Raw genomic sequence first — 72,089 nt, forward strand, 5'->3', positions numbered from 1 at the left:
ATCGCCCTTCCTGCAGGGCAGTAATTAACGGTTTCATGAGGAATGACCTTTTTAATTTTTGACTAGTAGAGTTTATTTTGTTTTCATACCAACTTATTTTGTTTTTCCCCGGTATATTTGATATATTTGATATGTGCATATTGATGTTTTTGATCGTGTTAATATTTCTAGCATTTATGTAGGGTTAGGCTGTATTTTTTTGTTTTACAGTGACTTTGTTCACTTACACGCTTCAAGTTTCCTAGCTCCTTTCGTGTGTTGATTCAGAGAGATAATTGTCCTTTCTAAACTTTTTCATGGGTATCAACTTTTCAATAACGATTTTATTGTACTGTGATATTAAATGTGTTGAGCTTGATCATCGAATTCATTAAAAATCACGTAAAAAATCTACTTATCCATTATTTCCAGTAGACTGATTTTCATGATAGGACGCCGCACGAAAATGCGGGTGCCTGATAGCAATCGTCGTGTCCGTCTGTCTGTCAATCAGCACTTTTATTTCCCTGCTAAAACCTGAGTTTCCTTCGGCTGATCGCTTCAAAATTCATAACTTACTTTCTTATTGAAAGTGCTTGTTTTGGATTGCTTTTAAGCGCCAAAGATCAACGTCATTTATTAAACAAGAGGCCCATGGGGCCTGTAACGCTCACCTGGTTGAATTAGACCAAATGTAAAAAAAATATATGGTTATAGTGTGGGAATCCGAACTGCTTTAAAAATTAATAAATTCCAGACTATCTAAGGTCTGAAAGTCCTCAAGAATTGTTTTTAGAACATGCATTCATCACTTTAATACTAGTAGCACTTTAAAGGAATTACCTCTATTTCCCCTATTGGGCCCCGTCCCTTTGGCCCCTTTGGGGTCAGAGCCACCATTTATGCAAAATCTGTTCCCCCTCCTCCAAGGATGTTTCTGACCAAATTGGGTTCAAATCCATTCATAACTTAATAACTAGTAGCGAGTTAAAGGAATTACCTCTATTTTCCATATTGGGCTCCTCGGGGGTCAGTCACAGTCACCATTTATGCAAAATCTGTTCCCCTCCCCCAAAGGATGTTTCTGACCAAATTAGGTTCAAATCCATTCATAACTTTATGACTAGTAGCGATTCAAAGGAATTACCTCTATTTCCTGTATTGGGTCCCGCCCCTTTGGCCCCTCGGGGGTCATAGTCACCATTTATGCAAAATCGGTTCCCCTTTCCCCAAGGATGTTTCTGACCAAATTGGGTTCATATCCATTCATAACTATATGACGAGTGGCGATTTAAAGGAATTACCTCTATTTCGCCAATTGGGCCCCCTTTGGCCCCTTTGGGGTCAGAGTCACCATTTAAGCAAAATCTGTTCCCCTTCCTCCAAGGATGTTTCTGACCAAATAAGGTTCAAATCCATTCATAACTTTATGACTAGTAGCGATTCAAAGGAATTACCTCTATTTCCTGTATTTGGCCCCTCGGGGGTCATAGTCACCATTGATGCAAAATCTGTTCCCTTCCCCCAAGGATGTTTCTGACCAAATTGGGTTCAAATCCATTCATAACTTGATGACTAGTAGCGATTTAAAGGAATAACCTCTATTTCCCCTATTGGGCCCCGTCCCTTTGGCCCCTTTGGGGTCAGAGCCATCATTAATGCAAAATCTGTTCCCCTTCCCCAAGGATGTTTCTGACTAAATTTGGTTCAAATCCATTTATAACTTTATGACAAATAGCGATTTAAAGGAAATACCTCTATTTCCCCTATTGGGCCCCGCCCCTTTGGCCCCTCGGGGGTAAGAGTCACCATTCATGCAAAATCTGTTCCCCTTCCCCCAAGGATGTTTCAGACCAAATTGGGTTCAAATCCATTCATAACTTTATGACTAGTAGCGATTTAAAGGAATTACCTCTATTTCCCCTATTGGGCCCCGTCCCTTTGGCCCCTTTGGGGTCAGAGCCACCATTTATGCAAAATCTGTTCCCCCTCCTCCAAGGATGTTTCTGACCAAATTGGGTTCAAATCCATTCATAACTTAATAACTAGTAGCGAGTTAAAGGAATTACCTCTATTTTCCATATTGGGCTCCTCGGGGGTCAGTCACAGTCACCATTTATGCAAAATCTGTTCCCCTCCCCAAAGGATGTTTCTGACCAAATTAGGTTCAAATCCATTCATAACTTTATGACTAGTAGCGATTCAAAGGAATTACCTCTATTTCCTGTATTGGGTCCCGCCCCTTTGGCCCCTCGGGGGTCATAGTCACCATTTATGCAAAATCGGTTCCCCTTTCCCCAAGGATGTTTCTGACCAAATTGGGTTCATATCCATTCATAACTATATGACGAGTGGCGATTTAAAGGAATTACCTCTATTTCGCCAATTGGGCCCCCTTTAGGCCCCTTTGGGGTCAGAGTCACCATTTAAGCAAAATCTGTTCCCCTTCCTCCAAGGATGTTTCTGACCAAATAAGGTTCAAATCCATTCATAACTTTATGACTAGTAGCGATTCAAAGGAATTACCTCTATTTCCTGTATTTGGCCCCTCGGGGGTCATAGTCACCATTGATGCAAAATCTGTTCCCTTCCCCCAAGGATGTTTCTGACCAAATTGGGTTCAAATCCATTCATAACTTGATGACTAGTAGCGATTTAAAGGAATAACCTCTATTTCCCCTATTGGGCCCCGTCCCTTTGGCCCCTTTGGGGTCAGAGCCATCATTAATGCAAAATCTGTTCCCCTTCCCCAAGGATGTTTCTGACTAAATTTGGTTCAAATCCATTTATAACTTTATGACAAATAGCGATTTAAAGGAAATACCTCTATTTCCCCTATTGGGCCCCGCCCCTTTGGCCCCTCGGGGGTAAGAGTCACCATTCATGCAAAATCTGTTCCCCTTCCCCCAAGGATGTTTCAGACCAAATTGGGTTCAAATCCATTCATAACTTTATGACTAGTAGCGATTTAAAGGAATTACCTCTATTTCCCCTATTCGGCCCTGCCCCTTTGGCCCCTCGGGTGTCAGAGTCACCATTTATGCAAAATCTGTTCCCTTCTGCCAAGGATGTTTCTGGCCAAATTTGGTCAAAATCCAATAAGAACTTTTTGACCAGTATCGATTTGAAGCAAATGTTGACGGACGACGGACGGACGGACGACGGACGCTGCGCCATGACATAAGGTCCAGGTGAGCTAAAAATGAAAAGCAAGCAGTTTCCTTGCTGTAACATGTGTTTTCCTATGGGCCGTTCGAACCTAAACTTCATACAGTGCTTTCTTATTGAAAATGCCTGCTTGGGATTACCGTCTGTGTCAATGGCACTGTTGCTAAATATAAAGATCAATTTCCATGTAACAATTTTGGTTTGGTTTTGCCAATCAAACTGAAACTTAATACAATTCTTCTTTCTTCATGTGCCAGCATGCAGCTGCTTTTTAGATTTGAAGGTTAAAGGTCAGGATCACACTTTAGATAGAAATCAAGTGTTCACAGGGATTAGCTCCATATTTTACTGTCAAAATGTTTTAGGTATTAGTGTTTTGTTGCCTTTCATGCCAGAGTGTACTTAAGGTTTGCCTTAGGTATTAGTGTTTTGTTGCCTTTCATGCCAGAGTGTACTTAAGGTTTGCCAGTAATCTGTCAGTCTGACCGGCCATCCACACTTTCGACCTAAATGTTTTTTCGAGCTGTTTGAAACTGAAACATAGTGCAACACTATCATATAACTAGAAATATACTTTAAAGTACGTCATTCAAGGCCCTAACATTATAAAAAATGTTCTGATATATCACATGCATGATGATACTCTGGGAAATTATAACTTTAGGCAATTTTCAGTCTAAGTACTGCAAAACTAAAACGAAAATAGTGCAAACAAACAATATCATATATTTATAGTAACAGCAACTTTGACCTTTAGACCAGTAAAAAAACAAACCTTTGCAAGCACTTATGGTAAGGAAGATCTGCATGAAGTTTGAGTTTGATCGTGTCACTGGAATAAAACGAAATACAAGATAAATATGTTTCTGTTCCATCAAATATGATGAATATGTAGAAAATTTGTCTGCAAAAACCATGTTTCGCGATGCAAAAAATATTAAAAAGTAAAATTAAAATAGCAAAGGATTTTTTTTCCACGAAAATTGTTTTTAATTCAAAAGAGTGCAATTTCGAAGATTTATTAACATTTGACAGGTCATCAGGGGGAAAAAAGAACCAAACAATGCAAATCATGTAAAAAAAAAACCCACCTACATATTGGCTAAACACTTATTTATTTAAGAACAAAGAATCAACAGAAGTGGATGTGTCGTCTGCGCCGAAAGTTATGTGATTACAAGATTTATTGAACGGAAACATATTTTCTGTTTAAAGTAACCGTAACCTTGACCTTTGGACTAGTAACAAACAATGCCATGCAAGCAATTGTGGTAAGGAAAACCTGCATGTAAATTGAGTTTGAAGGAAGTTGAGATATCGCAAGGAATCGAATTTTTTCCTACTTTCAGTAATAGTGACCTTGACCTTTGATCTTTGGACCAGAAACGCTATCCCAAGCAAGCACCTTTGGTAATGAAGATCAGTATGAAGTTTGATCGGGTCAAGGGAACTTGGGGCATCGCATGGAAATCTCTTTGTGGATGATGTTGCCACCGACATAGTGGTACATATACATGTCGCCTAAAAATAAATGTGGATAAGGTTACTCGTATCTTGTTGTATAGACCGATGGTCTTAATATATTCCATAATTTTGTATATGTCCTATTAGATGTGTCTAATGGTAAATAGTTCACTGCATGCGATGCACAGATGTTTATCCTAACGCTTAAGTAAGACTGCATGTTCGACTCATCCGAATGACAAGGACAACCTATAACTTAAAAGAAAATTGAAAAATACAACAGGCTGCTGTAACATTATTTTCTTTCACCCAAAACCAAATTTTGCATACATTACGTTTTTAATATCAACAATTAATTTCAATTTCAAATAAAATAATGAATTACATCCCGACGAAATTCTTTTGTGCTCTGCCTCTATACTTGATAACTGTTCTCTGAGAGATAATTTTGAGGATGATTATATATGACTTCTATTGCAGGATACAATTTGATACATTTTGACAATATATATGAAAAGCTTCATGCTTTATATGATTAAGCCACATACGATGATTAAATTTGATCTGACAAGCGTTAACTTGAAAAGGAAAAAAAAAATGTTATCTGTGATAATTACCTTCGAGCAACTAGAGCAAAATTGGAATTTTGACAAGAGGGTTTTAAACTCATTTTGTAATCTTATATCACGAAGCCACATACCATGTCACACATTGAAAACAGTAAAAAAAAAAGTTAATTACGAAAAATTTCTACGTGCAAAGAACCATAACTCCAGCACAAGTACAAACTAATTCATTACGACACGGACACACAGTTACAAATAGATGTGGCCAATGGTAAGTTGAAAAGACCGAAAAAAACAAAATTTAACTGGCGACGATGACGCGTAAACGACAGACATTGCATTCCCTTAGTGTCCGCCATGCCTGCGGGACAACGTATTTTCTAAGTGCCCGCCATGCTTCGAAGGCAAAATAAAAATATGCATATCTCCATGTATAAAGCTTGTAAACTTTATAAGTATTTTAATTTAAGCAATTTATACAGTTGTACATTGGAGAAAGACAACGTGTTTCTCTTCGTCAAGCCAGCTGTCCGCCAGGCAAAGTCCGGCTTTCTTCACAATGTTTTGTAGCTGTTCCATATTATATTTACAGCTGAATCCATCTCCCTCGTGGAAATAAAGGTGTTCCCCCTTCTCCATTACCAGGTCAATACCAAGTCCAGCTGTAGGATACGTCAAAATTTGTTATTTATAAGAAATTAAAAGCTGTTCGAATTTCGACATGAAAACTTTAAATTAATGTCATGTGGATCGACAAACAACATATAATATTCAGAATTACGTCACATTTTACAACTTGAAGGTCGGTGATGCGGCTCGACATACGACAATAAACACTCATAATTTTAATTCGACCAAGTTTCGACTTACGTATTGAGTAACAAATGTCTTCCTTTGACTGCAGGTAGGCCCTCGTGTAGCTCATATATTGCGGATTACTGTCAGATATAAAATCTACATTGTATGTAAACATGTCTAGATTGATCCGACTTCCTTCTTCTTCGTTCAACTTTGCAATGGCGTGCTGATTGAATGCCTGTACGAGACCTGATAATTTGAAAAAAAATGCAACAATACTAACAAAGAACAATGTTTATGATCAATTAAAAACAAGAACAAAAGTGTTTTATACTTTATACAATACTTAAAGGGCACATACTTTCCCATATACCTCATCAAAATGTCTGATATTATCTTTTTAGATTTAAACTGAATAAATAACGATTCACTGAGGCTGGTCTTCATGCTTCAGTAAGTAGGAATGCATTATACAGTGTTTATCCTAAGACGGGCGAGAGCAACCTTGTCTCGGCGATTGTCACCAGCAAGAAATACAGTCAACGCTATTTGCTTTAATCGAGAGTAATTTATTGTCTACATATTCATGTTGCCACTGTGCTATTAAAACTTTAGTTACAAACGGGCGATGCAGAATCTTTGATATGTCACTATTAGTTTTATCGTTCCTGCATAATATTAAGCATAAAAGCCGTGTGTTTATTTACCCCGTCCTTATCCTGTTGACTGACATATAACACGTTTATTTCCCTGTTAAATAACGCGATCAGGTTCTAGGGCTTAGTATTATACTAAATAGGCAGCTTTTTCAGGAGAGTGGTTTATCGTTGTTCAAAATACTATCAACAGCTAAGGTTATTTGAGGGCGGCCTTCCGTGCATGCAACATATATGCGTGCGTTAAGTTGTATGCGTGTTTTTGGAGGCTGCGGTCCGGAACTTTTGCTAATTTATAGTGCTACCTCACTCAAGCATACTGCCGAAGACAGCAAGTAGGACACCTCACCCGGTTACATTATACCAAACGGGCGAACCAGTCGACCCATTCCTTATATGCCGAGCGCTGAGCAGGAGAAGCGACTTCCATTTTTCAAGACTTTGGTATGTCTCGACTTGGGAACGGAAACAAAAAGTCTTCCACAAAGAGCCGAACGCTCAATATTTTAGGCCAAAAGTGAGGCAGTGTTAAGATATAGTTCAGAAGAGGTTTAGAAAGAAAGGAACATATTAGATTTCTTATTCAGTCGCCTTTTATGATCACGCAGTGGGGGCAGCAGGTATGATTCTTACTCCGTACGAAAATTGAGTGCCGGTATCAAGGAGACACCTACAGAAGAAAACAAAGCACAGAAAGGCAATTCAGTAAGAAAAAAAGAGCAGATTTAAAACACCAAGTATTTGGGGCAGAAGATATATATTGGTTTCTTCAGTGTCCCTTCCATAGAAGACACTGTTGTGAAAGTACGGGGGGGGGGGGGGGCAACTTTATCGGGGTAAGTATTTGCCTCTAGTTAGCGAGGCTTTTATTATATTGCATGAAGTAGTGCATGCGCATTAAGTGTGGCGAGAGCTGAGCGGGCGAGACGGACGATTCAGATAAATATATGTTGTAAGTACTGTACAGTGTACTGGATAGAAGTACAACGACACCATCGAACTAAGCATCATGTAGCTACATTTCAACACAGAAGAGAATCTCGATTCTTCAGGGGCCCCACCTTTATTCGCTTTCTTCGATAAACCTATATTGGATACAGCGGGCATTAGCCCAATTCTAGGGCTTGCAAATGAACAGGCTATGTAGCATGATACAGTTCCTTGAAAATCTCATTAATCGCAATATGAAGTGGTCCTTACCAATGTAAAGTGTACGTCTATTTATATACATTGTTGTGTTATTGGATTCGGACTGGGCATGGAGAAGAGATGAATGATGTTTATCATTTTTAGTTAAAGGGAGGTAACTCACAAATCCTGAATACTTTACCGGCAATTGTTTCCTGATTAGAAGAAAAATAAAATAGCGAACTACACAGAGGTGAGTTTAGGTGTCTTTGTAATCCTGCCCTGTAGGTAGGGCGTAAGAATTGTACCTGCTGCCCCCATTGCATGATCGTAGGAGGGGACTAAATTTGAAATCTTATCTTTTCTCCTCTTTCTAAACAACTTCCATCGTATTTCGTATTAGCAAGAAGACGTTTAAGTTTGAGTAGATTACCTTCTTTGTCATGATAGGCCTGTATGATGGCCTCTTTGTCTTGTGTCACGTCTGCACTGAACACGAACACACACTTGTCTGTAAAACAATGAAAACATTTTTATATGGTTTGGTAAGACTTCGTTGTGTCTGTCTAGTTTAACGTGTTTGTTTTGGGAGGCTTTGGTATTTGTATGTCAGTCGCACCATATCAAAAGTACTGAGTGTTAATCGGGAACAGTTACTTCCATTTTGTTTGTATGTTACAAGTAAAGTTATAAAAAGATATTGTGACCTTTAAATCATATGTTCATGTATATTATAGTACGCTTATATATTATAATAGCAAAAAAACCGGGCGAACCAGTACTCCTAAAATGTTCAACCTAAGCAAGAGTCGATATTCCTATAAATCCCTACTGGCCATGAACCGTAAAGCGATTGTGATCAGATTAAAAAAAAACCACTTAGCATAAACATTGGGTCTGTCCCACAAAGGGTCGCCCATTTTAAATTTGACAATTGAACATTGTAATTGCTATTTCTCGTAACTGTTATCATTTGTCTTTCTCAAATATCCTATTTAGGTTTTCCTTGGTACGTAGTTATGCATATTTAACTTTTAGACTGATCGGAAAACAATACCTAGTTGTGCCTTAAAAATGTTTTGTATAGATTCTCCTTAGTAAGAGGAGGAGGGCAAATAAGGATAAAGTAGAGAACAAATCAGTCTAATATTCAACCAATCAAAATAATTAAATAATTGGCGCTAAGATTCCTCTGGAATATCTTGTACACTTACGAATAAAAACATGCAGGCAAGTATAATTATCATTGTTCTACTTTTGGTTTGGTTTGGTTTTGTATTGTTTAACGTCCTTTCAATAGATGTAGTCGTACTGCTGGGGACGTAATTATGATGCAGGATCTGTTGAGTCCTTAAAAGGCTCTTATTTTGAGGGTGTGGCCCTAAATTTTTTCCCCCATTACTGAAAACAGGCCCAAAAAAGGCAATTACTTAAAAAGTAGTTTTTCAAATGTTTTATATGATACTCTGATTTTTTTGATTTGGCAATTTTTAAATGAAAGCGTAAGAAATTCCGGAAAATTCCGTTCTCCTTTCAATGGGTTTGGCATTAGAATGTATCCATACAAATATCGGGGGCATGGGACGTTGTATATACTCCCCAACCTGGGAAAAACACTTAACTCATGGCTGAAAAAACAGGAGACACACATTTCGCAAATTGCAACAGAGGTATACAAAAAGGAAAAAAAAGACGAAGGAGCGTTTAAATTGCATTAAACAAAGCGACAACCACAGACGATGCTGCAAATACTCAATAATTAGTTACAAACTTAAAGTCAGCTGATTGGTATGCTATCGTTGCTGAAATTTGACACACATAGCTAAATCCACTTCATTAAGGAAAAAAGGCAATGTTAAAAAGAGTCTAATGCTACATTTATTCAATAAATAAATGTGTTTAAAAGTCGTTTAGTATTGAATTTAAATTGTAATTTCTAGCTGCTTCACTGCTTCAAATTGGTAATAACTCAAATTATTGGGCAAGAAACAGAATTTGCCAGGCCCTTAAATTTTGTAATTTCTGCCCTAAAAGGCCATACATTTACTAATCAAATTTATGTACGAACACTGTTATATGTAACGACGTACCTGTCATCACCGTGGAAATCATTCTGAGGATATCCACCTGTTCATTATACGGTAAGTTGAGGATACCGCAGAACCAAGTTATCAACTTAAAACCATCCACGCGTCTGAAATCAATCGAAAGTTACTAGTAAGAATTTTATTGTAGACATAAAGTGTTACCCTTTTGTCCACCCGTTCGTCTCAAATGACAATTTCTATTTATTATTATATTCTTCACGGTCCATCAGCGCTTAATAGGTTACTGGAGTCAATGAAAGGGGAGTAAAACAGGTTTTAAACGACAGTTACTAGGGTCAATAAAAGGTGAGTAAAACATGTTTTAAACGACACAACATGAAACAAACTATATATGTAAAGAATATGTTGGTACACACACGTAAATACTTTAAAAAGAGGAATGTGTCTACTGTTCGCCATACATTGTGGTAAAGCCCGATGGCCTTCAGATAGTTCATGATATCCATGTTTACATATTTGAATAGAAGATTTCAATATGTTATTCTGCTATTGAAATTCTCTGTTTTAGGTTTAGGATCAATAAAACTCAATACGGTATAGTCAACGGTAAACAGTTCATTACATGCGTTATACTGAGGTTGGCATCACGCCTCAATTAGTAAGAATACGTTATACATGTGTGACCCATATTAATGCGGGCAAGTGCCCTCGTACCGGCGACTGTCTCTTTAGGAAGGAGACAATTCAACAAATTTTCTATATTGGAAGTGGAAAAGCCGATTACGCGGCGCAAAGTCTTTATTTAATGAAGATATTGACACATATCGTAAAGTAATCGCTCGGAATCATCAAAACTCACTTCAGTTGCTCTATTCCTGTTACGTAGTCCGCAGCTACAGGTCTCACTACAAGAGAACAATCGTATTCCTCTGACAAAGCCTTGGCTGATTTCATTAGAAAGCCTGAAAAGATAAGCAAAACAATAATATGGGCTCGAGTACTTTCAACGATTTAATCGAAATAATTTTTTGTATTCGACTTACTTTCAGAAATGTCTACTGGGTAGAACGTAAGGTTTTTTTGCCTTCTCAGCAGTTCATCTATGACAAGCCTTATTTTGAAGCAGTTTCCACTTCCAAGATCAACCAATGTCAGATCGTGTGGAACTTGTGGGATAAAATCCTTTAATATCAAGAAATAATAAATTAGGAACATAATAAAACACTATGTGTATTATTAGCGTTCTGAGTTATTAACGCAAGCTTTAAGAGGTAAAGATGGACGGACGGAGACAATTCATAACCTTCCTTTTGTGGTCAGATGTTCAACTAAACGCAAAATGTTAACATAAAGAAGAAACAAGAGGCTCAGATGGCATACAACGCTCACCTAGAATAAGATATGTCAGTAATAATTACAAAATACTTTAAAAGGCCATCTTTAAATGACTTTAGCTGTTCATATGACGTTAAACAAAATAAACCAAACCAAATTAGTCATATTGCTAAAACGTTCCTACTCCTTGAACTGCCTCACCAGCAATGGTAATATCGAAATGTTGACTAAATATTGTTATTCTTCAAGGATTTTCAGAAGTTTTAAGCTATAGTTTTAAGATTGGGCATCGCCCTCCAGCTCTTAGGACTAGTAGGGATCTGAAGTATTTACCTCATTTGTCCCTATTGGGCTCTGACCTCCAGCAAACAAGGAGCTACATTCTCCGTTTATACATATATATATTTTTATTTAATCCCATTCAGTTATTCAAGACTAGAAGTGATTTAAAATATTTAGTTTAATTTCCCCTATCGGGTCGTCCCTCATGCCTCTGGGGAGTCACTTTCTCCATTTATTCAATATTAAATTTCCTTTGCTCCTTTCAGTTCCACTAAAGTTCCGGCCTATTACAAGGAGACTTAACACGAACACATCGCAGCCTCCCAAAACACACATACGCACTCACCTCACGCATGTATGTCGCACGCACGGGAGGCCGTCCTTAATTGACCTAAGCTGTTAATAGGACGTTAAACAAAATAATCCAAACCAAACCAAACCAAATGTTATCAAATACATTCAGGCTTTGGTTTCATTTATTTTGTTTAACGTCCTATTAACAGCTAAGGTCAGGCGTTCAGAACTAGTAAGGACTAATCCTATTCGGCAGCGTCCGTCTGGTCGCTCGGTAGCTACATCCTTAGTTTGATACATCATTACATGTTTTTTCCCCCAAAATGCTCCGGACTAAATTCCATTAAGATCGTTTGAGATGTTCAGGAGAAGTAGGGATTCATAGGATTTAACTCAATTATCCTATTGGGCCCCGCCAATCTGGCCCCTGGTGAACGATGCTCCAGACGAAATCTCATTAAAATCCCGAGTTGTTCAAGACTTGTATTGATTTAAATGATTTACCTTAATTTCCCCTATTAGGCCACGCCCTTCAGCCCTCTGGGGAGCAGCATCCTGTATTTATACACCATTAGTTATCTTTTGCCAATGTTTCAAACTAAATTTCATTAAAATCCAATGATGACTAGAAGTGATGTAAACGTTTTACCTCTATTTCCCCTATTGGGTCCCATCCGGTCTAAAGGAAGCCAAACTCCTCATATACAACGTTAGATAACCTTTGCCCACTGATGTCCAAGATCAAATTTCATTAGTATACATCCAATCGTTCAGGACCAGTACGGATTTAAAATATTTACCTCAATTTTCCCTATGGGGCTGACCCTCTGGGGCGGGGCCAAAAAGGATCAATATGGCTAGATTTATATAAGCGACCTCTCCTCTGGAACGGAGCAATGAATATTGCTTATATAGATGCTTTGAAGGATCACTATGGAGTGCAGATTGAAAAATTGTAGAAATGGCAACCCCAGGGGCCTGAGGGGCGGGGCCAAATGGGGTTAATTTAGCTATATTGTTATAAACGACTTCTCTGAAACCTAGCAATATATATAACTTCTAATAATTTCTATGATATCATCACTATGACAAAAGTATTCAAAATTGTACAAATGGTTGGGAGCTAACCCCCTAGGGGCCAGAGGGGCGGGACCAAACGGGTCAATATAGCTGTACCGATATAAATGACTTCTTCTTTGAAACTGAGCAATGGATATCACTCATATTTCCATGAAAGCATCAGTATGGGGATAGTATTCAAAATTGTGCAAATGGTGGGGACCTAACCCCCTGGGGCCAGAGGGACGGGGCTAAAAGGGGTTAATTTGTCTATTGATATAAACGACTTCTGAAACCAAGCAGTTGATCAATTTGTCATTTTTGCCTGGTGGCATCACTATGAAAAGGGGATTCAAAATTGTACAAATAGTTGAGCTGACCCCCGGGGGCCTGAGGGGCGGGGCCAAAAGTGTTCAATATGGCTAGATTTATATAAGCGATTTCTCCTCTGGAACGGAGTATTGCATATTGCTTATATTTGCTTTGTAGCATCACTATGGAGTGCAGATTTAAAATTGTACAAATGATGGGGCTGACTCCCCGGGGCCTGAGGTCCTTTTGGCAATATTGATATTTAAAACGACTTTTTCGATGGAACTAAGCAATGTATGACATTGATATTTCAGTGGAAACATCCCTAGGTGGCTGGGATTTAAATTTATACAAATGATGGGGCTGACCCTCCAAGGGGCCTGAGGGGTTGGGCGAAAGGGAGTAATTTGGCTGTATTGCTAAAAACGACCTCTTGTATTTTAGAAACCGTTCAGATCCTTATCCTAGGGCCTGAGGTCCTTTTGGCAATATTGATATTTAAAACGACTTTTTCGATGGAACTAAGCAATGTATGACATTGATATTTCAGTGGAAACATCCCTAGGTGGCTGGGATTTAAATTTATACAAATGATGGGGCTGACCCTCCAAGGGGCCTGAGGGGTTGGGCGAAAGGGAGTAATTTGGCTGTATTGCTAAAAACGACCTCTTGTATTTTAGAAACCGTTCAGATCCTTATCCTATAACCATATATAGCATTGTTGTGCATCAAGAAATAAACAAAATAATGGACAAATAAGCCCTGGGGTCTTTCCCCACCCCTAAAGACTTAGGCACTTTGTTATATCTTTGAAACCATTGAGATCTCCACTCCATAACCATGTATAGCATCAAGAGATCAACAAAATATTGATGGAAAAATAAGCCCTGGGGTCTTTCCCCAAATTTGGGATCTTATCTTTTCTATTCTTTCTGAACAACTTTCTTCTTTGTAATGTCTCCCTTGACAATGCCTCACTTTTGGCCTTTAGTTGAGCGTTCGCCCCTGTGAGGAAGGCTTTGGGTTCTGTCCCCTTGTCGAGACATACCAGAGTCTTTAAAAGTGGTAGTTGCCACTCCTGCTTAGTGCTCAGCATATTGGGAGTGGTTCGCCCGTTGTCAGTATAATGTGACCGGGTGGAGTGTCCTGCTGGGTGTCTTCGGCAGTATGCTTCAGTGAGGTAGCACTATAAATCGGCAAAAGTTCCGGCCTATCACAAGGAGACTTAACACGAACATACCGCAGCCTTCCAAAACACACATACGCACTCGCCACACGCATGCATGTCGCACGCACGGTAGGCCTTCCTTAAATTACATTAGCTGTTAATAGAACGTTAAACAAAATAAACCAAACCAAACCAACTTTCCCCATCCCTTGTGACTCCGTTTTTTGTTTGTTATATGTTTAAAACCATTGAGATCCCCACCCCATAACTATTTATAGCATTGCTAGGCATCAAGAGATAAACAATATCCTGTAATAAAAATAAGCCCTGGGGTCTTACCCCACCCCTAAAGACTTAGGTCCTTTGTCATATCTTTGAAACCATTGATATCCCCACCCCATAACCATATATAGCATTGTTGGCCATCAAGTGATAAACACAACCACATTGTTACAAAGGGGCCCTGGGGTCTTTCCCCATCTCTAGGGACTTAGTTATTTTGTTATCTCTTTGAAATAATTGAGATCCCTACCCTCAAACAATATATAGCATTGCTGGGCATGAAGAGATAAACATAATCATGTCGTAAAAATAGGCCCTAGGGTCTTTCTCCACCCCTAGGGACTTGGATTCTTTGTTATATCTTTGAAACCGTTGAGATCCCCACCCCATAACCATATATAGCATTGTTAGACATCAACAAATAAAGCTGTTAACAAATTGAACATGAACATTATTTTGAAGTTTGATCAAATCAACCAGTGAGCGATACGGGCCCTGTGGGCCTCATGTTACAAAGTTGAATTCCCTTTACTCAATAGTGCTCCACATCAACTTTCATCAAAATCCATTCAGGACTAGTAGGTATTTAAAGAAAATGTTAACAGACGATGGACGCTGCAATATCTCGTAAGAACATTTGGTTTGGTTTGGATTTATTTGTTTAACGTCCTATTAACGGCTTATGTCATAATAATCACAATGTTGAATGGGGTCCTAGTGCAAAATAAATAAGCATCACATTCATTTATATTTAAATTATCTGTATGCGTTCAGATTTTTACATGAGGTATATACCTGTACACTGTGTTTCAGAATGGACATTTCACTCCTGGTAGAATAGTAGGCTAACGGTTCCGTGACTGTCCTGTACTGAATTTCAGACCCGACATTGTCGTAGTTATACCAGTGAGGAAGGTACTTCGGATTTGATGTCAGCCCTTTCACTAATTTATCTTTGGTGTTTTCCATTTCTTAATACACAAAACCTGAAATGGTAAACCGCTTTAAAATGATTTCTTTGTTTCGTTGTTAGTGGTTTGACGTCATCGCAAACGGCTATAAACTACCAAGCACAGTGCAGTAAGAAACGAAATGACAAGATACATATCTAACGTATTGCATTGAGGTCAGAAGATCTAGTTCAGTATCTTAAATGTACCCCAGACCAACTTCAATCTCCCCCTACCTACGATAAATATGCAATAGGAGAGAACGGGCTCTCCAATGTCCCCCATCAGAGCACGAATTAGAAACCACCAACGACCCTGCAGGGGGCACCGATTATATTCTCATCTTACGACATGCACTGCATATTTTTCCCGGCCGCGCCTCCTGTACGGATAAAGAATCAAATGTCATCGTAACAACCGGCATATGATGACGTGTATCTATGCTGCATACAGAAGAAAATAAGAGGGATAGAGCAGACACGAAAAAGGAAAAGATTTCGATACGAAGTTACAATAAAGCAATGAAATATCGGCTATGTCACTTAAGTATCGGAGGAAAATCCTCGATATTGAAAGTATACATTCCTCGCCTTTGCCTTTTCATGTAGCTTTTCACAATTATTGATAGCCTTTCAACTAAAGTTACATATCTCGCAAGTTTTGATCTACTGACTAATACTTAAGCATTGAACTGTTACCAAATGGTAGTATACAGTCGATATGAATACAATTTGGGTGACAGATAAATAGAATATCGCCCGTTAGGAAGGGCGACATGAAATATTTATCTGTCACCCAAATTGTATTCATATCGACTGTATACTACCATTTGGTAACAGTTCAATCCTTATATTTACATTCATAATTTTATTTTATTTACTGTAGCTTAAGACGCGTTTAAAGTTGCCGCTTCTCCTATCACTGACGTCATCAAGTTCAAATACCGGAACAGCCGAAATTTCCAGAAGGAATAATATAGTCCCTCATGTCGTTATCAATAGCAATCACATGAACTGTTTTTTGCACAATTTGGCTTTATATTATATTTTATAAACGTTTGTAGATATCTTCAAATTGTTCACAATTGCATAATTTCTGATTGTTTAAAAATAAAGCCGTTTTTCGGCTCAATGATATACGGTTAACATTTAGAAGTGACGCGGCGTTGAATGGGATACTGCACATGACAGATTCGATTCCTCGGAAACACTTATGTTTCTATCGACTGGATTTACGTTATTTTCAGAGGAATACCATCTCTTAAATTCTAAATGAACGTCGTCTTGACAGTAGATGAAAACGATTCCAAGGATATTTCATTAGAAACAGAATCCAGTCTAACCGGTCACATCAGTGTCGTTAACTTAGCAGACGATGTTCAACTTCACAGGGGCTCGATTTTGGAGTAAGGTAGTCTAGGCCTTTGACATCAGTGAATAACCACATAACTATAATTCAGTATGCATACACAACCAGAAACCATGTCGATACTGCCGATTTTTCGCAAGATTTTTTTTTTTATAAATGCTGGACTTAAAATGTTGTCGTGTCTAGCATTTCTGACAATTCGACAACGAGCCCCTGTGTGACGACAGTGACAATTTGATTACTTCCTATAGATCAGGAATATAGAACTTATAATAATTTTGTGTCGAGTCGGTCGACTTCATTTTTTTTATTATTAAATTTTACTCTCATAACTTGCGTTGCTTTTTTTTTTTGGTGGTTTATGTAGATACATACTAGCATTCGAAAGCTCTCTAGGCCGAATGTAACTGGGGGCCATTGTTTTAACCTACAACACCTGAAGCTGTATTCCTACACTGACCGAATCACTGTAAATTGTAGTATACAGTCTCATGAATACAATTTGGTTTACTAACGACATATAGGCAAATGCAACACAGAATGTAAATATATGATTATGAATTAATAAATTTCATTACTAACCTGCTGTGTGGTATATCTTTGCAAGCGTCTGTTTGTGTGACTTATTGTTCGTCAAACTCACCTTAGTTTTCACGTTGAGAAACCTTTAGGGAATTTACGTGAGAAACCATTATATATTCAGTAAGCATATTATATTTCCACTCTCTGGCGACTATCAAAAGACGAATTACCGGGTGTATATATATCCATTAAATTGTGATGATGCTTTGAGCATGATACGCATGGATAACTGAATATATAAAATGCTTTATTACATCGTATGGGCTGGTGGAGACGTTAAAGGTAAACTGAGGTGACGATAGCATGCATAGGCGTTTCATTTTTTACAATGTTTCATTTTTGTATTTTGTAACAATACTGTATGCAGCGTTTCATAAATACTTATGCGCATCAGCTTGCGACATAAGACAAATGCCCATTGAAACACTTGGGATCTTAAATCTTCCTTTTTTCCTCACTGTTCGGTTTTGTATTCCCGATTTCACCGAAAAAAAGGGGGGTAGATTATCTCGGGTTTGTCCCTCCATGATACGCACTCACCACAAACATGCATATCGCACGCACGGGAGGCCGTCCTTAAATGACCTTAGCTGTTAATAGGACGTTAAACAAAATAAACCAAACCAAACGCTTCGTTCCGCGAGTAACTACAACAAATGTTAACGGATTTTCCTTAATTTGGTAATAAAGTAAATGACTTTTTTTCGATGACGTTTTTCAGCGTCCCAGACGATCAACGCGGTCGCCTTAGCCTTATTAGATTTTACCGAAGAAAGGTGAGATGGCTCGCCGTGTGTGGCCTATCATGTGATTAAACAGTTGTCCTCCTTTCATTGTGTTGCATGTACCACTGACTAGTTCATTCACCCATAGACGTTGCTGTCCTGCAGGTAGGGCGTAAGAATTGTACCTGCTGCCCCCATTCAATGATCGTAAGAGGCGACTAAACTTGGATCTTATCTTTTCTCTTCTTTCTTAACAACTTTCTTCTTCCTAATGTCTTCCTTGACAATGCCTCACTTTTGGCCTTTAGTTGAGCGTTCGCCGCTGTAAGGAAGGTTTTGGGTTCTGTCCCCTAGCCGAGACATACCAGAGTCGTTGGCCCTGGTTGACCCCCAGGGGCTGGTGGGCGGGGCCAAAAAGGGTCAAATTGACTGAAATTTCCAAAATCGTCTTATCAACTATATGTTAGAATCAAATACTCTTCATAGACTGACCCCATTAGGACTGATGGGTGGGGCCAAAAAGGATCAATTTAGTTGGCCAAAATATTTCAAATCTCAGGTGACCGTTAAGGCCCTTTGGGCCTCTTGTGATTATCAGTAACCTATGTTAGTCGATGATTAAATTCTTAACGACCCACAGTACATTATGGCCAAAAACATGGCGAGTAAAAGTGCCGAAGAAACGAAATAGGACAAGTGTGTCTAACTAAGGATTGTCAGCTTCCAATACATACACTCTTTCCTTTTTAAACTATATACCTGAATATACTAATACATTTTAACACTTTTCGGATATTTCGTTTGATTGATGTCCATTTTACACACCTTTTTTGGCCCTATTGCCCTTACAGTGTTGATGGGACATTCAGATTGTGTCAATAATGAAATCATTTTAACAGCCAACATTTCTGCACGGATGGACGGAGAATCCATTTACCCTTACATAGTTGACGTGCCGTTTAGAAGGGAATAATGCTAGTTAACATAAACGTCCAGCATTTCTGTCACGGCTGAAATGAGAATCCGGTCGTCAGATATATCTAACCATTGCCACATTTATTTCATCTATAACTCGACAGTGGCTTCGCCATTAAAGGACATCTAAACAGCAAATCTAGTCAAAACGTGATATTTTACAAGCCTATGAATTCCTACTACGGTGCAATTTAGAAGTAACTTGATGGCATTTTATGATGAATCATGGCAAACCTTTGGTCTTGCTGTTGACTTTCAAGACCAACGATTGTACCTGCTTCCCCCATTCCCCACACTCACACTTACGCCTGCCCTGCAGGTAGAGCGTAAGAATTGTACCTGCTGCCCCCATTGCATGATCGTAAGAGGCAACTAAATTTGGGATCTTATCCTTTCTCTTCTTTCTTATCAACTTTCTTCTTCCTAATGTCTCCCTTGACAATGCCTCACTTTTGGCCTTCAGTTGAGCGTTCGCCCCTGTGAGGAAGGCTTTGGGTTCTGTCCCCTAGCCGAGACATACCAGAGTCTTTAAAAATGGTAGTTTCTACTCCTGCTTAGCGCTCAGCATATTTGGAGTGGGACGACTGGTTCGCCCGTTGTCAGTATACTGTGACCGGGTGTGGTGTGCTGCTGGGTGTCTTCGGTTTGGTTTGGTTTGGTTTGGTGTATTTTGTTTAACGTCCTATTAACAGCTAAGGTCATTTAAGGACGGCCTCCCGTGCGTGCGACATGTATGCGTGTGATGAGTGCGTATGTGTGTTTTGGGAGGCTGCGGTATGTTTGTGTGAAGTCTCCTTGTGGTAGGCCGGGACTTTTGCCGATTTATAGTGCTACCTCACTGGAGCATACTGCCGAAGACATCCAGCAGCACACCCCACCCGGTCACATTATACTGACAACGGGCGAACCAGTCGTCCCACTCCAAATATGCTGAGCGCTAAGCAGGAGTAGCAACTACCATTTTTAAAGACTCTGGTATGTCTCGGCTAGGGGACAGAACCCAAAGCCTTCCTCACAGGGGCGAACACTCAACTAAAGGCCAAAAGTGAGGCATTGTCAAGGGAGACATTAGGAAGAAGAAAGTTGTTAAGAAAGAAGAGAAAAGATAAGATCCCAAGTTTAGTCGCCTCTTACGATCATGCAATGGGGACAGCAGGTACAATTCTTACGCCCTACCTGCAGGGCAGTGGGTGTCTTCGGCATTATGCTTCAGTGAGATAGCACTTTAAATCGGCAAACGTTCCGGCCTATCACAAGGAGACTTAACACCCAACATACCGCAGCCTCCCAAAACACACATACGCACTCACCACACGCATACATGTCGCACGCACGGGAGGCCGTCCTTAAATGACCTTAGCTGTTAATAGGACGTTAAACAAAATAAACCAAACCAAACTTTGGACCAACCTGTCCAGGACATGCATGCCGAGTCATCAAGAGAAGAAAAGCTTATTGCAAACGCAGAATGGTTCTGTGAAAGGACGTGCGACACCTCTAGGAGGTCATTAATGATTTCGGACGATTTTGATGGTAACTGAGATTCCAAGGAACCTCTACCATCAAGGACAACCTCTGTAGACGGATCTAAGTCGTTACCAATAAGGTGAATGGAGCAGACGCGGGATGAGGTGTGACACCACAGTTTGTGTGAATAGATCAGGTGATGTCTTGCACGTTTTGTTCCATTTATTGCAAAGGTAACAAGACAGAGACAGCATTTTTTGTGTGAAGATGATCCATTCAAAAAATTATGAAGGGTCAGCAACGGCAGGATATTGGACGGGGAGTCGTCTTCTTCCTCTATTTCCTGGTTCTGCTCGGGTTCAGGTTCAGGCTGATTTTTGTTCCGAAGATACTTCATGTAGCACTTCTGGCAAATAAGTGCTTGTTCCTTTGCTGACATCAATCCTTGTTGCACCAGCGTATCTAGGAGCCATTTATATTGTGGACTATTTACATTGCGTGCACTTCTGTTCTTATTGCCACTACGTTTCTTGAAGTATAGTTGACAGCCTTCTCCAACACATTTACCCTCCATCTTGAAACAATAACGATTGGTTTATGAAGCGTCGATAAAGTAACAAAATAGCAAGCCACCGATGTTTATTTAGTCGTTAGAAATCATAAAACTGTCATGAAAATATCCGCTCTGATATTCAATATAAATTTGTGTATATAATAAGCTATATAATAGGGTTTCAGACAAGGTTGTTACTCATTTCCCCTTTTCTTTCAATTTACAACCACATTCAGGCGGCGATATGAGAACGTTCCACCACATGGAATTAGCTGATGTTTGGTACACATATGAAACAAGTAAAGCTCTATCCGATTTTGTGATTGAAATTTGCATCCAAAACTATATAACGGGAGAAAATTGCAATTTTTAAGGCATTTTTCTTCATAATTGTGTCTCTGCAAGTGCATTTTCATCCGAGAAAATTTTTGTTTTATGTTTTATGAATAAACACGATGTTTTGGAAATATTTATCAAAAGAAATTTATACTATGTTGCGAATTACAATTTCGAGATAACCTTCTTTTATTTACGACCTTATGTCTTTGATGCTCAAAATGACAACTTTATAAAAATACATTTTCCCCTGACATTATGAAATCTGGGTGTCGGAAAGGTGTAAAATTATTCTTCGGAAAAGAAAAAAAACTGTAATTGAGCTAGATAAGAAATTATACGGGGGCAGGCTCCTATGGAGAATTAACATTACTGGAAACAGGCCCTTTGATCAGAAACATCCTCGGGGGAAGGGAAAATATTTTGCATAAATGGCGGCTCTGACCCCAAAGGGGCCGGGCCCAATAGGAGAAATAAGAGTTAATTCCTTTAAATCGCTACTAGTCATCAAGTTATGAATGGATTTGAACCCAATTTGGTCAGACACATCCTTGGGGGAAGAGGAACATATTTTGCATAAATGATGGCTCTGACCCTAAAGGGGCCAAAGGGGTGGGGCCCAATAGGGGAAATAGAGGTAATTCCTTTAAATCGCTACTTGTCATACAGTTATGAATTGATTTGAACCCAATTTGGTCAGAAACATCCTTGGGGGAAGGGGAACAGATTTTGCATCAATGGTGGCTCTGACCCCAAAGGGGCCGGGCCCAATAGGAGAAATAAGAGTAAATTTATTTAAATCGCTACTAGTCATAAAGTTATGAATGGATTTGAACCCAATTGGGTCAGAAACATCTTCGGGGGAAGGGGAACAGATTTTGCATAAATGGTGGCTCTGACCCCAAAGGGGTGGGGCCCAATAGGGGAAATAGAGGTAATTCCTTTAAATTGCTACTAGTCATTAAGTTAAGAATGGATTTGAACCAAATTAAGTTAGAAACATCCTTGGGGGAAGGGGAACAGATTTTGCATAAATGGTGACTGACCCCCGAGGGGCCAAAGGGGCGTGGTCCATAAGGGGAAATAGAGGTAATTCCTTTAAATCGCTACTAGTCATAAAGTTATGAATTGATTTAAACCCAATTTGGTCAGAAACATCCTTGAGGGAAGGGGAAGAGATTTTGCATAAATGGTGGCTATGACCCCAAAGGGACCAAAAGGCGGGGCCGATAGGGGAAATAGAGTTAATTTGTTTAAATCGCTAATAGTCATGAAGTTAAGAATAGATTTGAACCCAATTTGGGGGGAAACATCCTTGTGGGAAGGGGAACAGATTTTGAATAAATGGTGGCTCTGACCCGAAAGGGGCCAAACGGGCGGGGCCCAATAGGGGAAATAGAGTTAATTCCTTTAAATCGCTACTAGTCATAAACTTACGAATAGATTTGAACCCAATTGGGTCAGAAACATCCTTGGGGGAAGGGAAAGAGATTTTGCATAAATGGTGGCTCTGACCCCAAAGGGGCTAAAGGGGCGGGGCCCAATAGGGTAAATAGAGGTTATTCCTTTAAATCGCTACTAGTTATGAAGTAATGAATGAATTTGAACCCAATTTGGTCATAAACATCTTTGGGGAAGGGGAACAGATTTTGCATAAATAGTGATTCTGACCCCAAAGGGGCCAAAGGGGCGGGGCCCAATAGGATAAATAGAGGTTTGGTTTGTTTTTGTTTAACGTCATATTAACAGCCAGGGTCTGACTGACTGACTCTGTTATCAGTTCGTTCATGTCAAAATTTGGTGAAGTAGTGAACGGCTCAGTGAGACGCGGGAAAATACGAGACACAGACATTGAAAATGGTACGAGATATGTCCAGATTGTGAAATGTGAACCCCTTCTCCCTCTCACAACAATGTTTGGGAGATTCTCTGTACGTGTTTTCGCCGACAACAACAGGACCCCCTGCTTCAGGTGCAATCAGACTGACCACCCTTCGTACAGATGTCCACAGAGGGAGTACACCGTAATAAAATGCTTCCAGTGTGGACTTCCCGGTCATTACAGCAAAGACTGTCCTGAAAAAGTAAAGGTGTGCTACCGATGCAGGAAACCTGGCCATCTCCAGCGAGATTGTTTGGAAAATGCCAGAGACACATACGGTGAATATGTACACGAGATAAGAGAAGGTCAACGTAAGAATAGCTGCGACGACCGCGACAATGAAGTGGGACTGCAATCTACAGCATCTGCAACCACAGACAGTACTACTGTGCCCAGGGACCATGATGATGAAGGTGACACGCCCACCCCAGCTGTACAAAACATAAACAGTGTGATAATCGGAGCATCGAACTGCAGACGACTAGACATTCCTAACGACAGTAAGGTAGTGAATGCTTCTATCTCCGGTGCAACATTTAACAACATAGAAGCGAACATAACAAAAGCAAAATTGTCACTCGGCGAAAATGATGTGGACAAAATTATCATAAGCCTAGGTACAAACGACATCACCAAACATAGAACCGACGGTGATTCTGTCACGATCAATATCATGCACGCGCTTGACAAGGTGAAAGACGCATTTCCGGGAAAACAAATCGGTCTTTGTAGTGTAATACCAAGAAAGGGTAAGAGCCCCAGTATCCAAGCGATCAACGCAACTGCTGTGACCGTAAATTCTTTCATGGCCAAACTATGTGTCCTAGACAAGTCGCGAACACTGTCGTATATCGATACTGCCAACGCGTTCATCCGTAAAGGGGTACCGATATGTGGCCAGTACGACTCGTCAGATGCATCCGGAATGCATATCAGTGTCGATGGAGCTCTCAAGCTGTGGTCAATCATGGAGGACTTCATCATGGCTCCACACACAACGGTAAATGCATGGTCGACTCCAATGACTTCCCGAAAACGAGTCCTCAGTAGCGAAACACCCCCGGAAGACAGACAAGCAAGTAGTCGTCCAAAAAACCAGAATTAGTATCTGCCTATGATGCTACATTGTACATAAGTATTTATCTCTACTGACTGTTAATTATTGTCGCAATATTGCATTAAGTTATTATACATATCGTTCCTATGGTTTATTTTTTTCTTAGTCTATGTATATATGTATTGTCTAAAGTAAATAACACTATTCATAAGTTCAGTAAAACCCTATTATACTATTTTATTAACTTCCAATGAACAAAAACGATACATTATATATTGCTTGTTTAAATGCTAATGGTCTGAGAGACAATAGAAAAAGAGACAAATTCCTACATTGGCTAAACAGTCAAAAATACCACATAATATGTCTACAAGAAACACACTGCACGAAAGATGACACAAAAAAATGGCAAAACCAATGGAAAGATATAGCTAAGGGTGGCAGTACTTGGAATAATGGCTCCAGTGATTCAAGGGGGGTAGCTATACTATGGAAAAATAATCTACCAATTGATATCTCAGTAAACAAATATGACAACACAGGTAGGTTACTAACATGCATAATAAAATCTGACAACACAAAATATAACCTGGTAAATATTTATTCTCCTAACAAAGGAACTGAAAGAAAATTATTCTTTAAATCACTTAACACGTATATGGTTAATGATCATGACACTAGAAACATCATTATGGGCGATTTCAATTGTGTAATGGATGGTATTAAAGATCGAATCCCGATACAAAAGAAATATGATACTGGATATACAGAACTTTGCTCGTTTTTGACAAAATATGAAATTGAAGATATATGGCGAAAACGTAACTTTGACTCAAAACAATACTCGTTTGAACGTGGACGATCTAAATCGAGGATAGATTATGTATTTACACCAATAAGTATGAACTCTTCGGTAAACGAAATCAAAATAAGAAATTGCCCATACAGCGACCACAATAGTTTAACATTAAGATTGAGATTAAAAGAAATAGAAAGGGGACCTGGTACACGGAAAATGAACAATAAAGTTATTGAGGATGACATATTCAAAAACACACTTCAAGCATGCTGGGCACAATGGATTATGGAAAAAGACCAATATAGCATCTGTGACTGGTGGGAATTAACCAAAATAAAAATAAAAAGTTTAGCAATGGAAATAGGAAGGAAATTTAAAATAACAGATAATAAACTCAAATTGATGGAAAAGGAACTTGAAAAGCTCGCTGAACAGAATGACAATAGTACCATAACCAACGATAAAATAAATTCCCTAAAAAATAGAATTAAACAGGTGTATGATAATCGAACAAGTGCAACTAGGGTCAGATCTAGAACACAAATCTTTGAAGAAGATGAAAAATCTACAAAATACTTCTACAGTCTTGAAAAGTCAAATGCAGAAAATAAACAGTGGTTTAAGATAAAAGGGGAGGATGGTAATTATAAAACAGGAATAAAGAATATACTAAATGAACAGACTAAATTTTACTCTAAACTTTTTAACACTGAGGGGTGGGATGAAGACAGTGCCAATCAATTAACACATTGTATTGAAAATAGACTAACAGATGAAGAGAAAAATGATATGGACAGGCCGGTGTCCACTGAAGAAATAATACAAGCAATATTGATGTTAAAAAACAATAAATCTCCTGGAGAAGATGGAATCAGTGCAGAATTTTCTAAAAAAATATTGGTGGCTAATTAACAATGAAGTAATAGAACTTATAAATACAATTTTAAACAATAACAAACTTACTGACTCTCAAACTAGGGGTACAATCAAACTATTATTCAAAAAAGGGGAAAGGGAAGATATAAAAAAATTGGAGGCCGCTGACATTACTCAATACAGACTACAAAATTATAGCCAAAATATTAGCTAATAGACTCAAAACAAAACTTGATAAATTAATCCATACTGACCAGAAAGGATTTGTACCTGGAAAGAACATTATGGATGCCAACCGCCAAATTCAAGATATCATTAATTATTGTGAATCAGAAAACCAAGAAGGGAGTATTATCTTCCTTGACCAACAAAAAGCATTCGATAGAATTGAATGGGGGTGGATATTAAAAACTATGAAAGAATTCAACTTTGGTAAAGTTTTCTGCGATTGGATAGAAATGCTTCTAAAAGATTCAAAAACATGCATACAAACAAATGGATTTACATCATCGTATTTCAATATTTCAAGATCTGCGCGTCAAGGTTGCCCAATAGCCCCGATGCTGTATATAATTCAGGCAGAACCTCTAGCCTGTGCTATAAGAGCAAATCAAAATATAAAAGGACTTAAATTGCCAGGTATAAATCAAATTGAGACTAAACTTAACATGTTTGCTGATGACACTCAATTATTCAATAGAACAGAACAGTCCATAATAAAAGCCTTCGAAATACTCTCTATTTATGAAAAAGCATCAGGATCAAAAATTAACTATGATAAGACAGAAGCAATATACCTTGGTGCATGGAAAAATAAAATACCTTCTTTCAAAAAAATCAAATGGTCAAAAACTGCAGTCAAAACTTTAGGAGTTTACCATGGAAGAATAATTGATGATGATAAAATATGGCGCGAAAAAATTGTTAAAATAAAAAATAGCTTGCTAGTTTGGAAAACCAGAAACCTCACTATAACTGGGAAAACACTGATAATTAAATCGTTAATCCTTTCAGTAATTAGATTTGAAATTGAATCCAGAGGAATACCATCAAAATATGCTAAAGAGATAAATACAATTATATGGGAATATATTTGGGATGGGAAATATAACCAACTGGATAGAAGAGTATGTTGTAATGATATTGTGAAAGGTGGAATGGGAATGATTAATATAGAAACTTTTATAGAAAGTATATACATCAAAACAATATATAGAATTATCCATTCCAAACCACAAAGTTGGAACCAGATAGGTAGATTCTATCAACAACAGCTTGACAATAAATATAATACTAAATACTTCATATGCAAATGCTCAGACATTAAAGAAATAAACGTGAATACATTTTCAAAGTTCTACAAAACTGCCATACTAGCCTGGGCAAAAATGCAAGCAAAGATGCCAGTACAGACCACATCTGATGTGCTCGACCAAAATTTATGGGGCAACATACATCTACAGGTAAATAATAGGCCTCTTATGATACAATCCTTCGCACAGAGTGGTATTAACAAAATAAAGGATATATGGAACAAAGTCAACACAAAATTTATAGACTCCAACTCGTTACTAGCTATACTAACTAACAAACAAAACTGGATTGCTGAATACTCAAAAGTGAAAAAGGCAATAATAGGAACTTTCATCGAAAAACTAAAGCGAGATACATTATTACAGTCACGTAATACAGAACATATACTAGATGATAACTTGTGCTTTGGTAAGTATAAAAAAGATGTGTTCCAACCAGTTAAAAAACTAAATGAATATGCAATACAAAAAATCATGCAACCATATACTAAACCAAAAGCAGAAGAGAAATGGGAAATTTACTTACAACAAGAAATTTCTTGGGATCAAGTTTGGAAACAACTAAAGCAATTACCAATATCACTAAAAATGAAAGAATTTCAATGGAAGTGCTTGCACAGGATTATATATACAGAATATAAACTACAATTAATGAACCGTTCGGATGGAAAATGTCACCTATGCAACAATGAAATAGAAACACTAACCCACCTTTTTTATCACTGCACGTTCACTAAACAACTAATCCAACTCGTTAAGTGCAATATTATCGACAAAATTCACGATATCAGAATATTACTAAATGAAGAAAAGATGATAACCGGTGAATTGAACGAAAAAGAAAGTGAGATGCACAGAATAACAAACTTAATAATTATCTGTGTCAAATGGACAATATGGAAAGTACGAAATATAATAAAATACCAACACAAACAAACGTCTGCTAATTCTGCTTTTCATATCCTAAAAAACATAATCCACAGCGAATTACAGACCCATGGTAGAAACCTGAAACCTATTTTTAGACTACTCGCGAACAATATTTAACATACTTTATATACCTCCAGGAAATATACAAGTCTAGATTTGATAAGTTAGAGCAAGTTTATATTACATAGTATCGGTACAATGACGATAATTAACTCAAAACTTACTTCATGTCCAATTTAATACACAGCCACATGTCGGTAAGCACAACCGGAAGTTACTTTACAAATATTGGGTACTACTAATTACTCCAGCGAGACTATCTACTCCGACAACACGATAAAAGAACCAAAACACACATACACACTCTCACCGATCAATCTAACGTAGCTAAACAAACAGTATTGCCATTAATGATAATAATAATAATAATAATAAAAGACTAACGTAACAGCTGGTGATCATGATTGAAGTTTCCAAATATCATACGATGTGTGTGTGTGTGTGTGTGTGTGTGTGTGTGTGTGTGTGTGTGTGTGTTCGGATTCCCACACTATAACCATATATAGCATTGTTTGAGATTTACAAATAAAACAAATTGAATATGAACATTATTTTGACATTTGGTCTAATCCAACCAGGTGAGCGATACAGGCCCCATTGGCCTCTTGTTATTGTTCTGTTCTTCTTTATTTTTAAGTACTTGTATTCATTGTTAATAATACAGGATATTCACTGTTACCGAGTTGAAATTAATTTAGTAGGTTTAGTCAAAATTAGTAATGGTATTCAGGGTTAGAAATAAGAAATTATTCCAGCTGGACCAAAGGGCTTGGCAATGAGAAAATCTACTGGCCCTTCTGTAATTTAAATGGCCCTGATAACTATGACCTGGAGCGCAGCGACAGTTGGGGGGTGGGGGGTAGGGGGGGTACCCCCCCGGGAAAATTTTAAAAACGCAGAAGTTCTCTGGTGCATTCTAGAGTATTTTGAGCTAGAAAATTGAGTTTTTAAAATTGTTGTTTTTTAAAGAATGCTTTTTTTTTTTGGTGAAAACTCACAACATTGTTATTATTTGCTAATAGGCGATGGTTATGCGCAATATATCATCCATGTTTTTGTTGATGTCTATTTGTTTTTTGTAATGTCGTCTGTTGCTGTGATATATAATTAACTCGGAATAAAATTACGACATTGCGCAATAGATCTTTTGTAAAAGGCATGTTTCATACATTTGTTAGATTGAAATGTCGCATAATTTTTATGTTTGATGACTATTCAAAGGAGGCATGTAAATACAATTATCATGCAAAAATATTGAGGGCAAGTAAATCATATATTTAGAAAAAGAAATGCTGTGAGCTGAAATAAAAACGAAACTACATTACAGTGAAGTTAGAATCATTTTTTATTCTGCTGATTTCTTATCTAATATACCCGGATATCCCATAAGTCGCAAAAATTTTGCCATGCATTTGATGCAGAATGCAGACGGTCTTTTAATAATGTCACATCTTTCTCCAGGTGTTCTTTCGCTTCATCGTTGTAATCATCGTCAGACATATAAGCTTCATCATATTCTGCCACTGGCACTGCCTTACTGATTGGCTCTGCCATTGTCCCCGTTGTTGACATCTGTGGCACTGGTATAATGTCTGTCATTGTTGCCCGACTTGCAGTGGTTGGCACATGGGTAAGCTGGACATCTGGCAACTTTAAGGATTGAATTTCTTTTATGGAAAGTAGTAGTAATACATTCATTTAGTATAATGGATAATTATTTTTTCAATGTTACAAATATGTTTTAAAAGATCTCAGTTATTTTAACTCAATCCTTTTGAATTTAGTGCACAGAAATAATATTAAATGCAAAGAATATTTTAACCAAATATTTGACAAGGCAAAAGATTAGATATTAATATATACATTTGTGTACTTAAGCTTATAATTGCTATTCACCTTAAATGCTGATATGGATGTTGGTATGTCAACTACCTCAGGCTCCTTGGGATTTTCAGCTACTGCACTGGTTACTGCAGACTGGATGAAAAAATAAACAAAGTTGCTGATAAAAACACAAAATTTGATACTTAAAATGACATCAGGTCAGGTAGTGCTTGAATTAGGTCAAGAGTATGAAGATACTTTTTGTTTGTATTTTACTATTTTAGCTTTGTTAATCACCTTAAATGTTGATGTGGATGTTGGTATGTCAACTACCTCAGGCTCCTTGGGATTTTCAGCTACTGCACTGGTTACTGCAGACTGAAAGAGTAAACAAAGTTGCTGATAAAAACACAAGATTATTACTTAAAATAATATGAAGTACTTCTTAAATAACAGTATGTTTTTGATCTTTCAAAGTTAGTGTATGTATGATAATATCTATATGATACTAATTATTTGCAATTCAATCTGAGAATACTCACACTCGTTTCCTTTTCCTGTCGCAGTCGACGAGTTGCGCCACTCATCCACAGGGAAATAGCTGGCATGGGGTCAAATGTACTAATGTCACTTGATTCAAGCGTGATCATCAACTGGTCAGACAGGTTGTAATCTGACATTTTGCTTCGCCAATCACTTTTTGTCATCTTCATTCTGTTGAAACCTCTCTCTGCATCAGCTGAAGATGCTGGTATAGTGAGAATGAGATCAACAAGAGAAAGGAAGTTAGGGCACAGCTGTCCTAACTTTTCATTCACCTGTTCCCATGTTGTGGAATTTGGTTCAGAAAACCTGATTTAAGAAAGGAAAACAGTATGACAAAAAATGGTTTTGACATATTAATCAATTTTACTTAACGTAAAGATAACAAAAAGAAACAAAGAAAATTTGTTGTACTTTAGGTTTTTTTTTTTTTTTTTCAATGTAATGATAATAATGAGAAGTGTTACCTTTTGGATATTTGGTCCTTCAGTTTAGTCCATTCTGTTTCACATTTGTTAGTCTCAACACCTGCATCACACAACCCATCATGAAAGTAGTCCACTAAAGTGGCAACATCAGCATCACCATAATCTACAATTTTAATAATTTTCAAATACTAAATTTAATTGTATAAATGGAAGGGAATATTCACGTTAATCCAATAATTCAGGGATGTTATCTATAAAATTAAAACTATGAAGTAATTTATAATTTAATTCATTTTCCTACAATAAATTAATTTGTAGCGGATTTGGACTGGAATTTCTTGCTGATGTCTACAAGTATGGACAGGACATCAAGAAGAAAGTGCATCATCAGCCACACGTCTCTGGAGGAAGCTACACTGTAGAAGTGTTTGGCCTTGTTACCCTTGTCAGTTCTATTCACTGGTAGATCTCTGTTTTGAAGCTACAACAATGCAAACAACATAAAATTAGATTCATACATTTTTTTTATATACACAAAGTTTAGCAATATTTCCAATTGTAAGGCATAATCAAAGTAGATTTTGTAATTTAATTTGGCAGGAAAAACACTTTTATTCCAGATATCCTGCAAAACAATGTCATATTTCCAACTTCGGATATACCGACAGTTCGTGAATGAACAGTTTAATATTTTCTCTGTTAAAATATCGGTAACTTTTCTAAATAACTATAGTATATTTAAATTTGATGTGACATAACAATACTTATTTTTATCCATATTTGACTGCATACAACAGTAGAGTACAAGGAGAAAAGTGCATTGCGATGTGATTTTGAAAGTAAAGTTCAGTTTACCACTACTAGAGTAGAATAACAAACCTGTTGAAGATGTTGCCCGATTGCTTCATAGCCTCTTAGGAAGTGTTCAATCGCCTTTAGCAAATGACCTATCCATCTTGTTCCTCCGACTCAGGTCGGCAGCAATACACGCTGGTTCTGGACTTTGTACGAGTCTTTCAGACCGGCCCTTGTTAAATTACTATTTCTATAGAAATAATAAAGGTTTAGAAGAAAAAGGTATATTTGTGAGTACAAGTTGATGCCTGATTTGAGAGCGTCCTTGTATGCAAGCTCCAATTTGTGTCCATTACAATGCACACCCACTAACCATGGTTTTCCAGTGACCTCTCGAAGACGCTGGACGGCACCCGACTTTACACCCAACATTGTGCTGGCCCCATCAGTTCCTGTAGCCACAAGCTTCTTTCGATACCCGTCCCCTGCAAGATTCTTCAATCCATCCATGATAACATTAACAATGGATGCTGCATCACCTTTTGAAATGTTTTTGATCAGAGAAAAATGAACATATATCCTTCCAGAATGGGCGTATCTCACATACACAATTTCTGATTCCTGAATTGAGCAATCTGTACTTCCATCTGATATCCCTGAGATAAATTTTGCCCTCTCCATTTCCCTCTTAATTCTTTGGCGTTCAGCAGTAGCGATGCTTTCCGAAAATTGCACAGCATTTTTGTCGGATATATAACTTGTGCCCATATCCAACCCCTTTGTCTCATCGAGTGCACATAACAATGGAATGTCGGTATATGGAAGCCCCTTTCTTCCCAAAAAGTGAACATTTCGGAATGTTTGCACTAAGTGTTTGAGTGTTTTATCGTTCAGTTTCTGTAGTGACTTCACTGCTGGTGTGTTGGATAAGTTTTGCTTTGCATAGTGGCGTTCGGTATATCGTTTGTGCGACTCGGACCTTTCATGATTCAAAATTGTGTCCCTTTTGTAATTTTTACAACCAGTTACGAAAGTACCATTGCTTTCGAAGGAACAACAAATACAACATTTCATACCTTTACCCTCGGCGTACTTGAGCCACGGGAATTCAGTTTCCCATTTAGGAAGGTAGCCGGCGGACACGAACTTGTTCATACTTTCGTTGAACGATTAATTTTTCCTCTGATGTTTTGAGCTTTTTATGAGGTGGCTGCTTGTAACCGGTTAGAAATCGCTCCATCGTGAAAATTTATAAACCGATAGACATTGACATTATCACCTTCCACCACCATCTTTGTTGTGACAGCGGTGTCTTTACCGCGCTTGCAATAAATGCTATGCGCCGCAATCGGGAACAAACGCAGCAGCGATCCTTAGTTTTGATACGATAAGCCAATGAAAAATGCTGTTACATACGCGATAGGGCCAAGCCTACGCGAAGAACAAACCAAGCATCTCCGAACGATAAGTTTCGTTAGTTAGATTTATTTTTGAATTTGTGAGGGTAGTTCTTATGTTCAAATATCAACAAGCCCGACGGGCCAGCTCATCGAATAACCAATCTGCCCTTCATTAAATTTAATAGCCCCGGACCGACGGGCTTGCGGTTATTTCGACCCCTGGGTATTACAAATATTTTCTTCATTTCAGGGTCAGGTTTAACAGGTACGACTCGCTAAATAGCAGTCAATAGTGAAATTTTAATAACCTGTCATTGTTATGGTTCATGTCCATAGAGCACACTAATTCGCTTCGCTGTCGTTTTGTGCGATTTCGGGTACTTAAATAGTAGTATAGATGCGTTTTATATCTCGGCACTTTTGACGGGCGCATGCAGTTCTCGAAGATTGCCAGGACTGGTGATCCAGTCCCGTATTCCTGGTAAGTCTCCGGAATGGGGGCACTCTGGTACCCCGTGCCAAATATCACTCTTGTCAACAAATAGTCTAACAAATATTTTTTTCTAAATACATGTAGAAATAATGGGTTTCTAGGGTGGTTTAATCCACCTAAATCTGTGGGGTTTTACCGTGTTTATAGCGGTTTGTAGACAACTCAAGTTTAATGTTAGTAGTGCACATAACAGGACGACCGTCAACTGTCTGCAATATAAATATTAGTCTGAAATAGGTTTAAGAAACTTTGGGTTTTTATTTGCTGGCATAGAACTAGTAATATATATACCATCAATTACCGTACGTGTTAGTTAGGCAGTTAGATGAAAGCATTGTCTGTAAACCGGTGTTGGCTAGCGTGACGTATGTCACCTGGGTCACAAGAGACACAAGCCCTTGCATATCATCATTAGCTGGTACAGTGGGGAATATGGCGGCGTAGACTGCGCCTGTGTCGGCGGCTGTCGAGCTGTAAATAGGGGTTACCACGATGACTTACCCCATATTTTCCTAGTTTTTATTTTTCACATTTCAAGTCTTAAGATATAACTAGAGCATATTCAGTATTTTTGAATGCCTGTGCTCTGACACCACTTGTATGTATTATACGGTATTCATTTAGGTATGGGAAAAGATTGTGTAAAATAGTAAAACGTAATTTTCCATTAATAAATTAGACAATATTTTATTATGTGAGTTCATACCCGGCGTCATAACAGGATCTATCTCCCCTTTCAAGGCCAGTGTGGACATATAGATAGAGAGTTGGAAATGTACATATTTAATAGGTTTAGTTTAAATTAGTAATGATATTACAAATATTTTCTGGGAGGAGGTATGTGACAGGGTCAGGTGATAGTGATGGGTGTATCCTATTTATAGATTACCATTTCAATCTGGGATTTGGTTTGGTTTGTTTGGTTGATTTTGTTTAACGTCCTATTAACAGCTAAGGTCATTTGGGGTTTTGTTATCAATTTTACTAGGTTATAATTAATTTAAATTAAATTATAATTCAAGTTTTCTCATTTCGTTACATGAATATCTAATGACATCGCATAAGAGGTCACGTATGTTCGGGTGACCTTTTTTTATCTCAATATTTCACTTTCAGGGCATATTGTAAATTTTTCGATGTCATCGATCTCACCCATTCGTCACATTTTACATCTGAAGCTAACAATTTCGGTACAGCATGTGTATAGCTATATCGTTGAACGAAGGACTTGAAACAGATTGACAGATTATTCAAACTATGCACTCTACCATTTCGCACATACGAAATCCACTTCCAAGATTCTGGAAGTGGTAATTTGATTGACTTATCCTAAAGGTCATCCTGACGTGACCCCTTATGCGATACCGTTAGATGTTCATGTAACGTAGTGAAGAATGAGCATATATATTTTAATCAGACTATAGTGTCGTAGTCATGTGATAACGGCTTTTTATAGAATAAAGCGGGTCACAGTCCCCCACCGAGTCATATCTGGTTAAAACTATACTAGAAGGGAAGGAGTTTAGAGACGTTTATTCATACAAAGGTAACGAAGGGTCCCATTACTATGGGAATTCTGAGGAAAATCCTTGTATACAGAGAAATCACCATTAATTTTATCAATTAGCGTACTGTTTGCGTATGTATGCCTACTGGGATATGCAGGTTTCTTCATAGTTTCAAATTTTTGAAACACAATTATGTTGATAGAAATTCAACATGGTTAGAGTAGCAATTATATTGATAGGGCCTATATGGTTAATACACACACAGGTACTCGTCAATGTACGAGGATTAATAGCGAGCGTTTTTTATACGGATAATTTTGATTCAGGCGATTTTCCTTTTCAGACAATATCGAAAACCTGTCATTGAAAGAACAAAATAATTTCAATCGTTTGAATGGGATGAATAAGAATGAAATTTTCTCCTATTTCGGAGAGAGTCGTTGTGTGGCGTGCCGATATCGGGTGGCGAAAAGTGACGAACGTTCCCGATTGGGAAAGCGGGTGCGATGCACGTGAATTTCTCATTCAGCGAGACCACGTCGATTGTCTGCTAGTTCTGAAGTCATATTTGTTTTTAAGTATACACGTAGACAAACATCGTAAATTGTGTTACTGTAAGAAACAAATCAAGCTACCACAAGTCATGATGGAGCCGTTGCAGGTAGGGCGTAAGAATTGTACCTGCTGCCCCCATTGCATGATCGTAAGAGGCGACTTAACTTGGGATCTTATCTTTTCTCTTCTTTCTGAACAACTTTCTTCTTCCTAATGTCTCCCTTGACAATGCCTCACTTTTGGCCTTTAGTTGAGCGTTCGCCCCTGTGAGGAAGGCTTTGGGTTCTGTCCCCTAGCCTAGACATACCAGAGTCTTTAAAAATGGTAGTTGCTACTCCTGCTTAGCGCTCAGCATATTTGGAGTGGGACGACTGGTTCGCCCGTTGTCAGTATAATGTGACCGGGTGGGGTGTGCTGCTGGGTGTCTTCGGCAGTATGCTTCAGTGAGGTAGCACTATAAATCGGCAAAAGTTCCGGCCTATCACAAGGAGACTTAACACGAACATACCGCAGCCTCCCAAAACACACATACGCACTCACCACACGCATACATGTCGCACGCACGGGAGGCCGTCTTTAAATGACCTTAGCTGTTAATAGGACGTTAAACAAAATAAACCAAACCAAACCAAACCGTTGCAATTTATTTGCGATTTTGTGTTATTGCTTGATTTAAGTATGTTAAGGATAATCTATATAGTAGAATAATGTTGAATTTCAAACACATAAATATCTAAAAATTTGCATAAGGTAGCAGTGTACAGTAAAAATGCCAAATTCTGAAAAATATGGCACATGTTTTAGATATGTAAACATTGCCAGATAACCCTACTATTACCTCCAATAAAGTATATATATTTGAATCTGTACAACATTTGCAATTTTAATACAGCTCTGAAGGATAAGTAAGCTTATATTTTCAGTGATTTTTAGTGCTATGAATACCATGGTAGCAGCTTAAAAAATGCTCAAAAATTGCAAAATATTATATTTGACCAAAAATAACACAATTCTCTACACATTTTTTTTTCTGAAACCTATTTGAAATTAAATATCTCTATCCCAAAGACAGCATTAATCTTGTTTTGACATATGTTGTAAATTGCGTTTTCCTGCTATCTTACCTTTTTGGTGGGCTTCCATTTTTCGCTGTTGGCAAAACTAAATTTCCTGTGTAAAAACACTTTCGGAAAATCCGGAAATTTAAAATCCGGAACCAATTTATTAATTTTTGTTTTAACAAATGTGACGCCTGTATGTACTACTTCATACTGAATATACCAATTATAGTGTACATTAATTTTTTTCATTTTTTTATGCATATCATAATACAGGAGTTATTTCCTTAACAAAAAAATCCCCCATGGCCAGCCTGTCCTACTGTAGTGTGCTACCTTATACATGTACATTACTTTTTGGAATTCTAATTTTACTAAATCCCCCATGAATGTCTCGAATATGTTCCGACGAACAAAATGACATTGGGTTACAGTGTATCTTTAATAGTCACCGAGTACTGCTGATTTCCCTGAGAGGTGTATTTTGACGTTTTCTCCCAATCCAGTAATAAGGGGAGGTAATTTTGAAAATGAAAACTCCCATAATTCTGTATATATCTTGAATAAAGTTGTGTTTTGAGTTGAATGTGGTACTTTGAGTCTCTGTGCATGTAATCAAGCAAACAAATACTATACAAATATCAAATTTATCCTTGTTATATGACGTCATAGTTACCATGACGTCATCAGTAACTATGACGTCATCATATGTTATATATGACGTCATAAATACTCAATGGTGTCATAATAAATAACCAAAATCCTATCCAAACCTCAGCTTAGCAACACATGCACTATTCTAACTGATAATGACATGACTTTCAAGATTTCAAAATGTCATGCCTATGACATCACAGTCATCTGTTTTCATACTGGTAATTCAGATATGTACCAATGATCATATGAAACTATCCGCCGATCTCAGTTTATGCGGAAAATGCTTATTTTTCTGCTTTACCCAAGGAAATGACAATAATTGACAATATTTTATCAACCGTACACTCAATCCATTGAAATTACATGCTAATCATTGTATAAATCAACTGAATATAATGGTTTCACCAAAAATTTCAAAAAATAACACTTACTGTAATAGGGTCCTTGGATACAGGGTAATAAATCAGGTAAAATGAACCAGAATTCAGTCTGTATGGATTATGAGATACCCAATAAGTTAATTTGGGTTTGTTATAAAACATAAAATAATTTTTCAACTAACACTGATTCATTAACATTATGCTTAATCAACCCACCGTTAAAATGGACTGATTACAGAGTTACCTCCCTTGATTCAACTTATATGACAAGCTAGATGTTTACCAAGTTTTAAATTGTTTTTGTGTATTTTTGAGCAATAATGAATGAAAATGAAGCTTAATCAAGCATGATTAAGCATGACATTTTTCAACCCTTATAAGGTAGCAGTGTACAGTAAAAATGCCCAATTCTGAAAATTATGGCACATGTTTTCGATATGTAAACATTGCCAGTTAACCCTACATTGGTTTGGTTTGGTTTATTTTGTTTAACGTCCTATTAACAGCTAAAGTCATTCAAGGACCGCCTCCTGTGCGTGCGAAATGCATGCGTGTCTTGAGTGCGTATGTGTTTTGGGAGGCTGCGGTATGTTCGTGTTAAGTCTCCTTGTGATAGGCCGGAACTTTTGCCGATTTATAGTGCTACCTCACTGAAGCATACTGCCGAAGACACCCAGCAGCAATCCTACATATTACCTTTAATAAAGTATATATATTTGTAATATGTACATTTGCAATTTTAATACAGCTCTGAAGGATAAGTAAGCTTATATTTTCGGTTATTTTTTCTGAAACCTATTTGAAATTAAGTATCTCTATCCCAAAGACAGAATTAATCTTGTTTTGATATATGTTGTAAATTAAGTTTTCCTGCTATCTTCCATTTTTCGCTGTAGGCCAAACTAAATTTCCTGTGTAAATACACTTTCGGAAAATCATAATACAGGAGTTATTTGCTTAACAAAAAAAATCAGCCTGTCCTACTGTAGTGTGCTACCTAAATCTAATTATGACATATACCGAAATGTCTATCTGAACATGTATTTTCTTAGCAATAAATTTCGGTAGAATTACCAATAATTTCCTGTAGATCATAGGAGTTTCCTCTGTAGAATAACTTTGTTGTAAGATGTAGCATGGAATAATTCTAAGTCACACATTTAACCAAACCTGAAAACTAACCAAGCCGTTATGCTCACTAGTCTCTATAGCATCAGGTAGAATAATTTCTTTAACTTGATTTGACTTTATGTACGCATAAACACTTATTTTATACTGAACTTGAATGCAAATTGCGGCTGTGAATAATATCGCACAAATATGGCAGAAAAGGAGGCATTACAATCAATAAAAATGCCACTATACCATACTTTTAAGACACAGTAAGAATGAATTTTCTAAGATAAAATTGTTAAAACAGGCGAACCAGTCGTACCACTCCAAATATGCTGAGCGCTAAGCAGGAGTAGCAACTACCATTTTTGAAAACTGGTTTGTCTCGGCTAGGGGATAGAACCCAAAGCCATCCTCACAGGGGCTCAACTAAAGGCCAAAAGTGAGGCATTGTCCGGGAGACATTAGGAAGAAGAAAGTTGTTAAGAAAGAAGAGAAAAGAAAAGATCCCAAATTTAGTCGCCTCTTAGATCATGCAATGGGGGAAGCAGGTACAACCGTTGGTCTTGCAAGTCAACAGCAAGACCAAAGGTTTGCCATGATTCATCATAAAATGCCATCAAGTTACCTCTAAATTTCACCGTAGTAGAAATTCATAGGCTTGTAAAATATCACGTTTTGACTAGATTTGCTGTTTAGATGTCCTTTAATGGCGAAGCCACTGTCGAGTTATAGATGAAATAAATGTGGCAATGGTTAGATATATCTGACGACCGGATTCTCATTTCAGCCGTGACAGAAATGCTGGACGTTTATGTGAACTTAGAATTATTTCCTTCTAAACGGCACGTCAACTATGTAAGGGTAAATGGATTCTCCGTTCATCCGTGCAGAAATGTTGGCTGTTAAAATGATTTCATTATTGACACAATCTGAATGTCCCAACAACATTGTAAGGGCAATAGGGCAAAAAAAGTGTAAAATGGACATCAATCAAACGAAATATCCGAAAAGTGTTAAAATGTATTTGTATATTCAGGTATATAGTTTAAAAAGGAAAGAGTGTATGTATTGGAAGCTGACAATCCTTAGTTAGACACACTTGTCCTATTTCGTTTCTTCGGCACTTTTACTCGCCATGTTTTTGGCCATAATGTACTGTGGGTCGTTAAGAATTTAATCATCGACTAACATAGATTACTGATAATCAAAATACGTTTCTTACAACATTCACATGGATAGCTTGCAAATACCGTTTAGCCGGTTATTTTCGCGGGTCTAAATTTTGGCGATGTTTACTTAAAATTAAAGGGCCTGTTTCCAGTAATGTTAATTCTCCATAGGAGCCTGCCCCCGTATAATTTCTTATCTAGCTCAACTACAGTTTTTTTCTTTTCCGAAGAATAATTTTACACCTTTCCGACACCCAGATTTCATAATGTCAGTGAAAATGTATTTTTATAAAGTTGTCATTTTGAGCATCAAAGACATAAGGTCGTAAATAAAAGAAGGTTATCTCGAAATTGTAATTTCGACCTCGCTATGGGATAAAGAAAATGTCAAAAAAAAATTCTCGAACTGAGAATTTTCTTCACCGTAAATAAAAGAGTATGATGCACTGAGACGGAATTTGAAATTTTTTTGATCATCGGATAAAAAATGACGGAGATATGGCACTTTGAAAATTTCAAAGTTTTCCCCGCCAAAATTAAAAAATCGAGCAAACATGCCTAAAAATGTTTCAGCTCCTTCATTTAAACACATACAGACTTGATATTTGGCATAACCATAGAACATAAGAGTGGCTACAAAAGAAGTTATTTTTCACTGACCTTGAACTTCATTCAAGGTCAAATAATAATAAAAAAAAAAATTAACAAAAATTCTTTTGAATCAGGTTCTTTGTTCTTCGTTTTTTTTCCTTAAACAATCAATGCATCTTGTAGTTCATTGGCGGGGCTCACTTTTCTCCGCGATATGTTATCAGAAAATATGTCAAGGTCAAGGTCTAAGCGCGAGATCAAATCAAGGTCAAAAATTCAAAATTCAAAATTAGTTAATTTTTTGACTCCATTGCAAAGTGCATGAATAATGAAGACGAACGGTTCAAGTTTTATGGTCGTGCGATAAAAAAATGACGTAGAAATGGCACTTTGAAAACTGTTTGTTTTCCCGCCAAAATTCAAATTTTCCCAAAAATGCACTTAATTACCCTCTGCTCCAAAATCTTTACATACACAGATATTATATTTGGCACAGTGATAGCATGTACGGATGCCTACAAACTTGATTGCTTTTCAATGACCTTGACCTTCGTTCAAGGTCACAGAGGTCAAATGATCAAAAATCGAGAATTTCAAATTCTCTTTCAAACGGTTAATTTTTATTGTATATTAAAGAAAAAGTTTGTTTGAAGATGTTTGTAACGTTTCTATGTCAAAACGTCAACTTTATCTCAGAAAAAATACATAGGAAAACATTTAACTGCCAAAATTAAATATTATCCTACAATTACACTTGAAATGTTTTTCCTCCAATACTCTGACACCAACAGACTTGATAATTGGCACATATCAAGCATTAATGACTGGCTACAAAAGGTATGCACATATTTGACCTTGACCTTCGAAGTTCAAGGTCACAGAGAGGGTTGAAAGTCAATTGATCGGTTAAGGTAAAACGTACAAAAGCGTTCGTCAGAACGAGAACATGTCTGCAATCATTTTCTAGTTGGAAATCCTGTGTTTTGATCTTGATCAAATCTGTTTGTTGTTCTGTCTATTTGTCAGCTAATATCTTCAACCACGGGGACTTGTGAAGTAGCCATCTTGGATTTTTTTGATGAAAAAGTGTTTCTCTCACTTTTCATATCTGTGTACATATTCTCAACATACCGAGCAAATACTCTCGTGTTTTTGTTAATTATCTAAAGAAAGTCGAAAATCGGCAATTCAACCATAGGCTAATTCAACCCAATATTTGAAAATGTTCCACCACTTACATCTTGATGATTTTTCCTCTCATCAATAGCATATTACGTACTGTTTAATAGGATAAAAATTGGTTTGCATCCAACGCCCATAAAAGGGTGTATTCTCTAAAAAAAAAAACAGTTTTTGTGTCTAAAATGTTATCGAAAATGGCATTTTTGAGATTGTTTCTTCCATAAAACAGCCAAATGGCGCGATGGAAACATGATTTTTGGTCACAATCATGCCATGAATGTATCCTTTACGGTGACCATCCTTTAATTAGATTTTCATAAAATAAAATTTTACATAACATGCACATTTTATCAACACTTAGACAGCTTCTGAAATGTACAACTTTGAGGAGCCATAAAAAACAAATCAAGTGACCTAAATCTTTATACTTTATAGATTTGTGACCACAACGGCATGGGCAATGCACCACCAACAGGAAATTTGAATCAGAGAAGGGGCCATTTTGGAAACAGGCCCTTTAAATTTTCGCGATCCAGATATATGATCATATCTTATTTCAGATAATGTTCCTGTATTTTTACAATGTCCTGTCGGACACACTAGTTAAAATCTCGTAAAACATTTACTCCTACGAGTTCCTGAAGTTGAGGACAACTATCCCCTTCTTGGATAGGTCAACTTTTTAAAGAACTTAAGTATACTCATTTTAATGAGGTATATGCCAATCTAATTAAAATCGAGTTGGCTATTCTCACTACGTTACATGAACTTTACGTAGTAAGAATGACCATCTAGAATTTAATTAGATTGCACCTAAATAGGATGTCATTCCAACATGTATGCAAGTCTTAGTCTTACATTAAAATTGAAAAAAAATCATCTTACAAACAATGTTTTCTTAACAATCACACTTGTCGATATATAGTGATGGAGCGATTATCGCCGACTATCGATTACAAAAACAAACAAAAATCGAAAATCGCCGATTTCCGTCTTTCCGTATCCCAGATTAATTTCCGGCATTAGTTTATATTATTCAATCTGATTGGTCGACAACTATACTAACTATAATCAATCTAATTAAAATCAAGATGGTCATTCTCACTACGTTCATGTTACGTAGTAAGGATAACCATCTAGATTTTAATTAGATTGAACTATAATTGTTGACCAATCAAGACTACTTCCATTCCTCTGTCGATGCATCGTAGATCTTCAAGTGTTACACCTTGTTGACATAGAATGAGCAATCAATACTTATCAGACGAAGACGCCTGTGATGGCGTTTTGTTTTTAGCTCACCTGGACCGAAGGTCCGGTGAGCTTATGTTATGGTGCAGCGTCCGTGGTTGTCCGTCGTCCGTCCGTCAACATTTGCTTCAAATCGCTACTAGTCAAAAAGTTCTTATTTGATTTTGACCAATTTGGTCAGAAACATCCTTGTGGGAAGGGGAACAGATTTTGCATAAATGGTTACTCTGACCCCCAAGGGGTCAAAGGGGCGGGGCCCAATAGGGGAAATAGAGGTAATGCTTTAAATCGCTACTAGTCATTAAGTTATGAATGGATTTGATCCCAATTTGGTCAGAAACATCCTTGCGGGAAGGGGAACAGATTTTGTATAAATGGTGACTCTGACCCCCAAGGGGCCAAAGGGGCGGGGCCCAATAGGGGACATGAGAGGTAATGCCTTCAAATCTCTACTAGTCATTAAGTTATGAATGGATTTGAACCCGATTTGGTCAGAAACAAAATTTGGGGAAGGGGAACAGATTTTGCATAAATGGTGGCTTTGACCCCCCAGGGTTTGGTTTGGTTTGGTTTATTTTGTTTAACGTCCTATTAACAGCTGAGGTCATTTAAGGACGGCCTCCCGTGCGTGCGACATGCATGCGTGTGGTGAGTGCGTATGTGTGTTTTGGGAGGCTGCGGTATGTTCGTGTTCAGTCTCCTTGTGATAGGCCGGAACTTTTGCCGATTGATAGTGCTACCTCACTGAAGCACACTGCCGAAGACACCCAGCATCACACCCCACCCGGTCACATACTGACAACGGGCGAGGGGCGCGGCCCAATAGGGGAAATTGAGGTAATGCCTTTAAATCGCTACTAGTCATCAAGCTATGAATGGATTTGATCTTAATTTGGTCAGACACATTCTTGGGGGAAGGGGAACATATTTTGCATAAATGTGACTCTGACCCCAAGGGGCCAAAGGGGCGGGGCCCAATAGGGGAAATAGAGGTAATGCCTTTAAAATACTACTAGTCATTAGGTTATGCATGGATTTGATCCCAATTTGGTCAGAAAAATCCTGGCGGGAAGGGGAACAGATTTTGCATAAATTTGCATAAATGGTGACTCTGACCCCCAAGGGGCCAGAGGGGCGGGGCCCAATAGGGGAAATTGAGGCAATTCCTTTAAATCGCTACTTGTCATCAAATTATGAATGGATTTAAACCCAATTTAGTCGGAAACATCCTTAGGGGAAGGGGAACAGATTTTGCATTATTGATGACTTTGACCCACAATAGAGCAAAGGGGTGGGGCCCAATAGGGTAAATAGAGAGTATTCCTTTAAATCGCTCCTAGTCATTAAGTTAAGAATGGATTTGAACCCAATTTGATCAGAAACGTCCTTTGAGAAAACAAAACAAATTCTGCATTAATGATGACTTTGACCCCCAAGGGACCAAAGGGGCGAGGCCCCATAGGGGAAATAATGGTAATTCCTTTAAATCGCTACTAGTCATCAAGTTATTAATGCATGTTGTAAACTTAGAGAGTCCGGACTTCATTATTTCTTTAAAGCAGTTTGGATCCCCACACTATAACCATACATAGCATTGTTTGAGGTTGACAAACAAAAGGAATTGAACATGAACATCATTTTAATCCAACCAGGTCAGCGATACAGGCCCCATGGGTCTCTTGTTTATATAGTTACACACTGACAGAAAGCAACGTGTTTCCCTTCGTCCATACAAGTGTTCACCAGGCGAAGTCCAGCTTTCTGGACAATGGTTTGTAACTGTTCCAGGGTATATTTACAGCTAATTCCAGCACCTTCGTGGAAGTAAAGTCGTTCTCCCTTTTCAATCACCAAGTCAATACCTAACCTAGCTGGCAATTGAAAAAAAAATTAAAGCAAATATTTAACTGCACTAATACTTAAAATATAATCCAACTTCAAATTCAGGTTGGATATATAACATGATACAGGGTTATCATATTAATTTCATTTCTTTTTTTCAAAAAGATATTATGATATTGGGAGATTTACTTTTTTATTTCGTATTTTGGATATTACTCCAATATTGAATTGAATATATGATCATTTCGTTAAGATACATATTACATTATTCTGAATATTTATTGTTCTTAAAGATCGAACATTAATTTTGCGACCCCGTGTATTATTTTTATTCTGACATTTAGTATAATTATATAAAGCTTGACTTACGGATAGAGTACCGGATATCCTCCTTAGCCTCAATGTAGGACCTTACGTAACTCATGTAGTCGGGACTTGTGTTACGGACAAAATCTAACTGGTATATGAACTTGTCCAGATCGATCTTACTGCCTTCCTCCTTGTTCATCCTTGAAATAGCATTTACAGAGAATGCTCTTTTAACACCTTGACGAAAAATAGACAATTATATCATGAAGAATGATGATTAACAAGCATTCGAAGAGTATTATAGGGACAATACATGTCCCCTACCGAACCCCGCTAGAAATAGTAACAGCGACCTTGACCCTAAAACCCTGAAACTCGAGCATGATTTGTAGTTACTCATACCGAAGTTAAACACCCAACTTGAACCACAATACCTCAACGCATAGCTGTTAAAAGAGCGGAAAATGTGAATGGGCGGACTAACCGAATGACGGAGAGGAGGAACCTATATGTCCCTCTGATTCACTGGTAATTTGGTTTTGTTTTGTTTATTTTGTTTAACGTCCTATTAACAGCTAAGGTCATTTAAGGACGGCCTTCCGTGCGTGCGACATGCATGCGTGTGGTGAGTGCGTATGTGTGTTTTTGGAGGCTGCGGTATGTTCGTGTTAAGTCTCCTTGTGATATGCCGGAACTTTTACCGATTTATAGTGCTACCTCACTGAAGCATACTGCCGAAGACACCCAGCAGCACACCCTACCCGGTCACATTATACTGACAACGGGCGAACCAGTCGTCCCACTCCAAATATGCTGAGCACTAAGCAGGAGCAGCAACTACCATTTTTAGAGACTCTGGTATGTCTCGACCAGGGGACAGAACCCAAAGCCTTCCTCACAGCGGCAAACGCTCAATTAAAGGCAAAAAGTGGGGCATTGTCAAGGGAGACATTAGGAAGAATAAAGTTGTTCAGAAAGAAGAGGAAAAGATAAGATCCCAAATTTAGTCGCCTCTTACGATCATGCAATGGGGGCAGCAGGAACAATTCTTACGCCCTGAGGATAACAAATTAAACCAAACCAAACCAAAATAGGAATACCAATCGATATGACAGAAAATCTGTCTTCAATATCAATTGCAATACTTTTTTGCTGATGATACCTGCTTTATTAGTCCCCTACCAATTATGGCTATCGGATGAAAGGGTTGGTTTGGGTTGGTTTAATTTGTTTAACGTACTATCAACAGCTAAAGTCAATTAAGGACGGCCTCCCGTGCGTGCGTTTGCATGCGTGTTGTGAGTGCGTATGTGTGTTTTGGGAGGCTGCGGTTTGTTTGTGTTCGATCTCCTTGTGATAGGCCGAAACTTTTGCCGATTTAAAGTGCTACCTCACTGAAGCATACTGCCGAAGCCGCCAAGCAGGACACCCCACCCGGTCACATTATATTGACAACGGGAGAACCAGTCGTCCCACTCCAAATATGCTGAGCGCTAAGCAGGAGTAGTAACTACCATTTTTAAAGACTCTGGTATGTCTCGGCTAGGGGACAGAACCCAAATCCTTCCTCACGGGTGCGATTGCTCAACTAAAGGCCAAAAGTGAGGCATTGACAAGGGAGACATTAGGAAGAAGAAAGTTAAGAAGAGAAAAGATAAGATCCCAAATTAAGTCGCCTTTTACGATCATGCAATTGGGGCAGAAGCCTTACTCGCAGGGCAGCGGATGAAAGGGGCCGCGGTGGCCGGTTGGTTAAGTGACGCCATATTTGTCTGTCCTGTTGAAAACGTTGTATGAAGAAAAGTCTTATGTACTGCCGAAAACACAGAAATAATACCAACTGGCATTTTATAAATGTATACCTTAAACTTTCTATGGTCACAACTCGACTAATGTTTATATTAAACACAAATCAAAATTATCAATAATTACAAAAATTCAGCAGAAAAAAACAGTTAAATATGACGTAAACTTATAATAACCATATTTAATTAGTGCTAATTAACTTACGACGATCGGTGTATTAAAACATCAATAGTCAGTATAAATAACGATTACCAAATGTACAGAACGACATTACGTAAAACAACTGAATGTATCTCAATCAGTTGTCTGTTTAGGAACATATAATAACTAAAAATATCGAATTACCTGCATCATCATCATATGCTTTTAGAATCGCTTCTCTGTCCTGTGTGATGTCAGCGGTAAAAACCAGTTGACATTTATCTGGAAAACAATAAATTTGATATCTTATCTAATTAAGAGTCGATATCCCATCTATCTTTAAAATGTGACCAATATCTTGAATGGCATAGGAAGAGCAACACCAGGTAATTATTCAAATTGGAAAGTAAATTAATTTACTTATTTGTATTAATTTAAGGTCCATCGACAGTCGGTGACATAGGACCAAACATTGTAAAAAAAAAAAGCCAAGATCAACAAACCTGATATTTCTTATCGATACCTGAAAATAAACACTCGTAACTTTTAATAATATTATCAAGCACTCATTGTGATCGAATTGGTTTACAGCGATTAGACTTTTTGGAAAGAGTAATTGGATGTAGAAAATACAACATTAATGAGTTGCACAGCGAAACATTTCTAAAAAAAAAAGGAGCTTTCACTCATGTTTGTGACTAACTGTGATAGAATGAATATGATTTTTGTACTGAAAATCCGCAAAACTCGGCCGCCTTGGGCTCGCACTGGAATCCGCCACTCCGCCGCTGCTTATTTCAGATATCACGTGACACCACAGACTACCGTAAACAGATCAGAGCATGGCGAGCGATGTAATGTATTGATATTGTTGTAATGATAAAACTGTGATATAGCTAGTTTTATCTCGATTTCTTATGATATCGTCGCATGCAAAGCTGGTAAATGAGTTAGGGAAATCAAAAACATTAAAATTATTTCATACAAAAATAAACAGGCACACAGTCGCATAAATATTAGCACCACAGGGCACAAACACGTTTGCCGTGTAAACAAAATGTTGGTGTAATTCTTTCTCACCTTAGCTTAAAATATATGAAATATATAGGTTGAATTTTTCTTTATATAATAAACGGCTGCCCTTTTCCAAGGCGTATACCAATATTTTACAGTCATCTAGATTGTTTGGTATTTCATATTCTACAATTTTCGAGCAAACAGCTCGAGAAATGGACCAGTTTGTAGTAGATACAGCTGTAATCGGTTTATATTGTGTCTCTAGTCTTCAGTAGGACATAAAAACGTGTGGCATGCATGCAAATGAATGAAATGGTTACAGATATTGTGCCGAGTCAGGACAATACACAATATACTTGTAAAATCATTCATTGCTTCGATGAGGTAATGTTTAGTATAAATGTCTGATTTGTCAGCACAGTAACAAGTAAAAATCCGAGCATAACCTCATAACACGAAGGTAAATATCGCGATCTCGTTCGTTCTTTTTCTTCTTGCCGATATGTATAACATTTTTTGATAACGTCCGCTATCTTGTCGTATCCTTAATTTCTCGTCAATTCAGTTTACAGTGACCCATTAGCAACTCGCAAGCACGGGGAGCAGTTTTCGTCATTTCTGATTTGTTCGTGAAGTTGTCTGCACATGCTCGTTAGCGGCGATTGATTTTCGCACTTCGAATCGAAGTAATAATTTCAAAAACTTTACATTTTCAGAACTTTAGGTTATTTTAGTTTTATTACGGCTGCCCTGCATGCATGCTTAACTGTGAGGAGGGCTTTGGTTTTCTGGCTCCTCACCAAATTGTAGTTGCTACTCCTACTTAGCTCTCAGCTTTTTGGGGGCTTCGTTTCGTTTGGTTTATTTTGTTTAACGTCCTATTAACAGCTAAGGTAATTTAAGGACGGCCTCCCGTGTGTGTGACATGCATGCGTGTGGTGAGTGTGTATGTGTGTTGGGAGGCTGCGGTATGTTCGTGTTAAGTCTCCTTGTACTCTAGTATATATATTTGTAATCTGTACAACATTTGCAATTTTAATACAGCTCTGAAGGACAAGTTAACTGATATTTTCTGTGATTTTTAGAGCTGTGAATACCATGGTAACAGCATAAAAAATGCTCAAAAATTGCAAAATATTATGGTATTTGACCCAAAATGACACAATTCTCTACACAATTTTTTTTTCTGAAACCTATTTAAAATTAGATATCTTTATCCCAAAGATAGAATTAATCTTGTTTTGACATATGTTGTCGCTATCTCACCTTTACTGTGGGCATCCATTTTTCGCTGTAGGCAAAATTAAATTTCCTGTGTAAGCACACTTGCGGAAAATCCGGACATTTAAAATCCGGAACTAATTTATTAATTTTTGTTTTAACAAATGTGAAGTCTGTATGTACTTCATACTGAATATACCAATTATAGTGTACATTTATTTTTTTCATTTTTTATGCATATCATAATACAGGAGTTATTTGATTAACAAAAAATTGCCCATGGCCAGGCTGTCCTTCTGTAGTGTGCTACCTAGGCCGGAACTTTTGCCGATTTATAGTGCTACCTCACTGAAGCAAACTGCCGAAGACACCAAGCAGGAAAACCCCACCCGGTCACATTATACTGACAACGGGCGAACCAGTCGTCCCACTCCTTGTATACTGAGCGCTAAGCAGGAGCAGCAACTACCATTTTAAAGACACAGGGGAGGCCTTTCGTATATGAAATAAAAATATATATATTGTACCTGTCATTACGGTGGAAATCATCCTGAGTGTGTTGATCTGGTCATCATATGATAAGTTGATCATACTGCCAATCCAAAGAATCAGTTTAGCACCGTTGATCCGTCTGTAAAAGTATGATATAATATGTGTAAGTCTTAAAAAAGGACCTAAAAGCGGGCCAAAAGTTATTCCCAATTAAGAAGTCGCCTCTCTTAATTGACCTGATTCTGTTAAACAACAAGGGCCTAATGGACCCGAATCGCTCACCTGCAATGCAGTGATCTTTTCATATATGGATCCTGCAGTTATTTGAATGCTACAGGGCCAATATAATGTATCTCGGCACACTGGCTATTCAGAAGTCATTTTAAGATTTAAGCATACTTGACCGACGTGACCTTGAATGTGAGTCAGGGTCATTCATTTGAACAAACTTGGTAGCCCTTCACTCCAGCATGCTACAGACCCAACATCAACTCCCTGGGACTCTTGGTTATTGAGAAGTCGTTTATAGATTTTAGCCTTTTTGACTCCTGTGAGCTTGAATGAGGGTCAATGTCATTCATTTGAACAAACATGGGAGCCCTTCACCCCAGCATGCCACAGGCAAAATATTAGGTCTGTGGGACTCTTGATTATTGAGAAGTCGTTTAAAGATTTCAGCCTATTTGATCCCTGTGACCTTGAATGAAGTTCAAGGTCATTCATTTGAACAAACTGTGTAGCCCTTCACCCCAGCATGCTACAGACCCAATATCAAGTTCCTGGGTCATTTCGTTATTGAGAACAAGTCGTTTATTTTTTTAGCATATTTGACCCATGTGACCTTGAATGAAGGTCAATGCCATTCATTTGAACAAACTTGGTAGCCCTACATCCCAGCATGCTACAGACCCAATATCAACTCCCTGGGACTCTTGGTTATTGAGAAGAAGTCGTTTAAAGATTTCAGCCTATTTGATCACTATGACCTTGGTTTGGTTTGGTTTATTTTGTTTAAAGTCCTATTAACAGCTAAGGTCATTTAAGGACGGCCTCCCGTGTGTGCGACATGCATGCGTGTGGTGATTGCGTGTGTGTATTTTGGGAGGCACGCACGGAAGGCTGTCCTTAAATGACCTTAGCGGTTAATAGGACGTTAAACTAAATCAACCAAACCAAACCAAAGTCTCCTTGTGATAGGCCGGAACCTTTGCCGAATTATAATACTACTTCACTGAAGCATACTGCCGACATAGACGGAATATCGGTTCTTCTAGTCCTTAAATGACCTTAGCTGTTAATAGGACGTTAAACAAAATAAACCAAACCAAACCAAGATTCAATTGATATATTAGTCTAGATCAAGTGACGTCATCTCGTTGATATGTCATACCTGAGTTGATCGATTCCTTCCACGTAATCAGCAGCTATAGGTCGGACTACAAGTGATTCATCATATTCCTGTGATAGCTCTTTTGCTGCGTTCAACAGAAACTCTTGACAAAAAAAGTTACATGTATCTGAACAAAGAACAGAAAAGTGTAAGAAAGCATAATAACCATTAAACATGTATTATTAAAACCTATATCGGATAACGTTTCTGTAACAGAATAATACGTTTATAACTTCTTTTCGAAACTGCAAACATGTACAGAAAACCAAATTGGTGACAGGCAGCCATTTTGATAGGTGAAAGTTGTTACCGCTATTTCCAAGAAGTACTGTACGGACTTTATATGTAGGTTTACCATGCTTCCTTGTTGTGCAGTTTAAATTTTGAGTCAAACCAAGAGGCCAATGGGCCTTAACGGTCACCTGAGTTTTGAAATATTTCTGTAAATTTGACCCTTTTTGACCCTGCCCACCAGCCCCTGAGGGCCTATAATTGCATACCAGCAGGCTGCCTTCCAAAACTGCTAACTCCAAAAGAAATGACAAAAATGATAGTCAAAAATGTGATTTCTTTATATAAACAACAGTAAAGGGTACCTCCTCCAAATGGCAAACATGAGACCCTAGGGTCATGAAATTCACAATTTTGGTAAAGCACCATAATACCCTTCCATCAATGAAAATAATTTCATTCTATTTTATTTGGGTCTGGGGAAGATTTCTGAATTTTCAGCTAATTTTACCCCCCACATCAGCCCCTTTGGGGTCAGTTAGGGCCAACATGTGCATACCATCAAACTGTCATCTCATGTTGATAATGTTAAACAAGTTATAATGAATTCCAATAGAAATTAAATAAATGATAGTCAAAAAATGTGATTTTCCTATATAAACCAATCAGTTAAAATTTAGATGGTCATTCTCACTAACGTAGTGAGAATGACCATCTAGAGTTTTATTAGATTGTATATAAATAAACTATAGTAAAGTTTACCCCCTCCCCAAGGGCAAACGTGAAACCCCAGGGTCATGAAATTCACAATTTTGGTAAAGCACCTTAAGACCCTTCCATCTATGAAAAGTATTTTATTCTATCATATTTGAGTCTTGAGAAAAAGAATTTTGAAATCTTAGTCAATTTGACCCTTTTTGGATCCGCCCCTTAGGCTCCTGTGGGAGATTTAACACGAACATACCGCAGCCTCACAAAACACACATACGCACTCACCACGCGCATGCATGTCGCACGCACGGGAGGCCGTCCTTAAATGACCTTAGCTGTTAATAGGACTTTAAACAAAATAAACCAAACCAATCTGATGGGGGACACCATATTAATCACAATTATGGTTGACATTTGACCATGGAATCTTGTTGTAAAATTCCATTGAATTTGGTTGAACAGTTTTAGAGAAGAAGTCGAAAATGTAAATCGTTTAAGACGCAGGACAAAAGGCGATCGCAATAGGTCATCTGCGACTTCGATAAGCGGCCATTTCAAATTTTAACAGGTTTTAGCAGTTTCTCAAAAGTTTTTCATTGATCTTTCACAAATTTCATTTGTAGGCTCCCCTTAGACCCTAGAATTGGAAGCAAGATGACCGAGAGGCGACAGTTGAACTTGTGACAGTTGGAAATTGCCAAATATGTTTTACACATATATTTCTCAAAATTCACATGAATGTTTCCCCGGGCCCCCTTGTTGTGTAAATAAGATAACCAAGGGCGGCCATTTTGAATATCGCCATTTCCGGGAAGGTCCTTCACGGATATTTCTTGAATTTCATTTAGATTCAGCTTGTATTGTTTTGATGTTTCTTAACCCAATTTCATAAAGAGTTTTTCAGTGATCTTTCTCGGATTTAGTGAGAAAAGAGTTTGTGATATAAAGAAAAGCCTGCGTGCGAAATACATGAGTGTGGTGAGTGCGCATGATTGATGCTATTATCATATTTACAACCATCACTTGATATGTGCAACTTACCTGCAGAAATATCCAGTGGGTAGAATGTAAGTGCTTTCTGCCTTTTCAACAGCCTGTCTATAACAAACCGCGTTTTTGAACAATCTCCACTTCCGAGGTCAACCAAAGTCAGGTCGAAGGAAACCTCCGGAATTATATCCTGCGATATAAAGAAAACTAGGGATATTTTAATACAAGTTTATATCTTTTAAAAATTGTTTTGCTCGTCTGTGAGGCAGGCGTAGCATCCGTCGGCAACCAACACCTTTAAATCACTAGAAGTCCTAAGTAACTGAATCCTGATCAAACTTTGAATCATATCTTGGGAAAACAAGATTGAGTGTTGTAGCTACCCTTTGACCAAAGAAGCGGGGTCAATAGGGGAAATACAGATAAAGTATTGTAATTGCAACTAATCCACAATGACTTAATTGAATTTTGATCAAATTTGGTCTGAACCACTTTTGGCCTAGGAGATCCAATGTTGTATGAATTGGGTTTGAGGCTCCACTGGAGAACATGAGGTATTTGTTTTTAGTAATCTTGAATGCAGTTTGATCAAACATGGTCTTAGTTCCTCGCATCTTAAATCCGAAAAACAAATTACATAGACAATTTAGTTAATACCTTTGTGTGTAATCCGTACATGTAATCGTTTTGCAGTTTGATGGGGATTATTTCATTAGAAACAAGGATGGATAGTATTGCAACAGCAATACCAGGTCCCCTGCCTGAGCTATGACTGCACCTATTTATTTCCCATATTTATAACTACATGTTATACTGATCATGTATACCAAGTTTCGTTAAAATCGGAGTAGTACTTTAGAAGTTGTCCGGACAAGCCTCAACCAATGAGCCGGCGGCCATTTTGAAAAATGGATTTTTGAAAAAAATGTTAGATGCTCAACGACATGTTATACTGATAATGTATACCAAGTTTCGTTAAAATCGGAGTAGTACGTTAGGAGGAGTTGCCCGGAAAAACCTCAACCAATGAGAAGCCGGCAGCCATTTTGAAAAATGTTTTTGTGAAAAAAAATGTGGGATGCACAACTACATGTTATAGTGGTCATGTATACCAAGTTTCGTTAAAATCGGAGTAGTACTTTGGGAGGAGTTGTCCAGACATGCCTCAACCAATGAGAAGCCGACGGCCATTTTGAAAAAATAATGGGATACACAACCTCATGTTATACTGATCATGTATACCAAGTTTCTTTAAAATCGGAGAAGTACTTCAGGAGGAGTTGTACGGACAAGCCTCAACCAATGAGAAGCCGGCGGCCATTTTGAAAAATGGTTTTTCGAAAAAAAATGTGGGATGCACAACTATATATTATACTGATCATGTATACCAAGTTTCGTTAAGATCGGAGTAGTACTTTAGAAGGAGTTGTCCGTTGCGTGACGGACAGACAGACGGACGGACGGTAAACCTAAAGTCCCCCCGTTTTTCAAACGGCAGGGGACTAACAATAGGTCAATGGGCCTTAACGGTCACCTTAGTTTTTAGCCCGAAGGGCAAGTGAGCTTATGCCGTGGCGCGGCGTCCGTCGTCCGTCCGTCGTCCGTCCGGCCGTCCGGCCGTCCGTCCGGCGTCAACTTTTCCATTCAAGCAACTTCTTCTCAATAACCAAAAGGCCCAGAGACCTAATATTGGGCCTGTAGCATGCTGGGGTGAAGGGCTACCAAGTTTGTTCAAATGAATAACGTTGACCTTCATTCAAGGTCACAGGGGTCAAAAAGGCTAAAATCTTTAAACGACTTCTTCTCAATAACCAAAAGTCCCAGGGAGTTGATATTAGGTCTGTAGCATGCTGGGGTGAAGGGCTACCAAGTTTGTTCAAATGAATGACCTTGACTTTCATTCAAGGTCACAGGGGTCAAATATGCTAAAAAAAAAATTAAACGACTTCTTCTAAATAGCCAAAAGACCCAGGGAATTGATATTGGGTCTGTAGCATGCTGGGGTGAAGGGCTACCAAGTTTGTTCAAATGAATGACCTTGACCTTCATTCAAGGTCACATGAGTCAAAAAGGCTAAAATCTTTAAACGACTTCTTCTTAATAACCAACAGATCCAGAGACCTAATATTTGGCCTGCAGCATGCTAGGTTGAAGGGCTCCCAAGTTTGTTCAAATGAATGACCTTGACCTTCATTCAAGGTCACAGGAGTCAAAAAGGCTAAAATCTTTAAACGACTTCTTCTCAATAACCAAGAGGCCCAGGGAGTTGATATTGGGTCTGTAGCATGCTGGGGTGAAGAGCTACCAAGTTTGTTCAAATGAATGACCTTGACCTTCATTCAAGGTCACAGGAGTCAAAAAGGCTAAAATCTTTAAACGACTTCTTCTCAATAACCAACAGATCCAGAGACCTAATATTTGGCCTGCAGCATGCTAGGGTGAAGGGCTCCCAAGTTTGTTCAAATGAATGACCTTGACCTTCATTCAAGGTCACAGGAGTCAAAAAGGCTAAAATCTTTAAATGACTTCTCAATAACCAAGAGGCCCAGGGAGTTGATATTAGGTCTGTAGCATGCTGGGGTAAAGGGCTACCAAGTTTGTTGAAATAAATGACCTTGATCTTCATTCAAGGTCACAGGAGTCAAAAAGGCTAAAATCTTTAAACAACTTCTTCTCAATAACCAAGAGTCCCAGAGACCTAATATTTGGCCTGTAGGATGCTGGGGTTAAGGGCTCCCAAGTTTGTTCAAATGAATGACCTTGATCTTCATTCAAGGTCACATGAGTCAAAAAGGCTGAAATCTTTAAACGACTTCTTCTCAATAACCAAGAGGCCCAGGGAGTTGATATTGGGTCTGTAGCATGCTGGGGTAAAGGGCTACCAAGTTTGTTCAAATGAATGACCTTGATCTTCATTCAAGGTCACAGGAGTCAAAAAGGCTAAAATCTTTAAACGACTTCTTCTCAATAACCAACAGTCCCAGGGAGTTGATATTGGGTCTGTAGCATGCTGGGGTAAAGGGCTACCTAGTTTGTTCAAATGAATGACCTTGACCTTCATTCAATGTCACAGGGACCAAACAGGCTAAAATCTTTAAACAACTTCTTCTCAATAACCAAGAGTCCCAGGGAGTTGATATTGGGTTTGTAGCATGCTGCGGGAAAGGGCTACCAAATTTGTTCAAATGAATGACCTTGACCTTCATTCAAGGTCACAGGAGTCAAAAAGGCTAAAATCTTTTAAACGACTTCTTCTCAATAACCAACAGTCCCAGAGACCTAATATTTGGCCTGTAGCATGCTGGGGTGAAGGGCTACCAAGTTTGTGCAAATGAATGACCTTGACCTTCATTCAAGGTCACTGGAGTCAAAAAGGCTAAAAATTTTAACAACTTCTTCTCAATTACCAACAGTCCCAGAGACGTAATATTTGGCCTGTAGCATGCTGGGGTGAAGGGCTCGCAAGTTTGTTCAAATGAATGACCTTGATCTTCATTCAAGGTCACAGAAGTCAAAAAGGCTAAAATCTTTAAACGACTTCTTCTCAATAACCAACAGTCCCAGGGAGTTGATATTGGGTCTGTAGCATGCTGGGGTAAAGGGCTACCTAGTTTGTTCAAATGAATGACCTTGACCTTCATTCAATGTCACAGGGACCAAACAGGCTAAAATCTTTAAACAACTTCTTCTCAATAACCAAGAGTCCCAGGGAGTTGATATTTGGTTTGTAGCATGCTGCGGGAAAGGGCTACCAAATTTGTTCAAATGAATGACCTTGACCTTCATTCAAGGTCACAGGAGTCAAAAAGGCTAAAATCTTTTAAACGACTTCTTCTCAATAACCAACAGTCCCAGAGACCTAATATTTGGCCTGTAGCATGCTGGGGTGAAGGGCTACCAAGTTTGTTCAAATGAATGACATTGACCTTCATTCAAGGTCACTGGAGTCAAAAAGTCTAAAAATTTTAACAACTTCTTCTCAATTACCAACAGTCCCAGAGACGTAATATTTGGCCTGTAGCATGCTGGGGTGAAGGGCTCGCAAGTTTGTTCAAATGAATGACCTTGATCTTCATTCAAGGTCACAGGAGTCAAAAAGGCTAAAATCTTTAAACGACTTCTTCTCAATAACCAAGAGTCCCAGGGAGTTGATATTAGGTCTGTAGCATGCTTGGGTAAAGGGCTACAAAGTTTGATGAAATGAATGACCTTGACCTTCATTCAAGGTCACAGGAGTCAAAAAGGCTAAAATCTTGAAACGACTTCTCCTCAATAACCAAGAGTCCCATGGAGTTAATATTGGGTCTGTAGCATGCTGGGGTAAAGGGCTACCAAGTTTGTTCAAATGAATCACCCTGACTCGCATTCAAGGTCACGTCGGTCAAGTATGCTTAAATCTTTAAATGACTTTTAGTGAAAAGCCAAAGTGCAGAGACATTATTATATTGGTCCTGTAGCATGCTTTCAAATAACTGCAGGATCCATATATGAAAAGATCACTGCATTGCAGGTGAGCGATTTGGGCCCATTGGGCCCTTGTTATATATTTTAGCACATTTGACCAGTCACCTTAAATAAAGGTCAAGGTCATCCATTAGAACGAGCTTGATAGCCCTTTATCCCAGCATGCTACAGACCCAATGTCAGGTTTCTTGGCCTGTTGGTAATTTAGAAGAAGTTGAAAATGTAAATTATTTACGACGGATAACGCTGGACAAAAGGCGATCGCAATAGGTCAGCGGAGACTTCGCTCTAGAAACAGTCGCCAAACTACCTAAATTATGCATGTAGCATTTTTAAAGACTCTGTATTTCTCGGCAAGGGAACACAACCCAAAGCCTTGCACACAAGGACAGAAGCTCAGCTAAAGACAAAAAATGTGAGGCAGTACTAATGGAGACTTTAGGAAAATAAGTTATCTTAAGTGACCTAGTTTATTTGCCCTTTGTCCATCGTCGTGAGTTCGTAAACAATTTAAATGTTCGACTTCTGAAAAACATCTGAACTAATTGCAATGACATTTGCAGACATCTTCCATGGCCAAAGGTCAATCACTTTTGTGAATTATTTGGTTCCCAAATCTAATTGAAATCTCTTTAGTTACATGAAACAAGTGAGAATGAGGATCTAGATTTTAATTAGATTGATTTGGTCCCCACCCTCAGTGGACTGAGGTACGGGACAGAAAGGTGTTAAATTTACTGAAAATTTATAACTCTTTTGTTATTGTTGACAAGACCCAACTCATGTAGAATCAAATATAATTTGTTGAGTTGCAATGGTAGTTAGTTAGAATTATGAATATTTGATGAGTTTGATGGTATGCACATGTTGGCCCTGACGGACCCTCAGGGGCTGATGCACGGGGTCCAAAACGGGTTAAAGTGACTTAAATTTAAAAACTGTTCCTCTCAAAACCCGGATAAGACAGAATCAAATACTTTTCATAATTGGAAGGGTCTTCATGTGCTTTACAGAAATTGTGAATTTGCTTTACCGTTGGATCGCACGTTTGCCGCTTTCGAGGGGAGAGGGTTACACTTTAGTATAGTTTACAACGGGAAATCACATTTTCACTATCGTTTGTTGTATATATATTTGAATTAATCATAACTTTGTTAGAATTATCAGTACGTGATGACAGTTTGGTAGTGTTCACATGTTGGCCCTGACTGACCTCCAGGGGTTGATGGGCGGGGCCAAAAAGAGTCAAATTGACTGAAATAAACTCGGGTGACTAAACTCAAGAGCCTCTTGTTTCAAAATAGAACGGATAATATTCCAAATGTATTCGCCTCCTGCAATAATCAATGGGGCAGCAGATACAATTCCTGCACTCTACTTACAGGGCAGCTGTAAGATAATGATATAACAAAACACGTTTCATATTACCAACCTGTGATCTATGCTCTAGGAACTCCTTTTCACTTCTTGTTAAATAGTAATCCTGATTTATCTCGTTACTTTCCTGAAGTAGTCTCGATCCGACTGCATCGTAGTTATACCAGGTAGGAATATATTTCGGGTTTGATGTCAGTCCTGCCACTAGTTTTCGTTTAAGGTTTTCTGCCATGTTCTTATTAAATACTAGAAACAAAGTAAAAAGAAAAAGAGAATATCAATAACAAGAAGGCTATGGGCCTTAACGGTCACCTTAGTGGGTTTTTTTTTTATATATTTTGGCAGATTTCAATTTGAGGTCAATGCCCCAGCAAGCTAAAGACCCTATAACAGGTCTCTGGTCCTCTTGCTTAGAGAGATTTAGTTTAAACAATTTTAGCCTGTTTGACCTCTGTGACCTTCAATGAATCTTGATAGCTTTTTACCAAGCATGTTACAAGCCCATTATCAGGGCTATGGAGCTTTTGCTGAATGGAAATATGTTGTTTAAAGATTCTAGCTGATTTGACCCATTAGACCTAGAATGAGGGTCAAGGTCATTCATGTAAACATTGTTGTTAGCCCTTCACTTAAGCCTGCTACATGCTCATTATCCATTCTCTATGCCACTTGGTTAGTGAGAAGATACTGTTTAGCATATTTGACTCCTGTGACTTTGGTCGAAGGTCAAAGTCATCCATTTGTACATTCTTGATAGCCCCCTTTACCGAAGCTTGCTGTATGATCTAGACCTATTGCTTAATGATAATAAGTGGTTTAAAGATTTTAGCATATTTGATCCCTGTGACCTTGAATGAAGGTCAAGGTCATTCAGTTGAACAATCTTGAAAGCCCCTTACCGCAGCATGCTATATATACCATATATCAAGTCTCTAGGGCTCTTGGTTATTGAGAATAAGTTGAAAGTGTAAATTGCTTACGACCGGACTACAACGGTCAAAATGGGATTAGAATAGGTCACTTGAACTAAAAAATAATTAACATTGATATTACACTGCTACATCATATTCTATCCTTTTTGGTGTAGCAAAGACATCCAGGTAAATAATAAGCTTTTTTTATCGGAAATGGTTGATATTTAGCTTAAGTAATTATTGTTAAACGTCCTATTAAGAGCTTAGGTCATTTAAAGTCCGTGAGACATACATGCGTGTGGTCGAGTGCGTGTTTGTGTTATGAGAGGCTGTGGTATGTTCGTGTTAAGGCTCCTTGTATTCGTCCGGAACTTTTGCCAACGTATAATATCGTCTTCAAACTCCAAATATGATGAGCGCTTTAAGAAGATGTAGCAAGTTCAATCTTTCAAGACTTTGGTATGTCTCGTCCCGGGGCTAGACCACAATGCCTTCCTCGCAAGGGCGAACGCTGAACTAGAGACCAAAAGAGAGACATTGCCATACGATATATTATAAGAAAGTAAAAGAAAAGATAAAGATCCCAAGTTTGGTCGCATTTTACGATCATGCAATGGTGGCAGCAGGTACTATTATTAGCCCTACCACAGGCGCTTGCATAGAAAACGTGAATTTAAAAAAAATGATGTGGCAGTGGTATGTGTATTGTGGAAAGGGCACCTGTCGATTATATCAACCCATGACCTTTCAACCCCATATGTTAATGAGGAATCTGAACAGGCTGATGGAAACATTTGCAAAATGTGTTCCGATGGAGAAATTCGGCGATGTTTTCACGGATTATTATGTTTTGGATGTAGCAATTCGTATTGAGCGATACAGTAGGTTAAAGAAAAATCTGTCTTGATGGCGATCATAGTAAGTATTCGCCGTGTCAGTTTTAATATATGTGTTTTTGAATTGAAGTGTGGTCGGCTGCCGTTTTCCACCTGGCGAAGTTGCCAACTTTAGGATTTCCAAGGTACACATACTACTGACATATCAAAAACAATATAAAATTCACATTTTCTAAGTATGCGCTTGTGAGCTGCTCTACCTGCAGGGCAGTAATCATAGCAAGTGACCTAAACCATATATATGTCAACATCTAGATGGGAAAGTGCAAAAGATCCACACATACCTGAAACTTGCCACTATTCAAATAAATGACGTCACATACAAGTCCAGCATCAACGTCTACCATCTGCTATCTCAAAGGATTGTACTAACGACACAATGTACAAGTACCTTAAGATATAAATTCAAAATGTGATAGATCAGAACGAAAATGGGTCAAATTTCATCTTGCAGCTGTTTCTTGACACTATGATGCAGTTTGATATTAATTATTCAACATTTACATTATAACTGAAACACGAAAGAATAAAAATCTAAACCACCATTTAATAGATTCTACTAGTTTGAATTTTATCATTTGTCATTACGAAGAATACTGTATTACATCTGTTACACACGTTTGAGTTACATGTCTGTTAATTTCATCTCGTTAAACAGTAAAGGACCTGGGGTGGTAAGGGGCATTTTTGGCATCCCCTCAAAAACCGTTCATTTTTGGTCAAGATAAAATATAAGATACATTTCTTGTTCATGTAAATTCATAAAGCGATCCCTTGACTGACTTTTGAGATACACCTCTTTGCATTAAGCATGTTTTAACGTCATGTTTTGAGAATGATGATGTCAACGTCGCGGTATGAATGTTGACGTCATATTGCTTTTTTATGTCTCTTTTTTAATTATGATGTCGCATACTTCCATGTTTGTTACAAATAAACCAAATGTGTTAGTAGTGTGTATTGAAGTATGAAAACAAGAAGAAATTCTAATTTAAACATTTTAATAATAACAAAGAACATTTTTTGTGGAATGCAAATATTACCCCTTTATTAGACAAAACAGTGCTATAGTACTAGACTACTGTTGTAGTTTCAGGGTCTGCAGCTTATCCTTGACATTTTCCAATATTCAAGTAGAATAATTTTAATAACATTTAACCTTAAGTCATTAATATGCATTTTGAAGATAAAAACAACTTTATCCAAGAGTTAAATCCGAATGTCCAGTTGCATAATTATACTGAGAATATGTATTTATACATGCAATGTTAATCTTGTTAAAAGCATGGGCAAATGAAATGGACAACATTAGGCAGGTTCCATTGAATCAAACTCATGTAAATGAAAAGACTTTCCTTAAACATTGTGGTGACACTAATTAACTTCAAAACTGGTACTCTTGGTGCTCTAGTTTTTAAGAATCCATAGTAAGGACAATGCTTGGTCTACAGATAGATACAATGTAGACAAATAACATGATTACTATCACGAAGTTCATACAAAGGATCAATGTTCTTCAGCATGTTTACACAAATAAATGATACTTTATAGCCAAAGTTGATATTTATGCATGAGAAAAGCATCACATTCATGTTCAGTGAAAACAAATGTATATGTGGCTTCTGACAGGGTGTAAACACAGATCTACAGATATATACACAAACAAGTGTCTACTAGTCTGTATCTTAAACTTATTTGCTTTGCAATGAAAAGTTTTTAAAACTATAAACTATGGAATATATTCAGTTGGTGTAAAATCAAGAATATGCTCCTAAGACCCCATTGGATCCAGCAAGCTTTTTGAGTATACAGGTTCTAATTATCAGTGTTTATCAGATATAACATCAACCATCAATAAGGTATGACTCCAATAGATATTTTGTAAAATTGCAGAGAGTTTAAAAAAATATATCAGCCTGACAAAAGACTTTTCAGTGTATCAGAAATGCCAAATATAGCATTCATTTAAAACAAACATACTACTTCTGATATTCATTGTTAGCCTTGATGTGATATTCACACTTGTTAATCTGTAACTACTCGCTCCCTCACAACTGAAGAGCCTTTTAACATTGGTTATTATTGAAACATATAGCTACTCATATTCACATTTTCTCAACACAAAACATACAAGCCTGGTGCATTTGTATAAATGTATATATATCAGTAAATGTACAATTTCAAACGTGTATTAGTGTACATAATACAAAGCCTACCCATTACATCAGTAAAACTGTCCTCTGCTTCGTATGAACAATGATAACTAATGACAGTAAAACCTTGTTATTCTTAAGTCATCAGGACCATGACAAAACTTTAAATTATCCAAGTAAAATTAGGTTGGGACCTACAAATTAAAACAGGGTCTTTGAGACAAGTTCTAAAAGAGGTTCAACTGTACGGTTTACTTTATAATTCACTCTTCCACATCACTATCTGCATCAACCTGAACTGGTTCTGGGATATCCTTCGCATCTTTCAAGTATACTGTCCAGTCCTTCCCACAGCCAAATTTCAAGTTTTCATTTCTAGCATATCCAAGATATCAAATAACTGAGGTTATATTGGCACATGTACCAACTACTCTGGCTCCACACTTACACTGACAGTACCAACTTTTCACTCTACACTCGTCATACCTTATCCACATCTTGTACATTTTTGACGATGTATGGCGACTTTGGATTTTCCCCATTAGTAGACCTTCCTCCATGTTATGCACATACAATTCGTAGTCACCGTCATCATTCATGTGCTCTTCGGCGTAGGACTTAGCAAGTTTGAGCTGATAAACACCTAAGGTTATGTTCCTTAAATCTGTCTCATCAAGTCTTGGGAAAGCCAATGCACATCCAACATCCTCTAACTTTTGCCAGCATGCATTAAGCTTGTCTAGCCTTTCACTTATAACTCTTTCCATCAGTTCATTATTTTGCTTTGACAAGTGCAACATCTTGCATCCTAACAGAACATCATCCTCTTGATCAGTTGACACCATCGGAGCCAAATATTTATTGCACAAACAGGATACAATCTGTACATAGTCTCTGATGTAGGGCATCTGAGAATTTGGAACAATGTTATTTAGAAATCTCCAAGTCTTCAAGCGTCCATTGACAGACTCTACTACCCATCTCAGCTTTGGCACCAGCCTAGATGTGTTACTTTCCACTACTGTGCGTTGCTTCCGATTCTTTTTTAAGAAAGTGGGCATTTCTGATTTGATTTCCATAGCCTCCAAGAAATCAATAGAATCCCGAAAGCCTCTGTCAACGATGAAAATGTCATCTTCCTGTAACCATGACCTTATGGCCTCCTCATCTTTTTTAATGCATGTTTCAAAATTTCAGCATCATTGTTTTTGGAGTCACTCAAGTATGGACCAAGCACACTGACAATATAACCAGTAGTTGAAACGAAGATCATTGGTTTAACCAAAGGCCTGTGTTTGTGCATGTTGTAGGACCGACGCTGAAACTGAAACTTGGAGCTCTTCTGAATGTAGATGTATGTACCATCTATGACAAGTATTGCTGGTAGAAGGGATCCTCCAAATAATGTTTGTGCTAAATGTCTTGTATGATTTGAAATAATTTCCTCCCCTGTAACATGATTGAAGCCAATGTTTTTTGGAACAAAGTCTGTCATTAATGCCTTTCTTCCTGATGTAATTGCTCTTTTTATAGCATCTGGACCAACATTAAACAGAGTGGACAACATTTTGTTTGACATTCCAGATCGCAGTTTGGTCAAGAAAATTCCAAGACATGTCCTAATACTTCTAACGGCTGTATGACGTATGTCTTTAACAGATATCATCAAAAGAGTCTTTGCTGACTCCCATCAGGTTCAGGTAATCTGCATCTGTGAAACAATCACCATCAAAATCCATGCGTCTTCCTTTGTTTTTGAGTGCAGCATCACGCAAACTTGTAACTAAATGTAATAAATCAGTCTTGTTGAATTCTGTGACAGATTTGGTATTCTGTTTTCAATAACAATAGGGCATCAGAGATAAACTTCATGCTTCCTTCAAAATGCTTTGGACAACATCTTGCACCTTGTTTGATGATAATGTTATGATCTACAAAAGTGTTAAATCTTGTAAATGTTGACACTACAATGGACTTTCTCATCCCTTTTCGACATACACAACAAGTGCTGTTTGACGATCCTGCCACAGACGACAACTTTAGAGAAATGTTGCGAGGAGACTTTACTTTGCCTAGAACACGAACCTCTTTGGGACATCTGAAATAGAATTATTGGCAACAATATGTTGAGATGTCTTCTTATTATAAAATTTCATGCGACACTTTCCACAAGTAATGTCACCATCAACCGCTTTGATCATGAAACATTTTTCTAGGTATTTTCTAAATGCTTTGTTGGTTATCCCTCCTACAGGTCTTCTGTCCTTGGCCTTAGTCCTCTTTGAGCACACAACACAGCAATAAGGCTTTGTTGCAGATTCCATTGTACCTTAAACAAAGAAATAGGTAATTTAAGCTATCTTAAATTCAACTTTAAATAGCTAAATATAATTACAAAGAATTGCTTTAAGTTACTTATTTCAAGTTATTCAGTCCCTTTTTTTATTCAAAATCAAAAAACATATATAAAGCAATGACTTGAATAAAAGTTGATACTTGTTAAGATGCTTATTCAATGACATAATGTTAATCTAATTTAACAAAAAGAAAACTTGCAGAAGCTATCTTTATCCATGAAATAAAGGTGTATCAAGAAAAACGTACTTAAAATATTACCTGAAAGCATTGGATGATATCAGATCAATTATATAGTGTAGAAGATGTAGAAAATCACTGGTATACATTAGGCAGTGTATACGGTGTACTGTATCACAGGTATAGGTTATACAGTGTACATTGTGTACTGTATCACATGTATAAGTTATACAGTGTACATGGTGTACTGTATCACAGGTATAAGTTATACAGTGTATACGGTATACTGTATCACAGGTATAAGTTATACAGTGTATACGGTGTACTGTATCACAGGTATAAGTTATACAGTGTATACGGTGTACTGTATCACAGGTATAAGTTATACAGTGTATACGGTGTACTGTATCACAGGTATAAGTTATAGTGTACATGGTATTATGTATCACAGGTATAAGTTATACAGTTTATATGGTATACCTGTGATACAGGTATAAGTTATACAGTGTATATGGTATACTGTATCACAGGTATAAGATATACAGTGTACATGGTGTACTGTATCACAGGTATAATTTATACAGTGTATACGGTGTACTGTACACATGTATAAGTTATACAGTTTATATGGTGTACTGTATCACAGGTATAAGTTATAGTGTACATGGTATTATGTATCACAGGTATATTTAAGTTAAATGATATTGTAATACCTACAGCTTTGTGATCTACATGCAGCTTCTTGTACTCCGGAGAAACATCAAATCATTCCAAATGACTGACTTCACTGCAGACAGTGTATCCATAACTGAAATGTGGAAAAAATTCAACATACAATGTATATGAAAATTTACTCTATGGAAACATCATGAACATAATCCTTGTTAAAAAGTATGTTAGAAGTTTGTGCCAGACAGTTGTTGAGAGGAAAAGGAGGCAAATTGATGAATAATGTGTTGAAAAATTATAGAAGGATCAGTGGTCAATCACCACAGGCGAATAGGCTTAAAATTGGTTCATAAATTATTGACCGATTTGGCCCAAATGTGTGTTTGAACTCAATTTCTAACAACCACAATAAATGTATAAGCATTCATATATGCTTTAGATTATGAAAACATTTTACAAAATGAATTCATACATATACAATTTGTACAATGTATAATGTATTTGTATAATGATTTTTAAAAGTTATTGTTAGTATTTTGTTACATCATGCACCGTCACTATTCTAGATATATATTGATCTTTTCAGAGGATCTGATGACAGGTGTTAAATACTATACTTCTATACTACTTCTTGTCAGACATGGCCTGTTGCTACTACTTATTAAACAATGGATCAACAATAATGTTTGTGCAAGACCATATAAAAATTTCCAGGCACGTATACGTAGCTGACGACGGATTTGATCAGCAAGCACCGTGAGTGCCCCCCCCCCCCCCCCCCCCCCCCCCCCCAAATTGAAATAAAGGATTTTAAATTGTGGCAATTTGATCGTCATTGGATACCCTGTGTGATCTATCATTACACAAATAATTAACATAAAAATGGACCATTCATATATGATTTACTGCTTTGATGAAATATCCATACCTTTTTAGTTTTATTATGTTTACAAGTAAATAAATTAATGTTGTCTGGTGACTAAAGAAGTTCCAGCGTTAAGAACAAACAACTGACAGTCAAAGATATTGTCACTCTTGAGAATGTCCAATGAAGAGCTACCAAATTAGTTCAGAACATATCGGACATAGATGTACCCTTCCAGAAAGACTCCCCACATCTAGGCATACAATCACTTCAGTATAGGAGAAAAAGATACAATACGATCCATGATATATAATCCTTAATGGGCTTGACATTTATATAAATACTGAAGAAATGTTTCACGTAGCTGGATCAAACATATCAAGGGGGCACAGTAAAATCAGTAAAACCACATACAAGAATTAATATCAGGAAAACTCTTTCCCAGTTAGAGTTATTGGTGATTGAAACAGTCTATCGTCAGCAGTGATCATTCATCAACTCACCATCAGTTAACTCATTTAAGAGCAACCTCAACAGGCACTGGAACAACATTGATATCAAATCCAGCCCGTCTTCCTACTAGATTTAAGATCTGAAAAAAATGTATGAAATTAATAAAGTGCATAGTAGTGTACAGTACTAGTCCTGTCAGAGGGACACGCATATATATGTGTGTGTGTATTTTTTTGTGTGTGTGTTACTGTATATACTAACTTGAAGGATTGAAAATCAGTCCATCACCAAATAAATAACACCAATGTTAAGATAAGATATCTAAACAGGTGGTCAATGAGCAAATATGCTTGCTTATTAGAAGACCCGACTATAGTAATTGCTAAATCGTTTAACTTGAAACATGAAGTGACCGCAAGCAAAGCGAATGTAAACGGGCGGTGAACAGAGGAACTTTGGTCTGTAACACCGAAGTCGGACTATTTCAATCTCGGACCATTATGTACTCTACCTGGATCGATACTTTTTAATGTAATGGGCCGTGTTCGCATTATTAGTATTACAACTTCGATAATATACAGTAAACATCGGACGTAACATTGCTAACAAACCTAAAACATGCCGAAATTTTATTTCCATGTAAAAAGCTAGCTTTATAAATTAAACAAGAGATCCCAGAGGGATCTTGGCGCCCACCATTGAATGATCTTCATAGGTTCCATGTCAGATTGATCTTTTCTCTACTTTTCCCTTCTTCTAAGTCTTACTAATCCTAATCTGTGTAAATACAGAAACAGCCCTCTATAGCTAGTACTTTTCAAACAAGGGGAAACTATATATACAAGAGATCCCAGAGGGATCTTGGCGCCCACCATTGAATGATCTTTATAGGTTCCATGTCAGATTGATCTTTTCTCTACTTTTCCCTTCCTCTAAGTCTTACTAATCTGTGTAAATTCAGAAACAGCCCTCTAGTGCTTTTCAAACAACGGTAACCTATACATAAAATTTAAGATTTAGCGATAATGGCTGTCTGTTATTTTCGGATTGGTCCCAAAATGCAACACCAGGGACCAAGGGGAACCTACATATGAAATTTCAGAAAGATCCCTTCTGTACCTTCTGTAAAATAGCGATAACAAACTTCAATTGTCAAAATACAAGATGGCTGCCTGTCGGGCAGGTTGTTTTCTGACTGGTCTCAAAATCCAATATGCATAACTAGGCACAGAGGGCAACCTACAAATGAAATTTCAGAAAGATCCCTTCAGCGATTTCTGATAAATAGCGATAACAAACTTCAATTGTCAAAATCTAAGATGGCTGCCTGTCGACCATGTTGTTTTCCGATAGGTCTCAAAATGTAATATGCATAACCAGGCACCAAGGGGAACCTATTTATGAAATTTGAGAAAGATCCTTTCACTACTTTCAGAGAAATAGCGATAACAAACTTCAATTGTCAAAATCCAAGATGGCTGCCTGTCGGCCATGTTGTTTTCCGATTGGTCTCAAAATGCAATATGCATACCTAGGCACCAAGGGGAACCCACATATGAAATTTGAGAAAGATCCCTTCAGTACTTTCTCAGAAATAGCGATAACAAACTTCAATTATCAAAATCCAAGATGGCTGCCTGTCGGCCATGTTGTTTTCCGATTGGTCTCAAAATGCAATATGCATAACTAGGCACCAAGGGGAATCTACATATGAAATCTGAGAAAGATCCCTTCAGTACTTTCTCAGAAATAGTGATAACAAACTTCAATTATCAAAATCCAAGATTGCTGCCTGTCGGCCATGTTGTTTTCCGATCGGTCTCAAAATGCAATATGCATAACTAGGCACCAAGTGGAACCTACATATGAAATCTGAGAAAGATCCCTTCCGTACTTTCTCAGAAATAGCGATAACAAACTTCAATTATCAAAATCCAAGATGGCTGCCTGTCGGCCATGTTGTTTTCTGATTGGTCTCAAAATGCAATATGCATAACTAGGCACCAAGGGGAGCCTACAAATGAAATTTGAGAAAGATCCCTTCTGTACTTTCTAAGAAATAGCGATAACAAACTTCAATTGTCAAAATCCAAGATGGCTGCCTGTCGGCCATGTTGTTATCCGATTGGTCTCAAAATGCATTATGCATAACTAGGGACCAAGGGGAACTTTCATATGAAATTTGAGAAAGATCCCGTCAGTACTTTCGGAGGATTAGCGATAACAAGAATTGTTTACGGACGGAGGGACGGACGGAGGGACGGACGGACGGACGGACGGACCACGGACCACGGACGCAGGGCGATTTGAATAGCCCACCATCTGATGATGGTGGGCTAAAAATTTAAGATTTAGCGATAATGGCTGTCTGTCGACCATGTTTTTGGATTGGTCCCAATATGCAAAACTAGGCACTGAGGGGAACCTACATATGAAATTTGAGAAAGATCCCTTGAGTGCTTTCTGAGAAATAGCGATAACAAACTTCAATTGTCAAAATCCAAGATGGCTGCCTGTCGGCCATGTTGTTTTCTGATTAGTTTCATATTTAAAATGCACTTTTGTCTCTATTGCCGTCCAATATTTTTTTGTATAGTTTGTACGATTAAGCCGACAATCGCCCGAGTTACACAAATTTATAATGCACTTTTGTCTATTACCGTCCTATATTTTTTTGTATAGTTTGACTGTTGGGACGATTGTCGCTAAAAATCGATATCGATCGCCAAGATGTCACGTCGGCGACAATCGATCGTAGTCTTGTCGCTATCAATAGTCCAAAAATTCCTTTGTGGCAATTCTTATAACGGAACACGGGGAAAGGGAGATAACTCGAATGGCAATTCTTATACCGGAACACGGGAAAGCATCAAGCATGGTAGGCATGTGGGGCAGTTGTACCCCTATCCGGGATCTGTAAAATCCAACGTGTGGAAATTTTTCATGTTTGAAAAAAAGAGGGGGTGATAGGGCCCGCATCCAAGTCCAACTCAGATATGACAACAGTTGTATGCACAATATGCAAGAAGAAATACGCCAACAAAGGTAAAATACACAGTTGATATTTACGTTTTTTGTCGATTCTTTTAGTTTTACCGATTTTTTTTTTTTTTTTGAAAGATTGAAAATCGGCAGACAGTCTAAACTTCTTCGACATATCAATCCAATCCGTTCCTTAAGTTTCTACGTCATATAAACTAATTTCAAACGATGTAAAAATTAAAATTAACACACATTCACTTAAATGAGATTTTATCATTTCATGTACTTAAATCACTTAAATCTAGTTCTTTGTTTTATTTAGAGTAGTTATTGTTTTTGTTGAGTTTGAAGTTCAATTGAATTTTGTTTTAAAAGCAAAATGGTGTTTTTCTTGTTATTTGAAAGTAGAGAACCGTCTTGCAATGCATTATAAAACCTGACAAGTGGAGACGAGCGAGTGGCATACACAACTCTAGTTAAATTTAAAAAAAATCATTATTACACTCATATTTTCAGTTGTTTGCTAGCAGGAATAATGAAGAACCTGTAAGCACTTAACTTCATGACAAGTACATAATTATGGATTAATAATAAAAACAACAAATACCAGTAATCCAACATTAATTTTAATAAATAAAAATAAAACCAAAATGCAGCATATACGTACAACATGATATTTTTCCAATGTTACCAAAACATGTCTTGAAAACCGATTGTACTATCGATAATCAATCGGTTTGGGTGGCAGTGTCCGATTAATCGATTGTGATTTTTCCGTCCGATTCCCAACACTATTAAGTTTGTACGAATAAGCTGTTGAAAATTGTTGTTGGCCAGAACAGTTTATATAGGTCGTATGACCTCTTCTGCTGGTAATATATTGTATTCTGCTGGTAATATTTTGTATTTTTAGCCCACCATCATCAGATGGTGGGCTATTCAAATCGCCCTGCGTCCGTGGTCCGTCGTCCGTCCGTCCGTCCCTCCCTCCCTCCGTCCGTCCGTAAACAATTCTTGTTATCGCTAATCCTCAGAAAGTACTGAAGGGATCTTTCTCAAATTTCATATGTAGGTTCCCCTTGGTGCCTAGTTATGCATATTGCATTTTGGGACCGATCGGAAAACAACATGGCCGACAGGCAGCCATCTTGGATTTTGACCATTGAAGTTTGTTATCGCTATTTCTGAGAAAGTACTGAAGGGATCTTTCTCAAATTTCATATGTAGCTTCCCCTTGGTGCCTAGTTATGCATATTGCATTTTGGGACC

At 37.8% G+C, this 72,089-nt stretch overlaps 2 protein-coding genes across 3 annotated transcripts; both read right to left on the bottom strand.

Moving 5' to 3' along the window:
* Window positions 1-5,603: 5,603 nt before the first annotated feature.
* On the bottom strand, window positions 5,604-28,739 carry LOC117338135 (histidine N-alpha-methyltransferase-like). Its single transcript, XM_033899349.1, has 8 exons — window positions 28,577-28,739; window positions 15,335-15,525; window positions 10,851-10,989; window positions 10,667-10,769; window positions 9,850-9,953; window positions 8,193-8,270; window positions 6,048-6,224; window positions 5,604-5,839 (listed from the first exon to the last, which is right to left on the bottom strand). The coding sequence occupies exons 2-8, from the start codon at window positions 15,506-15,508 to the stop codon at window positions 5,652-5,654; spliced, it is 963 nt and encodes a 320-aa protein (XP_033755240.1). The 5' UTR covers window positions 15,509-15,525; window positions 28,577-28,739; the 3' UTR covers window positions 5,604-5,651.
* Window positions 28,740-29,768: 1,029 nt separating this feature from the next.
* Window positions 29,769-31,684, bottom strand: LOC117338121. 2 transcript variants are annotated; one of them, XM_033899329.1, is made up of 6 exons: window positions 31,509-31,684; window positions 31,247-31,370; window positions 30,779-31,088; window positions 30,534-30,614; window positions 30,309-30,389; window positions 29,769-30,062 (listed from the first exon to the last, which is right to left on the bottom strand). In XM_033899329.1, exons 3-6 carry the CDS (start codon window positions 30,947-30,949, stop codon window positions 29,778-29,780), a joined length of 618 nt encoding a protein of 205 aa, XP_033755220.1. In that variant the 5' UTR covers window positions 30,950-31,088; window positions 31,247-31,370; window positions 31,509-31,684; the 3' UTR covers window positions 29,769-29,777. The 2 variants fall into 2 exon arrangements, with proteins under 2 accessions (XP_033755220.1, XP_033755219.1); XM_033899328.1 differs by lacking the exon at window positions 31,509-31,684 and having other exon boundaries at window positions 31,247-31,456.
* Between the last annotated feature and the right edge of the window lie 40,405 nt (window positions 31,685-72,089).

Source organism: Pecten maximus, chromosome 11 (genome assembly GCF_902652985.1).
Source record: "Pecten maximus chromosome 11, xPecMax1.1, whole genome shotgun sequence".
Lineage (NCBI taxonomy): Eukaryota > Metazoa > Mollusca > Bivalvia > Pectinida > Pectinidae > Pecten > Pecten maximus.

Excerpts from the sequence above, each read along its gene's own strand:
- LOC117338135 (XM_033899349.1), bottom strand. The coding sequence starts at position 15,508 with ATGGAAAACACCAAAGATAAATTAGTGAAAGGGCTGACATCAAATCCG. Across the intron at positions 10,990-15,334 it reads TTCTGAAACACAGTGTACAG|GATTTTATCCCACAAGTTCC; the intron begins GTATATACCTCA and ends TTGATATTAAAG. Across the intron at positions 5,840-6,047 it reads AGACATTTGTTACTCAATAC|CTGGACTTGGTATTGACCTG; the intron begins GTAAGTCGAAAC and ends CGTATCCTACAG.
- LOC117338121 (XM_033899329.1), bottom strand. The coding sequence starts at position 30,949 with ATGAAGATGACAAAAAGTGATTGGCGAAGCAAAATGTCAGATTACAAC. Across the intron at positions 30,615-30,778 it reads GACAGGAAAAGGAAACGAGT|TCTGCAGTAACCAGTGCAGT; the intron begins GTGAGTATTCTC and ends TTACTCTTTCAG. Across the intron at positions 30,063-30,308 it reads CATCCATATCAGCATTTAAG|TTGCCAGATGTCCAGCTTAC; the intron begins GTGAATAGCAAT and ends CAATCCTTAAAG.